The sequence below is a fragment of the Gobius niger genome (assembly GCF_951799975.1).
Source record: "Gobius niger genome assembly, chromosome: 12".
NCBI classification, from domain to species: domain Eukaryota; kingdom Metazoa; phylum Chordata; class Actinopteri; order Gobiiformes; family Gobiidae; genus Gobius; species Gobius niger.
This window is the reverse complement of record NC_136863.1, coordinates 32,334,286-32,406,374: the sequence shown is the minus strand read 5'-3', so window position 1 is coordinate 32,406,374 and position 72,089 is coordinate 32,334,286. Positions and strand designations below refer to the sequence as shown.

The 72,089-nt window shown below is 40.5% G+C and overlaps 3 protein-coding genes across 3 annotated transcripts in view; 2 read left to right on the top strand and 1 right to left on the bottom strand.

Annotated features, from left to right (window-relative positions):
• Nucleotides 1-2,275, top strand: part of slco3a1a (solute carrier organic anion transporter family member 3A1a) — a 72,458-nt gene extending 70,183 nt beyond the window's left edge. Inside the window, exons 9-10 of the mRNA XM_079567391.1 lie at nt 434-498; nt 1,579-2,275. Of these exons, the coding sequence (XP_079423517.1) occupies nt 434-498; nt 1,579-1,928 (415 nt within the window). The 3' untranslated portion in view covers nt 1,929-2,275. The remainder of the gene's footprint in view (nt 1-433; nt 499-1,578) is intronic.
• An 8,989-nt stretch (nt 2,276-11,264) lies between these two features.
• st8sia2 (ST8 alpha-N-acetyl-neuraminide alpha-2,8-sialyltransferase 2) lies at nt 11,265-27,978 on the top strand (the record flags this gene model as incomplete). The annotated part of the gene is made up of 6 exons (XM_079567596.1): nt 11,265-11,407; nt 16,602-16,646; nt 18,839-18,973; nt 21,144-21,401; nt 24,027-24,320; nt 27,690-27,978. Exons 1-6 carry the CDS (start codon nt 11,310-11,312, stop codon nt 27,976-27,978), a joined length of 1,119 nt encoding a protein of 372 aa, XP_079423722.1. The 5' UTR covers nt 11,265-11,309.
• A 25,156-nt stretch (nt 27,979-53,134) lies between these two features.
• Nucleotides 53,135-64,213, bottom strand: fam174b (family with sequence similarity 174 member B). Its single transcript, XM_079567416.1, has 3 exons — nt 63,846-64,213; nt 57,664-57,795; nt 53,135-53,408 (listed from the first exon to the last, which is right to left on the bottom strand). The coding sequence occupies exons 1-3, from the start codon at nt 64,139-64,141 to the stop codon at nt 53,405-53,407; spliced, it is 432 nt and encodes a 143-aa protein (XP_079423542.1). The 5' UTR covers nt 64,142-64,213; the 3' UTR covers nt 53,135-53,404.
• Nucleotides 64,214-72,089: the final 7,876 nt, after the last annotated feature.

Below are 72,089 nucleotides of genomic sequence, written 5' to 3'. Positions count from 1 at the left end.
GCTTTACCCAAATCTAAAAGCTTCTCGACTGGAGAGCAAAGGAAAGCTAAGACCTACAAAAGTGATGGTAACTTTTTGTCACGTCATTTTTGTTGTTGTTTTTTTTCATTATTTTTTTTATCATTTGTTTGTGTTTTTCTCACGTTTTTGTTGCCTTTTCATCACATTTTTTTTTGTTGCTTTTCCAGCACATTTTTGTTTTGTTTTCATCCTCTTTTTCTCGCTATTTTTATGCTTTTCTTTTTAGCTTTTAGATTTGGGTAAAGCTCAGTTGAGGCAGGCGGGACTGGTGGCCCTTCTGTGCTCTTCCAGAATGGACATATGGCCAGTCCGCCCCCTGGCTGAAGTATATACAACTACATCATCCACGTACAGGTGCAGATCTGCATTTTCTGACCGCACTTTTTAAATGATTTTTTCTCTGCGCCTCCAGGACGGTGAGCCCTGAAGTCAAGTCCTACGCGCTGGGCGTCCTCTTCCTCCTGCTGCGACTGCTGGGTGAGAATCCTGCGCTAATGTCGTCTTTGTGTGGTGGACGTAGTATCAACAGCACAGGCATACATGGTGCAGACTGGAGGCTGAAGTGACCAGAATTTTATTTTATGTTCGCGACCTGTATCTGATCCTTTTTGTGGCATTAAATGTGTAGCAACCACTTCGAGAACCTGGCTGTTCCGGTTATAATGACGGCAGAAGTTCACACACAGCCTAAAGTAACTTAAAGCAATAGGCCAGCGTTTTTACATATGAGATATGTTCTTACCTGAGCTTCAGTCACGTAAACACAGCACAGACGGCGTTAGCATTTAGCCTCTCCCTCTCTCCTCTATAGCTCCAAAACAGGTCAAGATAGAAGCTACCAAGCTCTTCCACGTTTTCCCTATTTAAATATGGTTACGTGAAGTGTTCCACTACAAAGTATAATTACACAAAATTAAACAAAGTGGATTTTCTAAGCGGATAAAAGGGGGAACTATATTGTAAGGCGTAATAATACCAGGAGTAATTCGAAATCCGCGCAGTAATCTTCACTTTACTGTGCGGAGGCCAAATTACTCCCCTTTTATCCGCTTAGAAAATCCACATTGTTTAATTTTGTGTAATTATACTTTGTAGTGGGACACTTCACGTAACCATATTTAAATAGGGAAAACGTGGAAGAGCTTGGTAGCTTCTATCTTGACCTGTTTTGGAGCTATAGAGGAGAGAAGGAGAGGCTAAATGCTAACGCCGTCTGCGCTGTGTTTACGTGACTGAAGGCACGAGGGAAGATCAGACACGTCCTCGGTGGCCTATTCCGTTAATGACAAAAAATGAGCCGTGAAATGAACGTTATTTTTGATCACAGCCTTCACTATGACATTATGTAGCATGTTTTGAATTATATCTAGAGTGGAGAAACATTCATATGTAACGTTAGCATCTTAATAGCGAACTGTTATAGCATTAGCCGTTTTGTTAGCATCCGAGTTACTCACGCTCTGAGGTCGTAAGTCGTAATTTTCAAGTGGGAAAACAACCAGTTCCCTGAAACGCAGCTTCAGTTGCCGATTTGACCCGTGTCTGTGCCGCCCGCAGGCTTCATCCCTCCTCCGCTGATCTTCGGCGCCGGGATCGACTCCACCTGCCTGTTCTGGAGCACGGAGTGCGGCGAGCGCGGCGCCTGCCTCCTCTACGACAACGTGACCTACCGCCACCTGTACATCAGCCTGGCCATCCTGCTGAAGGGGCTGGCCTTCCTGCTGTACGCCTGCACCTGGTACTGCCTGCGCAAGAACTACAGGAAGTACATCCACGGGCAGGAGGGCCACCTCAGCCCCACCCAGTTCTACCCGGCGCTGGGGGAGGGCGCGGGCCCGGACCGGACAAAGTTCATCTACAGCCTGGAGGAACACGAGTACTGCGATAACATGGAGTCGGTGCTATAAGCCGCCCGGGACTGTTTGTATTCTATTGGAATATTTATTACAAGACTTGATTCTTTTACTGAAAGGATGAACTGTTTTTTTTTTATAAAGGCAATCTATTATAGGCCTGTTCGGGTCCAGGAGTGGACTGTGGGGCTTTCCACTGGAGAGGGGCATTCAAATGGGCTGCACACTGTCCGAAAGTCCGTTTACCTTGTTTGAAGGATTGTTACTTATTCAGCTCATTTTTCGGGCTCTTACTGCAAGGTTGGAATGTGTTTTCCAAAACTGTATATACTGTAGTACAAAATGGACATATGCAAAATGACACATTTTGACCCATGACATAACATTGTGCTGAAGGTGTGATTCAGGTATATCTGAAACATACCAGAACTTACCTGCATTCACACAGATTACGCCAGAATCATCCTGTTTACTTTTTATCCTACTCCATAAACACCCTGGATTTTTGTCGCGTAATAGATCGAACACGCAAGTGCCCAACACATATTCAATATCAATAAAAACATAATCACGCACTCATACAGCATTTATCACGGTGCCATCGATGTGTTATCCCGCTGTTGGCTGTAAATGAAGGCTTTTAGCACATGTAGTTCTGCTTAATGCCAAACTCTGAGCACATTTACGCACATTTAATTCAAGTCGACATCTTCTTCTTCTTTCTTTTTCTTTCCACACAAAGACATTATTTCACATGACAAAACTTGAAATGCCAAAGTTTCCGTGGCCATTTTCTCAAACCACCATCCTCTAGAAAAACACTATGCTAGAAAAACACTATGCTTGTCCTTCTGTGGCTCTGTCCCCTCAGCTCAGCCGCCTCGCAGTGGGAAGCCGCCCCTCGCTCTGCTCCCGGCCCCGCCTAAGGCCCCATGTAGCGCTTTAGCTCTGTGCTGGTGGTAGCGGAGAAGCTAGCCGACGGACTTGAAACTACTAGTTGCCATATCCTCTTTAGCACGATGTCTAACGGTTGGGTTCACGTCGCAGAGTTGGAGCACAGGCGGGGGAGGGGTCATCGTCACCAGGAGGAACCGTCACTTTTCTGAGAAGAAGTTCACCTCAGTTTGTTTGTGACGTTGAACTTTGTAGTTGGGAAAGAGTTCATTTTGTGATACGAGCGGGTCTCTGGTGATGCTTAAACGCGACAGGTAAATGCAACAGATGTCAGACCTTTGATGAGAAAAGAATATTTTTTTCAGTGTCATTTTAAGTCAATTACAAGTTCATTAGCCCCGGTTTCAACACGGTTTGGCCGAATCTGCCTCTTTTGATTCACTCTGAGACGACTCGCTTTGAGACCAGGCTGTGGAACTCGGTATCAAACATCGTGAGAGGATGCTCATCAGAATTAAGTAAGAGATAATGTATAGAACGCTGGTCATTATCGGGAAAATAAGCACCGACAGGGCGAACCGGACCCCGACACGAAGCCGAGGGGTCTTGTTTCGCCCTGAAGGTGCTTATTTTCCCGTTAATGACCAGCGTTCTATACATTATCCCGCTTATTATACGGCCATTTTCCAACTGAACACACAACATAAACTTCGTACACTTTTATGAAGTCGAAAGGTTTATTTAATGACTTCCGTGACAAATAGTTCCCAAAAGTTTGCGCGTTGCTCGACAACGTTTGGCTAGGCTAGAAGCAGCAAGGCTAGCAGCTAGCCTAGCGCGGAGTGATATGAAAGCACCAACTCCGGTGCCATTGGCAGCGTCATTATTTTTTTCAGAGGTCCTTTATCCGAAAATAATGACCGATAGAACGTTGGGAAATCCCATTCAAATCAACGGAGCTTCTACTTACGTTGTGAAGAGCCGAATAATAAACAGATTTAAATAACATTTTAGAGGCAAAAAACATTAAATTTAGATTTTGCCTTGATAGTAATAATGGCCTACTCTTGTCTTGCGCTTTTAGATGACGGAAGAGCCAACGACAACCACCACTCACACACGTAGCACTTTCACGGACTTTAAAGTGATAGTCTGAAGTCTAAATGTATTATAAATGTTATAAAATGCGCTAAATTGACCACGAAGTCTTGCATTTTGATATAAAGTAAGTAATACTATATATTATGTTTTGCAAAGTCCTTCCTTCCCGGATCTAAGCGACTAATCACAGTCTAGCATCCTCCCGCATTGACCAATGAGCTTTTCCTGTGAACCAGCCCGTCGGGTCCAATCAGGAGGGAGGGGGAGGAGCTTAATCGTTTACTTTGCAAAATGAGGAGAAAAAGGAACAGAATTTTCCAAACGAAGAAGCGCTTTCTGCTTGAAGAGGGGAGGAATTCGATTGTTCAAATGTCACTTTATCTTTCCTCACTTCGCAAACACACAGACTGTCGCTTTAATTCGACTAAAACCGAACTGAACGGGCGTTTCTAGACGGTTGTTTCATCACTTTTTGTTGTTATTTCACACGGATTACACAGACTTGTTCCCGCTTTCACATGACCCGGCGTGTCCGAACGCTTCCTCCCGAACGTGGCGTGAACCCAACCTGGTGAGGCGGTGTTTTGTACGTCCGTGTCCTCGTTACAGAGATGCCAAGTGTTTACAGAGACTAATAGCTGGTGTTTCTAGTGGCCTATAGTTATAACTAAACTGCCAGAGATATTAGTAATACAACTTTATGCACTGTCTTTTTTTTTTTTTGCTGGATCTATAGACACTGTTTTTGATACTTAGACGATAGATATATTTTTTGTCCTATAGGTGCAAAAAATGTGCAATTCCTAACGGGGGATACGTCCATATTTCAGAATGCAGGTTCATAAACATATACCCAGCCTAATATGTCTTAACCATAATAATAAGGGATAGTTTGAGGATGTTCTATTGTGTGTGTTTCTCCCTTTATCGGAGAAGAAAAGACTATTTTTCTGTTCATGAGATTCTAGGTAATATATTTGTAAGTTTGTAAGTACGAATATTTTATTAGAAAAAGCACCTAAAAGATTATTATTATTATTATTATTATTATTACATTTTTTGGAAAGGATGAACAGATTTGTGTTTTTTGATGACGGCATTTGGAAGGTGAAGTGACCAGGAGGAGAGGAAAGTGTATGATGGCAAATTCTTTTACAAAGGACAAAGCGTTTCCCCAGTGTTTCAATATTTGTGTGTGTCCGAATGTAAACACTCTTGTTTAAAGTGAGGGGGTCGTCGATGGTTGTTAATAGACCACGATGCAAGAGTTTTTTTGAACTGGACACAACGACTGAATGTAAACAATGTACTGTAAGGGGAGACACTGCAGGCAACGCCCTACTTACCGACCCTGTTCTTTCACCTGGAAACAGATAAAAGACTTAAAGAGGGGGTATTATGTTTTTTTCAGTCCCACAGCACCAGTCTATATCACACTACAACGATGAGCAAACCTTCTGTTGGTCTGTAAATGCAGTAAATTAAATAACTGCCTTGTATAAAATGTCTCTCTCAAAATGGCTGTAGTGAATGTCTTGAAATAGGCCTCTGTCTCTTTAAGAACCTCTGAGCCTTTAGACACGCCCCCTCCACACGCTGTCTGTGGCATCAGTGGGGAGGGGGTTCTGCTGAGGAGCAGTGGTTGGTTACTCGGCTGGTGACGAAAGCTCGGAGGCGTCTCCAGGAGGTGGGGGCGTTCCTAGGAGGACTCAGGCAAACCTATCCCTAAAATGGCCGCCGTCAGTCAAAAATTCAACAAAAATGTGACAAAAATGTGACAAAAATTCAACAAAAAAAAGACAAAAATTCAACACAAAATTGACAAAAATTCGACAAAAAATTGACAAAAAATTGACAAAAATTCAACAAAAAATTGACAAAAAATGGACTAAAATTCAACAAAAAATTGACAAAAAATGGACTAAAATTGAACAGAAAAATGACAAAAAATTGACTAAAATTCAACAAAAAAATGACAAAAATTCATCTAAAAATTGACTAAAATTCAACAAAAAATCAACAAAAATGTGACAAAAACCTATCCCTAAAATGGCCGCCGTCAGAGTTTGTACAGATTACTCAAAAATATGTGAATGTGCCAAGACAACACTTCAGGCATGTTTTTAATGAGGGAATGACATAATAACATGATGGAAAGCTTGAAAAAGTCCATTTTGCAGAATACCCCCCCTTTAATAAGCTTCAATAACTAGGGAATTCATTCAATGTTTCTCCATAGAATTCTGTGAGACATTAAAATTCAATTCAAGTTTCTCAAAAATGCAGTTTTCTCTCACACGCAACAACATCTCCACAAAAGTAGCAAGTATAGAATTTGAACTGAATGAGAACTAGATGAGACTAAACAAGATAACCAAAACACCCTCTGGGCAAACCTTTGTAACTAAAATGTCAACAAAATAAAAACATAAATTCAAACCTGGCTCTGCATTTTTTAAATACAGCTCATTTTGCCATTTTTACACATGAAATTCCTGATATTTGCATGAAAACATTAAATGAAAGATAGGCTACTGTACATTTTTTTCCTCATGCTTGCATATATTTTTAGTTTTAACTTTGTATTTGTATTTATTTATGTCCCCCTTTCACCTGCAGTGTCTCGCCTTAACTCGATGATGGGTACAGCACTTGTTAAATAAGGCGGAAAAACCTTTAGCTTGACTTGTTAAATAATCGATGCCTTCACCTTTCAGGCAAAAATCTTTATAATCCATTCTTTTAAAGTGAAGTCCATGTCGGAAATTCCATCTTCCTCTGTGTCCAAGTCCAGAACGATGTGAGGAAGTGCTATTTTTGTTTAATATTGGCCACATTATTTCGCAGATGGAACTACAATTAGTGATAAAAATGCCACTTCGATCATGGGTAAAGCTTTATCCTTCCAAAGGCGTCACCTGGAAACCATGAATAAGGAAATGTCAACGTTGGGCTGTTTGTCCCGCTCAGTGTTCCCGTCCGTTGTGTGGGTCGATGTTGTAAATGCCACAGGTGCAGGAGACCGTCCCGGGCTGTCATGGAAACGCTCTGCGGTGAGTTCAATGACCCTGCACCAAAGCCGCCGAGACCTGGTCCCTTTCTTACTCTTTTTGTATGAAAAACATATCCTTTATTTTAATCTGGGAATAAATTATTTTGCAGAAAAACGACTCCGGTCTTTGTGTGGTTTGTAATCTAGCTCGTGTTTTCATTTTTTAATCTATACTGAGTGCAGAGCCGTGGGAAGATATTTTAGTTAGGGGGCGCTGAGGGACAAAATGTACCCCCAAAATACTTTTTCTGTGCATAAATCCTATTTATTAACCTCTTAACTCCCGCCTGAACCGAGAGCATTTTCTCCAGTTCAGCTTTACCCAAATCCTGTAGGCCGGTGTAACATTTGAAGACCTACAAAACTCATCTAAATGGATCTTTTTCCTCACATCAGATTTTTTTCCATCTTTTTGGGGGGGGGGTATTCAACTCATTTTTTGTCATTTTTTTGTCATTTTTTTGTCATTTTTTGTCACATTTTTTGTCACATTTTTTGTCATTTTTTAGTCATTTTTTAGTCTTTTTTGTCTCATTTTTTGTCTCATTTTTTCTCATTTTTTGTTCTTTTTTGTCTTTTTTTTGTCTTTTTGTGTCTTTTTTGTCATTTTTTGTTCTTTTTTTGTCATTTTTTTGTTATTTTTGTCACATTTTTGTCACATTTTTGTCACATTTTTTGTCATTTTTTGTTCTTTTTTTGTCATTTTTTTTGTCATTTTTTGTCATTTTTTAGTCATTTTTTAGTCATTTTTTTGTCTTTTTTGTCTCATTTTTTGTCTCATTTTTTGTCTCATTTTTTCTCATTTTTTGTTCTTTTTTTTGTCTTTTTTTGTCTTTTTTTTGTCTTTTTTGTCATTTTTTGTTCTTTTTCTGTCATTTTTTTGTCATTTTAGTCACATTTTTGTCACATTTTTGTCACATTTTTGTCACATTTTTTGTTCCTTTTTTTGTCACTTTTTTGTCACATTTTCATCCTTGTTTTCGTCTCAGTTTTGTTGCTATTTTCACACCTTTTTTCCAGAAGCTTTTGGATTGGGGTAAAGCTGGAGAAAATGTGCTCAGTTCAGGTGGGAGTTAAGGGGTTAATATTATTTGAAGCTGTTGAATTGAAGTGTCCCAGGTGATGGAGATGTTTGTGCTGAGACGAATCAGCAGCAGAAATATTATTCAGCTATTTTTACTCACACAAAATGGGAGGGAAAAGACATGTGAAAAACTCTGAAAAGTCCCAAACTGTTGAAGTAAATTGAAGACAGTTTTTGTTGTTGTTAAAGAGCCACCAGGAAGCCATTACAAGGCCGTGGGAACCCAGGGTGCTGAGGGCGCTGCAGCACCCCCTGGTGGATAGTTTGTAAACTGCAGGCAATATTAACCCCTTAACTCCCACCTGAACCGAGCACATTTTCTCCAGCTTTACCCCAATCCAGAAGCTTCTGGAAAAAAGGTGTGAAAATAGCGACAAAACTGAGACGAAAACAAGGATGAAAATGTGTAAAAAGTGAGAAAACATTGACGAAAAAGTGACAAAAAATGTATAAAAAAGTGATCAAAATTTGACGAAAAATTGAGAAAAAATGGACGAAAAAGTGACAAAAAAGTGACAAAAGGTGACAAAAATTGGACGAAAAATTGACAAAAAATTGACAAAAAATTGACAAAAAATTGAGAAAAAATTGAGAAAAATTTGAGAAAAAATTGAGAAAAAATTGAGGAAAAAAATGACGAAAAAGTGACAAGAATTTGCCAAAAAAATTTGAATAATTTGACAAAAAAGTGACAAAAAAGTCACGAAAATTTGACAAAAATGAGTCGACTGCTCAACAAAAAAAATGATGAAAAAAAAATCTGACGTGAGGAAAAAGGTCCATTTAGTTTTGTAGGTCTTTCAAATGAGGCGTTACACTGGCCTACAGGATTTGGGTAAAGCTGAACTGGAGAAAATGCTCTCGGTTCAGGCGGGAGTTAAGAGGTTAATAAATAGGATTTATTCACAGGAAAAGTATTTTGGGGGTAAATTTTGTCCCTCAGCGCCCCCTAACTAAAACATCTTCCCACGGCTCTGAGCCATTATCTCCCAGTGCTGACATTCGACCTGAAGTGTCCAGAAGTAAACCCGACCACTGTTGATCCAGACACTTGAGCTGAAATGTTCGGACTGGGTCAGGAATGAACTAAAGACACGAGTTTTCAAAGGTTTTATGGAGTCAGAGCAGCTGAGAAGTCATCAGGGCAAACTCTTCTCCATTCAGACATTTACTCCACCCGTCTCACCTGCAGAGCCAGGGGCGCAGCTGCAGAGGGGGGCCTGGGGGGCCTAATCCACCCTCTACTGACAATTATCTTTGAGACGTCTTTCCTTTGTTTTGCTAAGGGCCTTGGAGAAAATGGGATGGATGGATCACGATACTGAGGGCCCGATACGTGATACATATTGTGATGCCACATAACCTAATGCAGGAAATATTGAACAAATTAACTACCAAATTAAATAAGAACAAGCAAGTTGAGTTTCCAAAATGTATAAATTAAATATAAATTCATTTTTGAAGACGCATTTTAGAAGACTGGCTCCTTTGTCAACCACAAATCTGTATTCAACAAAACTATATTTAAAGGGGCTAGATGCAAGTTTGCCATTTTATGCTCACTACTGCCACCTCAGGTCATACGTGTAACTGCAGCTTCTATTGAGGTCGTGCATGACGGCACTTCAGACCCGAATCAACACCATTTTGAGCGACAGTGCAGGATTTTAGAGGCAGTCGTGATGAACAGATCTGGGCTCATTCTACACATTAGGACATTATTGGAACATGTAAATACATCATTTTGACATTTTTAAACTTCGTATAGTCTCTTTAAGTAGGCTAAATAAAAATCAATCAGTTACACTTTATTTTACAGTGCCCTTGATACATTGACTTAACTGAATTTAGTACAATATAATGGGCTTTGTAACAATGTGTAATAAGTTGTGCCTATGGGTTAGATACACAATGAAATATGTATTTGTAGTTTGTAGGTACATAATGTAATAAGACATGACTCTAACCCTAACCTTAATGTAGCAGAGTGCAGTATTGAGGGTCTGATAAATGAATATGCCCACAGTAAAGCACCACACGCTGCTCGGTGGAGCTCACAGCAGCAGCACTACAGAGGAAACTACACTAGGATCTTTGCTAACAATTATTTGTTAGCAAAGAGAAACAGTCTTGCATCTACGACCTGGCATGGCAGAGGATGGGGCACCACGGCACAAACGCACAACAGCGAGGCGGAAGGTCTTGTGTCCTATTACATCATGTACTTACAAAGTACAAGTTACTCCATTGTGTACATAATACATAGGTACGAGTTATTACAGACTGTTACAGAGCATTACATTGTACTACATTTAGTCATGTACAATGTATCAAGGTAGTGTCAAATAAAGTGATACCAAATATTCTGTAAACCAGTGGTAATTTTGACAACATATTTTAATTTAGTTTTTGTTTTAGTCTTTTGACTAAAATGTAATTTAATTTTAGTAAAGATTTAGTCGAAAAAATCTCTTCAATTTTAGTCTAGTTTTAGTCGACTAAATTTAAGACTAATTTAGTCGATTTTGCATTGATAATATTATATTATTATTCTAATCATATTTAATGTTGTTCCTCTGCTTCATGTTTCTGCTCCACATGAACAAAGCTCAGAGCTGATCCTTTGGCAGAGAATTTACATGATCTGAGGCTCTTTCAGACGCTCAATAGAAGTTTGGATGATTTTAGTCTCTCCTTTTCATTTTTATTTAGTCTCATTTTAGTCATAGTTTTAGTCTCATGAGAAACTTTTAATTTAGTTTTAGTCCAATTTTAGTCACAAAAATATCACTTTGATTAAAATTAAGACTAAATATTTTAGTCGACGAAATGAACACTGGTGTAAACGGGGTTGAGTATCAGGAGGGGGGGCGGTAGACGAAGGAGGACTGCGTGTCTGCGCCTTTAAGACTGCGTGCGTGTGCGCCATATTTGACAGGCACGCGCTCAAAGTTGAACCGGGGAATACAGCAGTGGGGATGCAGCTGCTGCGGGGGGAGCGGAGACCGGAGGCGGCGCGCAGACGGACAAAAGGAGAGCGGCCCGTCTGAGTGAGTGAGGGGGGGGGGACAAAGAGAGGACTGGACTCGGACACAGCGGTGAGGTGGGAGCTTGATTTACCGCAGACAGCGGGGGGAGGACATGTAGAAGAGGCTGCTGTTCACCGGGACAGCGCGTGCGGGGGAAGTGGCCGTGAGCTCGCCCGGGACAGAAGCTGCTGCTGCTGCTGCTGCAGGGAGCCAGGGGCAGTGTGGTGTGGTGTGGTGTGGTGTCCCATATCCATCTCCCCCCCCCCAGGTCCACCATGCCGCCGGTGCCTCGCGCGCTCCTCTTCGCCCTCATCGCGCTGCTCGTGCTGCTCCTGATCGTGGATGATATCGCACAAGTGGAACGAGAGCCCACGTGAGTGCACCCCCGTAGTTATTAGGCTCTCCGTGTGCGTGTGTGTGTGTGTGTGGGGGGGGTTTGATAATGACCATTGTGTCCATGCCGCCGCCGCCGCCGCAGGGCCGGGATGTAAACACTCAGAGTTTGGGAAGAGTTCATTATCAGCCCGGACAAGCGCGCAGAGCCGTGGGAAGATGTTTTAGTTAGGGGGCGCCGAGGGACAAAATGTACCCCCAAAATACTTTTTCTGTGCATTAATCCTATTTTTTAACCTCTTAACTCCCGCCTGAACCGAGAGCATTTTCTCCAGTTCAGCTTTACCCAAATCCTGTTGGCCAGTGTAACGCCTCATTTGAAAGATCTACAAAACTAAATGGATTTTTTTCCCCCTCACATTAGATTTTTTTTAATCACTTTTTTTGTTAGGCAGTCGTCTCATTTTTGTCGAATTTTCGGGACTTTTTTGTCACTTTTTCGTCAAATTATTCGCATTTTTTTGGTCAAATTCTTATCACTTTTTCGTCCTTTTTTTCCTCAATTTTTCGTCAAATTTTTCTCACTTTTTTGTCAAATTTTTGTCAATTTTTGTAAATTTTTTGTCACTTTTTCGTCAAATTACTCACATTTTTTCTCAATTTTTTGTCAAATTTTTCTCAATTTTTCGTCAAATTTTTCTCACTTTTTTCACATTTCCATCCTTGTTTTCGTCTCAGTTTTGTCGCTATTTTCACACTTTTTTTCCAGAAGCTTTTGGATTGGGGTAAAGCTGGAGAAAATGTGCTCGGTTCAGGTGGGAGTTAAGGGGTTGATATTGCCTGCATTTCACAAACTATCCACCAGGGGGTGCTGCAGCGCCCTCAGCACCCTGGGTTCCCACGGCCTTGAAGAGTGTGGCCTTTTTACGAGTATTTTGCAAAAAGCCTTTTAGTTGCGGGTGCAGTGACTGAAATAGGACTGAAGTGGGACCAAAAATGAGTCCAGAAACTAAACCAGAGCTTGAGCTTGGGCTGAACGATGTTGAAGTAACTTGCGATGTGCGATACGGCGGTGCAATATCGTGATAACGATATTATTGCACAGGGCCGTGGGAAGATATTTTGGCTAGGGGTTGCTGAGAGACAAGATTGCCCCCCGAAACGCTATTTCTTTGCTTATTTCCTATTTATTTAACCCATTAACTCCCACCTGAGCCGAGCACATTTTCTCCAGTTTGGCTTTACCCCAATCCAAAAGCTTCTGGAAAAAAGGTGTGAAAATAGTAACAAAACTGAGATGAAAACAATGATGAAGATGTGAAAAAAAGACAAAAAATGACAAAAAAAATGGACAAAAAATGACAAAAAATTATTAAAAAAAATTGACAAAAAAGTGACAAAAAATGGGACAAAAAATGACAATAAATTTACAAAAATGAGTTGAAAACCCCTCTCAAAAAAATGGAAAAAAAATCTGATGACGTGAGGAAAAAGATCCATTCTTAGATCCCCCGTCTTAACTGAGCACATTTTCTCTAGTTCTGTTTTAACCAAATCTAAACGCGTCTCGACTGGAGCATGCAGCCTATAGGCCATGGTGGCACATCTTTTGAAAGCTAAGACCTTTTTGTCACGTTGTCGCCGCAGTTTGAAGCATTTTCGGCGGGTTTTTCTCTCTCTTTTTTTTTTTTTGTCTTTGTCATTGCTTTTTTTGATGCTTTTTTTTTTTTTCAAGAAGCTTTTAGATTTGGTTAAAGCCAAACTGGAGAAACTGTGCTTGGTTCAGGCGGGGGGTTAAGAGGTTCAGCATAAATCGTAAGCAATTGTTTGTTTTTTTAGCAAATTGTGTCAAAAAGAAGACTTAAAGGGGTTAGATGCAAGTTGGCTGTTTTATACTCACTACTGCCACCTCAGGTCATGTGTGTAGCTGCACCTTCTATATTAAGCTCGTGCATGACGGCACTTCTGACCCGAATGAACACCTTTGTGAGTGACAGGATTTTAGAGGCAGTTGTGGTGAACAGGTCTGAGCTCATTCTACACATTAGGACATGGCTGAGTGAAAAATTAGGGTAAAATTGAAAAAAAAGGGAAAATGTGATAGAATGGGGCAGAAGTTGGGGGAAAAATCAGGGGAAATTATTAAGAAAGTGGGAAAAATTGGGAGAAAATTAGGGAAAAAAGAGAGAGAAAAAAGAAGAAAAAATAGGGAAAATTGAGAATTTTAAGTTGGGGAAAAATTGTGGAAAAATCTGTGGGGGGGAAAGTAAGTAAAAAATTAGGGTAAAATTGAAAAAAAAGAAAAAAAAAAGGAAAAATGTGCAGAAGTTGGGGGGAAAATCAGGGGGAATTATGAAAAATGAACATTAAACATTAAAACATTATGGGAAAAACTAGGGGCAAATGGAGAATACACTGGGGGAAAATTGTGGAAAAATCAGAAAGAAAAAAAAAAAGATAAAATGGGGAAAAAATTGCAAAAAAAATGAGGGGAATTTGTGATAAAATGGGGGGGGGGGAAATATGAAAGAAAGTGGAAAAACAAGGTATTCATTTTCATCAGTATCGCTCAGCTCTTATTGGTTCTCAAAACAAGTCTCAGCCTTGGAGTTAGTTTTATTATATATATATATATGATAATATCGCCAGGAAATGTATCGTTCTGGTACCGGCACCGTAAGTTATCGTAGCATGGTATCAAAAGAAAATGGAAAGCTACCCAGCCCTATACTAAACCTACTGTAATCCAGGCCCAAAACCAGTTCAGGTTTAAATCAAGTATTAATCTAGAACTAACCCAGGACTAAGTTATAGGTAGGACTAAACCAGGACTATAGGAGGACTGGGTGTAAATGTGATCAAGGGCCGCGAGTGCAGCAACGGCAGCTGTTGAGACGGAGCTGCCCGGGTCTCCGAGGACCAGGCGGTGAGTCTCATTACAGCAGCAACGCGATACGCCATACATTATACCAGAGAGGGGGAGGAGAGGGGGAAGCAACACACCCACAAAGGAGCACCCGACTCCAACAGCTGAGTCTCATGTCTACATTTGTTTTGGGGGTTTCATCCATTCAGAAAGCAGAACCAGCCCCACACTCAGGGTTTAAACCATAGGATGTGTGTGTGATCAGTTAACCACACTTTATGTAAATCAACATAACGTCTCTAGAGTCTCTACCAGTCAAACAACAGTGGGTCATGCAGGCTAATATTAGACTAAACATACATTTAAAGTAGTTAATGAGACTAAAACTGAGACCGAAAATTCCAGATATGTTTGTCGACTAATGAAGATGAACTAATACCGAAAAGAAGGGAGTAAAAACGTCTGAACTTCCAGTGACACGGCTTGAAAGTGCCTCAGATCATTTCGATTCAAAATCTCTACGAAGAAGAGAAACCAAACGCCCTGCCAGACCAAAGAAAGTCACCACAAAAAAAAGATCACACGCTCTGACATTAGACGGCCTTTAGCTTTGATTGCAGCCGCACATTCGCTTCATGGAGTTTCCAACGAGCTTCTGCAATGTCAAAAGATCCAGTGTTATCAGCTGTTATACAATGTAAAATATTGTCTTTCCTCAAAAATGATCCACCAGTTAAGAACCACTGCTCGAAAACATGCACCATTTTCTCTAGTTCTGCTTTACCCAAATCTAAAAGTGTCTGGACTGGAGTTTGCAGCCCAGAGCAACCCCTCATTTGAAGAGCTACAAAACCCGTCTAAGCTTCTTCCTCATTGTGATGGTCAAGTTTTCGTCCTTTTTGGTTGCGTTTTTGACATGTTTTGGTCACATTTTGTGGCTTAACCAGTTACATTACATCAAAAATAACACAATCTGTCCAAAACGCTATAAAAAAGCAATGAAAACATGAACACAACGGGACAAAACAGTGACAAAAAAACAACACAACCATGATAAGAAAAACAACAAAAAACAACTATAGCTAAAAAACAAAGAAGATGAGTTTTGCAGGTCTGGGTAAAACTGGAGAAAATGTGCTTGGTTAAAGGATTAGGTCACCTTTTTTCCATTCTGAGATATGTTCTTACCTGAGCTTAGACGAGTTGATCCGTACCTGTCTGGTCTTTGTGCCCGTGGAAGAGCGTGGTAGCTTCCAATTTCACCCCCGTTTGGAGCTATAGGAACACACTGGGACAGGCCAAATGCTAACAACATCTTTGGTCGTGACCAGACAGGTACCTTTTTATTTAATATGTAATAATTCTACACAATTCTAACCTAACAACTAGCATGTTATTGTGAGGCAGAGCTGGCATTAAGGTTTTGAGCATAAATAAAGGCATGAGGCACAATTTAAACCTCTGCTACTCGAAGGTTTCGTGGAACTAACCACCGACCCATGGCCCTTTATCCCGTGTAGCTCCAATATGTGGCCCCCCATGAAAAAAGTTTGGACACCCCTGGGTTAAAGGGTTAAAATGTGCTTGTTTTGTCCAATTCTCTTTTCTCTGTTTTTTCTTTTTTTTTTCTTTTTAATTTGCCCCTTGTGTGTCTAAAATATAGTATTTGGGCATTAAAATGGGATTCAAAAAACATTAAATTGGATGAAATCGCGTCTGCCTGTATAAACCCAGGGCTGTCATGCTGATCTCACTCTTTGAGCACAAATAGTGTGACTGGACGACTCAAACTAGACCAAAAGTGCACCATTTTTCGGACTAAATTTAGAATATGTCGTCAAAATGAACACTGCTCACCAACCCAGTCCTAACTAGTGCTCGTGCAGGCCTTCAGCAGGTTAAAGCTCATAAAGGTGCGCTGGAGGTTAATCGTTAGAATCTAGAAACCCAAAACACATGAAATCAGGGCCAGGCTCAATACTCCAGTGTGAAGAGAGCGAATCGTATCTATTTTCATGATGATCAAAGGAAGAGTCCCAAAAGCTGTGTCCTCATTTGCAGCTTTTTTTTTTTTTTTTTAAACCACTAAGTGTCTCCTCCAAACATTACCCCAAAATCTGCCATATTTACTTCAATAAGCGTCTGCCTCCCGCACTGCTCAGACTGTGAGAGCCCTCGCGTCTCCTCTTCAGTCTAATGGGCCCCATTACGGCTCCGTTTCCCCTGGTTACGTGAGCTGATGGCCCCTCAGCAGACGCGCCAGCTGAAAACGCGCAGATAAACGCTCCACTGAACCAGCGGGCGCCGTTTAGAGTGAGGATCGTCTTTCAGCGGCGCTCAGGCTAACTCAATGTGAATCTGTTTCCAGAAGCACCGGACATGCCCAGAAGAGCCTCACCCCCAAACCACACAGGTAAGAGGGAACATGAGAATGATGCTTTTTATAATGACAGTTATGTGATGGTGCTCGGGGAATTCTTGGACTGAAAGGTGATGATAAAGTGATAGAAGCACGAGTAGCAGTAGATTTAGATGTAGGCTATAAGGTGCTCTAATAATAATGAATAATAATGCATTGGTTTTATATATTGGTTTTCTGGACACTCAAAGACGCTTTACATTGCATTATTCATTCACTCCATACTTGGTGGTGGTAAGCTACTATTGTAGCCACAGCTGCCCTGGGGTAGACTGACGGAAGCGAGGCAACCAGTCTGCGCCATCGGCCCTTCCGACCACCACCAACCACTCACTCACTACATTCGCTAGGCTTCCTGGTGTTACCAAACGGTCTCCCATCCAAGCACCGACCAGGCCCTTCCCTGCTGAGCTTCCAAGGTCTGACGGGATTGGGCAGAGCAAAGGCGGTATGACCACGACAAGTTAATACCTGTGGAATTCATTATCAAAATAGCAACACAAACAAACGGACTAGTTTGAATTTGAACTAATAATAATAATAATAATAATAATACATTTTATTTGTATAGCGCTTTTCAAGACACTCAACGACGCTTTACAGAAAACAAGAATAAAACACACATAAAATGAGCACATTAAAACAGAGGGCAGTTACTCGACATTAAAAGCCTTTTTAAAGAGGTGGGTTTTGAGTTCTCTCTTGAAGGTGGGGAGGTCGATGGAGAAGGCTCTGTCGCCCCAGGTTCGGCGCTTGGTCTTACAGGGGAGGGACAGAAGGTCGGCGTTGGAGGAGCGGAGGGAGCGAGATGGAGTGTGATGGTGGAGGAGGTCGGTGAGGTCTGGAGGGGCCAGATTATGGAGGGCTTTAAAAGTGATGAGGAGGACCTGGAACTGGATGTGAGGGACGGGGAGCCAGTGGAGGTTCTGAAGGACAGGGGTGATGCGTTCATGGGAGCGAGTGTGCGTGAGGAGGCGGGCAGCGGAGTTCTGGATGTACTGGAGTTTATGGAGGGTTTTGGATGGTGAGCCGTAGAGGGCGCTGTTGCAGTCGTCAATTCTGGATGTGATGAAGGCATGAATCAGAGTTTCAGCGGCAGAGAAAGTGAGGGATGGGATCACATGTAGGACACTTTTTTTCTCTAAGCATTGGTCACTATTTCAATTTGTTTTGATTCATGCACATGTTTTTGTGTTCACTTCAAACCAGAGGGGGCCACACATTTTTCAGTAAGGGCTGCAGGTTAGCGCTCGTGCCTCACAGCTAGAAGGTCCCAGGTTTGATTCCCACCTGGACGGGGCCTTTCTGTGTGGAGCGACGAGTGTGTACAATTAACACGTAACACACTGCAACACTAAAAGCAAGGACTAATTTGCAATGGCCGTAAAATACAAGATAAAACAACAACATTGATTCGGCCGATACACAAAGCTGGTGCATTCGATCTAAAAAAGAATGGTTGTACACACTGCAAAAAGTAATGAACTAGATCAGTATAAACATCTCAATTTCAGCAAAATAATCCACATTTGAGTTGTTTTGACTAGTTAAGAAGTTGTTGGGCGTTCGTCCCAGATTATTTCACTTGTTCTGAGATGTTTCTGACTCGTTTCGATACATTTCGTCCTTATTTCAGGTCATTTTCTTTGCCAATGGGGTAAGAAAGTTGGTCTTGTCTCATTGGCAATTTTACTTTCTTATTTCAAGCGAGATTTACCCTAGAACTGGTCTGAAATGTCCTCAAACAAGCAAAGGAAACTCGGTCCGATCAGGAAAAGTGTCTAAATGAGTGAAAAACGACAAAAACAGGACACGTTTACCCAATTCAAGTCATTTATCAATGCTTGATATTTACTTTTTGCAGTACACTTGGTCTCTTTTTAAAGTACGCTTCAGTTCATTTTCTACAAGGCCTGATCTAGGTCCTGTTCCAGCTCAGGAGACACAGTTTAGCTCCCTGGACATTTCTGTTGGCGGCTCCCTGTGTGATGGAGCACGGAGCTCTGAGGAGGACATCAGGGTCATCTGCTTCTTCAGACTTCCCACACGTCGCTACATCTGATCGTTTCCTGTTTGTCGGTTTTATCTTGCTATGGAGTCAGAAGTAAAGATTGAGCCGACCCATTATAATGCAGTGTTTCATGCAGTCCTTTGCTTATTATTAAAGCTGTTTGTTGCCTCCTCAGACCAGCCCCTGTGCGAGTTGCCCCGACCCCGCGACCTCCTTCAGGGTCAGAGGTCAACAGCTCTAAAGGACTCAGTGAGCACTTCAGCCAGACGGGGAACTGGACCTTCAACCTCACCCTGGCCAACCTCATCAGGTCAGAACTTCAAGCTTCAAGTCTCTGGAAGCAAATGGCACTATCGCTACATGAGCAGGTTTAAATAGGCTCACACCATGGTATAACTTTGTTCCCTTCGGTGCACAAATTGCCTCCATTAAGATAAGTTTCCTATTATTGACTTTCAGCTCTTTATTAGCCATATTTCATCAGTTTCACTCCCTCAATCTACAGATCCAGTCTCTTTAATTAAGCAAAAACAGTGTGAAATACGTTCAGGGAGGCAGGCTTTATTTGTCACTACATTCGATGATAGCGCTGCAAACTCAGTGCTAACAGTGACTTAAGCTAAGTCAGAGCCGGAGACATCAGTCCTCATCTGATTTAGCTCCATGGCTCGGCCTTGAAGGGAAAGTGTTGAGGGTTTAGGACAGGAAAGTCTCGGCCCAGAAGCACTTCCGGTTCATTGCTCGGATACAAACAAACAACCAGCTGTTCGAAGAGGTGGCTCAATCGAATGGTGGAAAATGCTCTGCTTTGTTTTCGGCCGTAATCACCAAAGTTTACGCGACGCATGCGCCTTTTTTAAGTTTCCCAAAGACCAACTGAAGCAGTGCACTGCAAAAAGTACCCAACTAAAAACAAGGAAAAAAATCTTAAAATAAGACATTTTGTCTTGTTTTAAGGAAAAAATTCTGCCAATGGGGTCAGCATTTTTTTCTTGCTAAGAATTCTTTTTTGTAGAATATTTTTCTTATCATAAAACAAGAAAGAAACACTAAATTTAAGCAAATAAATAGCTAGAATTAAGCAAAATGTCCTCAGAAAATGGAATAATTTAAGGAAAACATTCTTTGTTTAGTGAAGAATTGTGGATATTTTACTTAAATGTTGCTTGATTTTTGAGCAAAATGTTCTTAATAAATACTAATATTTAAGGAAAGTATTGCCGCGCCCGGAGACCGTCTCCATGATGTGGAGCCAGGCTGATGGTCAGAATCACCTGCTGGAGGATTCACCTATTGTACATGTTTTTAGTGGTAGACACGGGGAGAACATGCTCCACACAGAAAGGCCCCGTCCTGGTGGGAATCGAACCCGGGACCTTCGAGCTGTGAAGCTGAGGCTCTAACCACTGTGCCACCGAGCCGCCCACTTTAAAGAATGGAATGTATTATCCATCTGTGAGAATCAGTTCTTACATTAAGAGTTGTTGATCTTAGTTTTTCTTAAAATAAGAAAAAATATTCTTTGTCCAAAACTGAAGAAGATTCAAAAAGTTTTTCTTTCTTGTTACAAGAAAAAATTGCATTTTTTTTAGCAAATATATCTGAACAAGAAATGGCTCGATTTTATTTCCTAAAATAAGATTTTTTTTCTGAAGAAAACTTTGCTCGGCAAAACATTATTACTTTTTAGGGAAAAAATAAGAACTTATTTCTTAAAGTAAGACATTTTTTACTTGCTTAGAATCCACTTTTTGCAGTGTGGGAAAAGCGATGCAGGTTTGATGAAACATAATGTCAGATTTTACAGATGCTTAACTTGAATATGTATTGAAGCTAACTCGCAACGCTAACCTGTGAATAGTTGTATTTTATTTATTTATTTAAGAGATAATGGAGGAACAATGCATATTAATGAACCTTTAACAAATGTAAATATGACATAGTCTTGAGCTAATTTCCGTCTGTGGACCCCCGGGCAGGTTGATGTTATTTACACAACATAATAATCTACATGACGTGTAATCTACAATGCGAAAAAGTGATCTTATAAAATACTACAAAACATATTTCTATTTACAATGTATGAACTTACATTTACACGGTCATACTAGCTTGAACACGGCCCTGCACCTTTCTCATCTCCTCCTCATATTCAAACTTCAGGACATGGCCAGAGTTCACAGCTAGTTCCGACGAAATTTGTCCAAAACAACACAGAAAAAGCCGTCAGAGAAGAAGAAGTGGGCGATCTCAGTACAGCACAACCGGCGCATGTTGTTTGTTTGTGAAAAAAACCTGATCAATTGTGCTGAGAGACCAGTTAATCGATTCCATAGTTTAGCGGTTTGGGAGGACAGCGAGCAGAGTCCAAGAGAACAGAAGAAGTCAGACGAGACACTGAAGCAGCAGGAAAGCAGGAGCAGTCAGAAAACACGTCTGCACTCGACACACAGGTTCATTTGAATGCGGGTGCTTTACAGGAAGGACGTCCTGCGTTTCCTGGACCCCCTGCGGGACCTGTCGATCCTGCGGGGCGCGGTCCGACCCGGAGACACCGTCCACTACGTGCTGGACCGCCACAGCAGCACCCACATCACAGAGACCCTCTACAGGCTGCTCCCCTCCGCCCCGCCGCTCAAGAGCCAGTTCCACCGCAGCTGCGCCATCGTGGGCAACTCGGGCATCCTGCTCAACAGCCGGTGCGGAGAGGAGATCGACCGGCACCCCTTTGTCATCAGGTAACCGAGACGGGCGCTCCTTTGTCGCCGGGTAACTGGGCCTCACGCTGGGCTTCAGATCAGTCACTGCTGTGCCCGCACGTCCGAGAGGAAATGGGGAATTCTGTAGTTGTTGCCTTGGAACATCCCTTAGACCTATAGGTGTAAGTCTCAGTGGTGCACAGGTCGTGAGAATGATTTAAAGGGGGGGTATTATGCAAAATGGACTTTTTCAAGCGTTACATCATGTTATTCTGTCACTCCCTCATTAAAAACATGGCTGAAGTGTTGCCTTGGCACATTCACGTATTTCTGAGTAATCTGTAAAAACTCTGATGGCGGCCATTTTAGGGATAGGTTTGCCTGAGTCCTCCTAGGAACGCCCCCACCTCCTGGAGACGCCTCCGAGCTTTCGTCACCAGCCGAGTAACCAACCACTGCTCCTCAGCAGAACCCCCTCCCCACTGATGCCACAGACAGCGTGTGGAGGGGGCGTGTCTAAAGGCTCAGAGGTTCTTAAAGAGACAGAGGCCTATTTCAAGACATTCACTACAGCCATTTTGAGAGAGACATTTTATACGAGGCAGTTATTCTAATTTACTGCATTTACAGACCAACAGAAGGTTTGTCATCATTGTAGTGTGATATAGACTGGTGCTATGGGACTGAAAAAAGCAGAATACCCCCTCTTTAAATTGGACATAGAGTAAGACCAGGCATGTGGCCAGCTGGTGCAATGTTGTTCCCATCAGTCATCAGGTAAAAAACAACAACAGGTGTTTAAACTAGATATTTACAATGTATTGAATTAGGGCTGTGCAATTAATTGAAATTCAATTACAATTTCGATTATTACATTAAACGATTACAAAATTAGCATAATCTCATCATTTTCATTTTTTTTTTTATTTTTTATTTTTAATTTTTTGCAAACCAGACTTGCGTTATTTCAGGCCGCTGGGATTATTCTCCCTCCGCATTTCACGTGCCACGGCTCATGCTTTTGCCCGACATAAAAACAAACAGCGCTGTGTGATGATGTCATCAGGCCGCGCTGCTCAGTTTACTTGTGCAGGTGTGAGGGCTGGCCAGCAGGGGGCAGGTGTGAAACAGAGACCTCTCCTTAATCAAGGCGTACTTGAAATCATTTGTACTTTTATGACTGTTCAGAAAACAGAAAATATTCAGCATCGTTTTTTTAATTAATAAATATATAAATAAAATAAAGACCTTTTTTTAAAGACAATAATAATCGTGATTTCAATTAAGGCCAAAATAATCGTGATTATTGTTTTTTCAGTATTCGAGCAGCCCTATGTTGAATACTTTCTTGGAAAAGAAGAACTGAGCAAAATATGTGCAAAATACCCACTTATGCAATCAATTAAGCATTACGTTTACTATATAGACCAGTCATGTCAAAGTGCGGCCCGGGGGCCAAATGCGGCCCGCAGACCAATTTTTGGTGGTCCTCAGGATTCTTGTTTCATTTTCATTCATTACCATGGTACTTTTTACTGCAATCTTAATAATTCCACACAATTAAAACCTCAAAAATTTACATTTACTGTTAGATGGGGCTCGTTATGGTTCCAAGCCTAAATCAGAATTGTTTTATTGGCCGTTGTTAGTGAACAGGTTCACAACAAGGAATCAATTGTAAAACAAAAAAACATATGACACATAACTTAGATAAACAATAAACTATACAAAACTTAAAACTATAAGACTATAAGAGCTTGCATAAGAAGATAAAACGTAAAATATGTTAAAGGCGAGGGGCACGATTAAACCTCTCATGGCTAATTGGGGGAGAAAAAAAAGGGTTCCTGCAACTTGTTTTTCTTTTGTATTATGCAAATTTTCCATACACATTTTCATAAAATCAGTTATTGCTTTTAACCTTATTTTAATTCAAATGATGTGCTCACTGCACATACAGTCAGGACAGGATGACTTTAGTTTATGGAATTATTTAGTGTCTGGAAAAGACATGGCCGTGCAGCAGATTTCTGTTATTACTGGGCCGATCCATGAAACTAAGTTCAACATCTTCCCTGAAAGCACACTGGGTCTAAAACAAGTGCTGGTAGAAAGGACTTTCAGCCACGAGATCACAACGACATGCTTGTGTGTCCTCTCTCTACCAAACAATGATTTTCTAATATTATATTTGGAGAGTTGCCTTTGTCTCTCCCATATAGAATCACTGGCTCTTTCCTTCCATCTGAAATTACGACATAATCAAATTGTAGATTGTGAACGAAGCCTATTGTTTCCACTTGATCCGTCAGCGCTCCTCATCATCACAGCACTCGAGTCTGTCTTTGCTGCTGATGAGTCTGTTGAGCAGTGATTTAATGTCCATGCTCTGTGTGAGAGGTTCTCCTTCACTCAATGAAAAGCTTTTATAGGCCTCCATTTGTTTAAATAGCAATAGTTAAACCAAGAGGGTGTAATGTTGTTCTGCTGCTGCTGTTGCCTATGGATTAGGAACTAAAATCAAAAGTTCTTAAGTTAAAGATAACCATTAGTTCTCTGTATTCTACACACTAAGAAGAACTATCTCAAAACCAGGAGAAATGTTAAAACATGTTAAAATCTATGTAAAAATACCCCAAATGAAGATGACTGTTCTTTGCCCAGGTGTAATCTGGCCCCTGTGGAGGAGTTCTCGCAGGACGTGGGCTCCAGGACAGACCTGGTGACCATGAACCCGTCGGTGGTGCAGCGGGCCTTTGGAGACCTGCAGACGGAGGAGTGGCAGCTGCGCTTTGCCCAGAGGCTGAAGGCCCTGGGGGGCAGCGTGCTGTGGATCCCCGCCTTCATGGCCAAAGGGGGCGAGGGCCGCGTGGAGTGGGCCCTGCAGCTCATCCAAGACCAGGGCCTGGAGCTGCGGACCGCCGTGCCCTCCCTGAGACTGCTGCACGCCGTCAGGGGGTACGTCCTGCACTGAGCCACTGCCATCACCACTCAGATGTCCAGATGTTCCAGAATGAGGAATAATATAGGACCTTTTACTGAGTGTCTCTCCAGTTTTATCACTTTTGGGTTAATACAAGTTAGGGATGCACCGATACCACTTTCTCTAAAACCGATACGAGTACTTTGATTTAAGTACTCGCCGATATCGAATACCGATACGAGTACAAGGCATTTTCTTCAACATTCTTACTTTTTTCACAGCAGATTGGTTTGTTTCCTTAAGTAAAGTCGGCGACACATTTAAGAGCAGTTATTTTAGAATTGTGCTGAAGCCATTTATTTATCTATTTTTATTTTCATTCAATATAGTTTATTTTTATGTCTCTGTCCATCATAGACAGAAAAGCCCATGTCCTAAAGCTCCCAATGCCTGAGCTTTTATTCATTTATGTGTTTTTATTTAACAATAGTATTGAGATGTTCCTTAAATGGTCTCTTTTCGTCTTTACTTCGGCTCCTGTAGATTTTCTCGTGTGTTTGTAGTAACTTAGCGAGTAGCTACAGCGTTTTCATTGTTCTGCTGCAGCTCATTTTCCCTCAATAAAAACATGCTGTATGTCTTTAATCTGGATTTTCTGAGGACTTTTTAGTCGCTGGGTTAGTTTTTCAGATGAATAAACCCCTGGGCTTAAAACGGCGTCAGAATGGCCAAAACTGCTAGCCGCGAGTTAGCGACGTTAGCCTGTATGTTGTAAACACTGCAGACGCTGCAGCGCTAACAACATTAAGCTCTGGTTAAATCCAGCTCAGACTCTGGTTTAGAGAGCGCAGTCTGTAATAAAGTCAGCTCTATGTGGATTATTGTGTTTACACTAAACTATTCTCCAGTTTGTTGATACTTCTCTACTCAGCTGAGAGGTATCGGTTTCTGGTATCGGGACCTCATCAGTGAGTACGAGTATGAGTACAAGCCTATGGTATCGGCCCCATACTGGTATCGGTATCGGTGCATCCCTAATACAAGTTCTATGGATTTGGAAATAACTTTTTTTAACGACAATGCAAGAAGGAGCCAAAGTTTTAACTCTTCGTTGTGATACAAACTCATTCGAAAAACACATTCTAACATCATCACAGGGACGACTTTCACAACTCACAGTAACATATACAAAAACTAGTCTGTGAGCTCTCAATCTATAAAAACTATTCTATTACTTTGTTTTTTTTTCCATTACAAACAAGGGAACAAAACCAGTTTCATTTCACTAGTATTAAAAAAAACAGTATTATACTTTTGCTTTGTTATTTTTAAGCACGGGTTGTAAGGCGCAGATAAATAAAGTGGAAAGATGAGCTTTAAAGTGTTTGGAAACTGCTTGAATTTAATCTTCTGCTCGCACGCGGAGGGCTGTCAGTGTCCTCTGCTGCAGTGGGCTATTTTTACCCCAGAATGAGAGCTCATCATCGGGCAGAAAGGAAAAGGCAAGCCTGCACCTGACATCCTGTCTGTGAGCTGCCTTGTATCATGTGCACTCGGGCTGAGTTTGGAAAACAAGCGCTTTCATTTTTTCCTTTTATAGTTTAATGAAATTTAATGGTTATTAAATCCCATGGTCGATTCAGCGTTCTCATTTTACCCACGTCCAGGAGTCCATGAACGTTTGAGAGGAGAATGAAATTGGAAATGCTAAACGAGCTTTTGAAAATGGACCAAAATGGGAGAGTTAGATAAGTTTTACTGAGGACAGAGCAGCAGCGAGCACAAAGCCTGTCTCACACAGCCTCTTGTTCACAGTTGCATTGTGTTCTCTTCGTACTCTCACCTATAACTGTGCTGTGCTTATGTAAGAACAATCTTCTCTCCAGACTAGAGGTGGGAGACATCCAAAAATTCATGCCAATTTCCTTAGAGCCATAAAAGTAAGTTGTTCACAAATTGTTTATGATGCGAGGCATGACATTTGATTCAGGTAATCCCTGTTTTTAATGGAGGGTGTGTTTATTTCCTAAACATTTGGGGTAAATATGTCGACACATTGGTTTGACTGATGACAAAAGCGGATGGCAGTACATATACAAATTCTCTAAACTTTTCTCATTCTGGGCATAAAATATTCCAAGCCAGTCTAACACATCAAACTACTACCGTCAGGGGCGGACTGGCCATATGTCCATTCTGGAAGAGCACAGAAGTCTGGCCTCTCAATTTTCCTCCTTAACTTCTCACCCCCCGATTTAACCAAGCTTTATCCAAATCTAAGCGCTTAGAAGAAAAGCATCAAAATACCGAACATGACAAAAACGCGAGGTCTTAGCTTTCAAATGAGGTATGGGTAAAGCCGAACTGGAGAAAATGCACTTTGTTAACCTCTTAACTCCCACCTGAACATGTTTTGTCCAAATTCTCCAAATCTAAAAGCTTCTTCAAAATAGCGACAAAAAACGAGAAGTAAATGAGGATGTAAATTGACAAAAATGACAAAAATCCACCAAAAAAGTGACAAAAATCCAGCAGAAAAAGTGACAAAAATCCAGCAAAAAAAGTGACAAAAATCCAGCAAAAAAATGACAAAAATCCAGCAAAAAAAGTGACAAAAATCCAGCAAAAAAGTGACAAAAATCCAGCAAAAAAAGTGACAAAAATCCAGCAAAAAAAGTGACAAAAATCCAGCAAAAAAAGTGACAAAAATCCAGCAGAAAAATGAAAAAATCCAGCAAAAAAAGTGACAAAAATCCAGCAAAAGAGTGACAAAAATCCAGCAGAAAAATAACAAAAATCCAGCAAAAAAGTGACAAAAATCCAGCAAAGAAATGACCAAAAATCCAGCAACAAAAAAGTGACAAAAATGCATCAAAAAAGCAACAAAGTAACAAAAGTGAACAAAAACAAAAATAAAAAGTGACGACAATGGCAAAGAGGAGAGAATGCATTTGGTTTTGGGCGGGTGGTAAGAGGTTAAGGTGCATTTAAGGTACATATTAACCTCTTTATTTTAAGAGGTTAATATGTATTTTTAGAAGTACGTATATTGTGCAAATTTGGGCCTGGCTGGTCAGAGTCCAGGGCTGTTTTTCCGTCCCAGTCCGCCCCTGACTACCGTCCATTGATGTTAATGAGATGTATTTTAGAGGGAAACATCGCTCCTCTGTCAATTGGATCATTAGCTCCACCTGCTGGCCGTGAATCATGTCCTGACTTCTAATCAGTAAATAAATATTCAGCCCAGCATGAGGCAATCGCAGTACAAGATTAGAGTGTGCTGATTGAACCATGGAAGTTGCACACAATCTAGAAATAAATATAAAAGCTGTCGCAATAATCACAATACAAACCAACAATAATCTGAAACACATCTCTCATTTTGACCTCTCTTTCCCGTGAAGGTACTGGCTGACGAAGCGCGTCCCCATAAAGCGCCCCAGCACCGGGCTGCTCATGTACACCCTGGCCACGCGCTTCTGCTCCCAGCTGCACCTGTACGGCTTCTGGCCTTTCCCCCGGGACGCCCACGGAGCTGCGGTCAAGTACCACTACTACGACCAGCTGACCTACCGCTACACGTCCAGCTCCAGCCCCCACACCATGCCCCTGGAGTACCGGACCCTGAGCGCGCTGCACAGCCAGGGGGCGCTGCGGCTGCACACGGGGGCGTGCGGGCCCCGTGAGCGATAGGTGATGATGTAGCACTGATGTATCTGTTGTGGATCGTTCCAGTGTCATTGGGTTAGGGGGGTTTTGTATAGCCTGGCCAGACTACTCTCCTCTAATGGGAGAGTAGTCTGGATATGAAGCTCGGAGGCGGGACTTATGACGAGTCACCAATCAGAAATGACAGAATCACGCATGGTGCAACAGTAGTAGTTCGGGAGAAGGATTAGGGGCTATTTTTCCACAAAATTAAGGGGAAGGGGGGGAACAGTCATGGTCAATTCTAAAAGACTCTGCTGAGATTGATGTGACACATATGTTTGATTGCCGACTAGGGCTGTATCCGAATGTCCACACTATTCCCTATATAGTGACTATATAGTGGCCATTTTGTAGGGGTGTCCGAATGTCCAGAGAGAAAAAAGTAGTCTACAATGCATCTGGAAAAGTAGTGAGCATCGATGGTCACTAAACGGGTCAATATAGACCACAATGCATTGCGAGAGTCGGAGACGAGCCTGACAGAGACAGGTCTGTGAACTAAACACGACTGAAGTAAATCAGCTGTTTCAGTCGTGTGTTTGTGTTTCTCATAAATAAACGACTTCAATATAAACAGTTACGGTGAAAAGATGCTAACGTTAGCCGCTAACCTTTAGCTGGAGCTGTTAAATGACCGACAGCTTCCTCTCGAATAATCCAAGTCATTCATTTAAAATCCATGTGAAATATAATGTATCTGACTCGTATTTATCCATAAATATTCCACTGTCTCTGAGTTTGGTCTGTATCACAGAAATAGAAATACATTATTCCCGGAGTTTAGCGACTTTTAGCAGATGTAGTCACTCAATCTGCTGGTGCTTCGGACACACCGGGCTCTGACCGACTTTCGGCACGTCTAACGCTGGAGTGACTTTTCTTCCTTTTTTTGTGATGATAGTTTTAATTTTAATTTAAATGTCAAATAAAACGGCTGTAAAAGTGCCAAAACAGTCGTTCTGTTTCATAAAATAAACGTTTGTAACAATAAATAAAATCAGATTTAAAAAAAAAAAAAGTAGTGAATGAGGGGTTAGGGACTAGTGTGGACATTCGGATACAGCCTAGGACTTCAGAACGATTAGCATGAGCTACAAGAGCTAGCGGTTACACAGCATCAAACACAGAGGACGCTTATCTCGACAGAATTCCGCCCACTTCTCCGTTGATGTCAGGCAAAGGCCGTCTTTCGAGTCGTTGATGAAGTTTACATCGCTCTGGTCACTGAAGCACAATATCCCACAGCTGAGCCGTGAGCTAGTCCCACGTTCGCCGCTCTGTTGACTTTCTACAGACACACCATTACATCATAGGGCTCGAGCTTGGTGCTCCTTGGATACAACGGGATTAAAATAAGTTGGAAAAAGTTCTAACTACATGCCTTCGATCTTAGTGATGCCTACTGAGCATAGCTGAGTAGGTCTCCAAGCCTATTGAGCACATCTTTCAATACTAAGGTGGGGTTCCTTCCCGAAGCTGCACCTGGTGGAAACTTCGAGTGTTGAATTAAAAAACCAACGCTGATGATTGAGGTTGAACACAGTTGTTTTTACGACTCAAAATGTGATTAATTATAAGAGAACATCACATTTCTCGACTGGTTCACTCGGCCCCGGCTTCCCCCACCTTGGAACGATTCAAACCGAGCCAGCAGACTGATTTCCTCTGTTGAATTCACTGCGATTTCAAGGTCTGCTCGGATGATGGATCTCATACTCTGTCAGTAATATCAAATAATCAGGGAAAACACTTGTGGATGTTCTTTTTTGGTGCACTGGAACACTGTCCCCCGCTCCATCTGCACATTCTACTGTCTGCAAAACGACCAGGGTTTTTACTCCCGCTCGGGACGCTCACGGGGTTTACCCTTTTTACAGGGGTTTCCACGGCGACCGTACGCAAACAAAGCCTTTTTGGATTAGCCCTCTCCTGCCAGCACCATCTGTTGGTTCTTTGTACGGACTCAGTCGCTCTTTGACGGGGGTTTGTTGTATTAGGGGGCGCTTTCGTTGACCTGTGTGTAAATTATACTAGTGTTAGTGCAGAGGGGAAAGAACTGGGCACTCACTCACCGTCACTACGAGGACACTCGAGCTGAAGGACGGACTAGAACTCGCTGAGAGTTTGGAATCGTGTCAATAGACTGCAAAAAGTAATTTACTAGATTAGTTTAAATGTCTCCATTTGAGCATAATAATCCAAATTGTAGTTGTTTTGACTAGTTAAGATGTTGTTGGGCATTTGTCCTAGATTATTTCACTCGTTCTGAGAGGTTTCTGACTCGTTTCAATACATTTCCCCGTTATTTCAAGATGGTTTCTCTGCCAATGGGGAAAGAAAAATGAAATCAAACAAGCAAAAGAATCCAGGTCAGATCAGGAAAAAGGTCTAAATGAGTGAAAACCGCTCAAAACAAGATACATTTCCTCAGTTCAAGTCATTTAAGCCAATGCTTGATATTTACTTTTTGTAGTGTAGAGTTGGGGAATATATGTTCACTGTTACCATGGAGCTCTGCCATGTGTTTGGGTGCTAGCAAACATTTTCAATAGACTAATACTAGCTACAAACAATATTAAAAAGTCATGGAACAGCTCCGTGAGCAACTGAGTCACTGCTGGTAAATACGTACATGTAACTCAGTACACTGCAAAAAGTGGATTCTAAGCAAGTAAAAAATGTCTTACTTTAAGAAATAAGTTCTTATTTTTTCCCTAAAAAGTAATAATGTTTTGCCGAGCAAAGTTTTCTTAATAAAAGGAAAAAGGAAATAAAATCCAGCCATTTCTTGTTCACATAAATTTGCTAAAAAACATGTTAATCAAATAAAGAAAGAACAACTTTTTGAATCTTCTTCAGTTTTAGACAAAGAACATTTTTTCTTATTTTAAGAAAAACTAAGATCAAAACAACTCTTAATGTAAAAACTGCTTCTCACAGAGAGATAATACATTCCATTCTTTAAAGTGGGCGGCTCGGTGGCACAGCGGTTAGAGCCTCAGCTTCACAGCTCGAAGGTCCCGGGTTCGATTCCCACCAGGACGGGGCCTTTCTGTGTGGAGCATGTTCTCCCCGTGTCTATCACTAAAAACATGTACAATAGGTGAATCCTCCAGCAGGTGATTCTGGCCACCAGGCTCCACATCATGGAACCAGATGGAACCATATTTATTAAGAACATTTTGCTCAATAATGTTTGTAATTTAGAACATTTTACTTAAATCAAGCAACATTTAAGTAAAATATCCCACAATGTTTCACTAAATAAGAATGTTTTCCTCAAATTATTCCATTTTCTGAGAACATTTTGCTTAATTCTAGCTTTTTATTTGCTTAAATTTAGTGTTTCTTTCTTGTTTTATGATGAGAAAGATATTCTAGGAAAAATAATTCTTAGCAAGAATAAAATGCTGACCCCATTGGCAGAATGTTTTCCTTCAAACAAGACAAAATGTCTTATTTGAAGATTTTTTCCCTTGTTTTTAGAAAGGTACTTTTTGCAGTGTCCAAATGTTTTCATGTGAACTATAACTCCAGTATTTTACCTTTTGAAAATCTCCATTAGTTTATCATTGCTGCAAATTCCAATGACGCTTAGTGATGACATCACGATCCTGAACTCTATAGAATTCCCAGTAAGAATAATATTTCCTCTGGACATTAATATGACTAATTACTCAGTGTTCAGGATCCAGAGTGAAATACTTAAATTCAATGTAACCATGGAAATCCGCCATTTCCGAGGAAACTAGCTCAAACTATCCGTAGGCGAACACGCCGGGGGAACCTTTGGCCCCAAACATACATGGTGATCTATTCACTGCAGAAATACTGGAATATTGCAAATTCCTCTGAATAATTCCAGACCTTCCTGTTAGGATGTAGCTTTGGGGAGGCTTGGCCCTCCATTGCTTGACAAGGAAATCCGAGAAAGCCACTTCCCTACTTCTGATAAATCAATCTAGAAAGTAGAGAAAAGTATCATGTAACAACTCTGCTGCCAGATCACTACTGGTAATTACATCCAACACACTATAGTGACCAGTGTGTTTGATGCTTTTATGCTTTTATTCGTCATGGAAAATCTTCATTGGTTAATTATACAATGTCCCCCTATTCCCAGAATACTCAACAGTTTTGACACACAATATCAGACTCTCTTTAGTTTCCCTTTTAAACCTTTACTATTATGACCCCGAAGGAAGTTGTACATCTTTTCTTTCCAAGTTCAAAATGCAACAGACACTTGATTGTACTGCATTGTCAGGCAATTTTGCATTGGAAGACAAGGCAAATATCAATAACCCCTGTCAGATACATCTTAAAACAAGTCAATTTATGTGAAAGTAAATATTTCTAAATGGGTAAAAAAGACTCAAATGTGTTACTAGATGATTTATTATTTTACAGAGTCATCCCCAAACCCGCAAATGATCGCTGAACATGCACATTAGTTAACTACAAAAGAAAAACTGGAGAATGAACTGGATGGATGTGGATGTGGGGGCCCCTTGTGGATGTGGGGCCCCATGCATGCGCCCACTCTGTCTTCACGGGGAAACGGCTCTGTCAACTTGGACGTGTCATGAGTGAATCCAGTTCTCTCCCCTCTGCTGTCTCTGCAGGGCTTTATGTGATGACTCCAAGTGTCACCAGCAGGGGGAGCTGTTTTATTTACAGTAGCACGTAGAGAGACGTTGGTTAAATACAGTTTTTCTGATTGCTTTGGCACATTGGTCATGTAAGTCAGAAAAAAATGACTTTTTTTTTCTTATTAATTTACTCAATCGAGAATGTGAATCTTGAGACCTCGGTGTCAAAGCCATCACACAAAAAAACTGTAATTAGGAAACCAACAACCCTTTTTTTTAAGTCTTACTATTCTTACTATCGTTGTGGTACGATTAGCTTACTAATAATGTACAGTATTACTCTTTGTCTATTGCTAAAAGTCTCTTAACAGTTTTTCCTCAATTGATAAGACACTTTTTTCCAGAGCCGTGGGAAGATATTTTAGTTAGGGGGCGCTGAGGGACAAAAATTACCCCCCAAATACTTTTTCTGTGCATAAATCCTGTTTATTAACCTCTTAACTCCCGCCTGAACCGAGAGCATTTTCTCCAGTTCAGCTTTACCCAAATCCTGTAGGCCAGTGTAACACCTCATTTGAAAGACCTACAAAACTAAACTGATCTTTTTCCTCACGTCAGATTTTTTTTCATCACTTTTTTTGTTTTGTTGGGCAGTCGTCTCATTTTTGTCCAATTTTCGTGACTTTTTTGTCACTTTTTCGTCAAATTATTCGCATTTTTTGGTCAAATTCTTGTCCATTTTTGTTAATTTTTTTGTCACTTTTTTGTCAATGTTTTCTCACTATTTTGTCACTTTTTCGACAATTTTTTTCTCAATTTTTCGTCAATTTTTTCTCACTTTTTTGTCAAATTTTTGTCATTTTTTGTAAATTTTTTCTCACTTTTTCGTCAATGTTTTCTCACTTTTTTCACATTTCCATCCTTGTTTTCGTCTCAGTTTTGTCGCTATTTTCACACCTTTTTTCCAGAAGCTTTTGGATTGGGGTAAAGCTGGAGAAAATGTGCTCGGTTCAGGTTGGGAGTTAAGGGGTTAATATTGCCTGCAGTTCACAAACTATCCACCAGGGGCTGCTGCAGCGCCCTCAGCACCCTGGGTTCCCACGGCCTTGCTAAATTCCACTGACTGCTCTAAGCCGCCGACTGACTGGACTCATTTCTCAAAAAACTGGAACTTTTTTTCAAAACCTTGATCACAATTCATGGTTTTCACACCGTTCCCAAAACTCCACTCTCTCTTTGTCAGAGCACTGGCCGCCATTTTGCACTTTTGATTTTCCTCACCCAGTCACAAAATGTTACGGCTTCTAAGCATCATTGAAGGAATAGTATCTTATCAACTGAGGCGATTGCTAACAAAGTTTACACAGCCTGTTGTCTGGGGAAAGGTGTCATTTTGAGTACGTTTCTGCCTGAGCCCTTTAATTTCCCTTTAAAATAATATTCTTTTGCACGAGTTGCTAACAAGGTCTTCCTCCAGCTCTTCCCCGGCAGCTGCAACCCAATGCTCCTTCTACCTATTACCACGGATCCAAAAACAAAAGCAACTCATTTTTTACTTATATTTTACGAAGGTGATCAAAAAACATATTTGATCTTTTTCCCCCCAAAGGTTTTATTGTATTTTCCAAATCGACAACATGTAGTAATTCATAATAATACATTTTATTTCAAGCACCTTTTAAGACACTATATAGCACACTTCAGTAAGAACATAAACGCCACATGTAAAACTCAGTTATAGCTAGCGTAGGGACTGTAGGACTTTGATGGAGTAGCAATAATACAAATACTTATCTATTTTGTGTACTGTTTACCCATAAGTCTATAACGTACTTACTCCCAGTGTTTGTAGCCTCCTTTAAAGACACCTTATACTTGCTGTCGGCCTATACTAGTACATATGAATGTATGAAACAGCTATGTATTACTTGTGAATGTTTTTGAAGTGTTATTATTGCATTTTGGATTAGAATGTTTGGACAATAGTCACGTATCCTGTTCTGACTTTGCAGATAAATAGGCTCCGTGCACCCGAGCGACGCGTGACTTCCCAGTGCGACCTCCGGACCACCGCTGTCCTCCCGCTCTCGCTATTTTCTTCCACAAACAGGTTCACAAACTAGGAATTCAACATTAAACATACAAACATACAACACAGAGTTTAGTTAAAGCTACACCACGTATTGAAATACAAGCTTTTATTTTATGACAGATGTTTCCAGCATTGAAAAATACCTCAAACAAACATGTGATGTTGCTGTGAGCGGCTCAGCTCTCCTACGACATGACGTAACTTTACCGGGAGTGGGTGTGTCTCCGGCTCGTTTCCACGGAGATGTCGACTAAAGTCAGCAGGATTTGAGATTGAGACAGGTTAGGTTCCCATCCAAATCCATTCTTTGATTTCTCACTGCAGAAATAGCTTTTTCTGTTGAGCTGGTCATTAGGAGCATGTTTTGTCCTGATGGCAACAGTAAAGTCCAAAATGTTACGCAGTGTACCTTTAAAAAATAAGCTATAAACTTTAAACTATAAGGCTTTAGGGGCGTGCATGAGAATATTAAAGGAACAGGCCACCGTTTTTACATACGGAGATATGTTCTTACCTGAGCTTTGACGAGTTCTTTAGGACCTGTCTGATCTTCCCCCGTGCCTTCAGTCACGTAAACACAGCGCAGACGGCGTTAGCATTTAGCCTCTCCCTCTCTCCTCTATAGCTCCAAAACAGGTCAAGATAGAAGCTGCCAAGCTCTTCCACGTTTTCCCTATTTAAATATGGTTACGTGAAGTGTTCCTCTACAAAGTGTAATTACACAAAATTAAACAATGTGGATTTTCTAAGCGGATAAAAGGAGGAACTATATTGTAAGGCGTAATAATACCAGGAGTAGTTTCTTTTATTACATTCATTATGTCTTCTTGAGTAACACATTTTAGTTTTTTGGTTTCTTTTTGAAAGACACTAGGTAAAAACAAAACTATTTGAACAGCTTTGTTTGTTTTTACCTAGTGTCTTTCAAAAAGAAACCAAAAAACTAAAATTTAATACCAGGAGTAGTTCGAAATCCGCTTAGAAAATCCACATTGTTTAATTTTGTGTAATTATACTTTGTAGTGGAACACTTCACGTAACCATATTTAAATAGGGAAAACGTGGAAGAGCTTGGTAGCTTCTATCTTGACCTGCTTTGGAGCTATAGAGGAGAGAGGGAGAGGCTAAATGCTAACGCCGTCTGCGCTGTGTTTACGTGACTGAAGGCACGGGGGAAGATCAGACAGGTCCTAAAGAACTCGTCAAAGCTACGGTAAGAACATATCTCAGTATGTAAGAACGGTGGCCTCCTGTCCAGGCTCCTGCACAGTCAATATGCAGGTGTGCCCAAGTTTAGCAGCTGGGAGGGTGGGGGCTGCCAGGCTACAAGGTGGTCATAAAACATGCATAAAATCACATAAAAACATGCAGGATAAAGCATCAAAAACAAACTTAAAGCAGTCCACTCGTGCCCATGACAATACATTTTTGCCGCTATTTAGATTTTGATTTAGCGTTAGCCGCTTAGTGTTAGCTTCAAGACACCAGCACCTCCCATGATGAAGTTTCCTCCAGCGAGTTCTTCGCTCCTGACGCGATGCCAGTGATTGTCCATCAGAAACTCACTGCCCGCCGTGTCATCTCGATCCGTTTATTCTTGAGGACAAGACACCGAAGAGCAGCGCCTCCTGAGGATCCACTGGGAAGTCACGGGACGCTCATGCATATGCGTTTTTCTGGTCAAGCAGTGTATGATGTGTTTATGAGCACAGTTAAGCTCCACATGTTTAGGTTTTATTATGACGTGTAATGAACGAAGGTAGAAAAGTGTTTTGTACATATTTGAGTTTGTCTTCGACTGCCTTAAAGCTGATTTTTCTCTGTGTCAAAAGGACGTGACATTTGTGCAAAACTGAGACACATTCAACAGGTGAAACAACCCTCTTATCCGCAGTCGCTTTAAGAATTATTTGGAAAGAACATGTTTAAAGTTGAGAAAAGCAACGTCTGGCCCAGAGGCGCAAACCGGCCATCTAGCCCAGTGGTTCTCAAATATTTATACACTAAAAAATACAAAAACAGTCTTCTTTTGGTCATGATTTCAGCTTTTTTGATGAATGTTTGACTCAACAGGAAGATTTCGCACAATATATATATGACAGATTGAATGCTCATTTGGGTCACAGCTTGTTGAGAACCGCTGCCCCTATAAAGATTTTCAGAAATATTATTACATACATCAAAAAATCCCTTGAAGTACTACAAAAACAGAGCTGAAAACGTCCCCTGTTAGCTCATATATTTTAACGCAGGGCATTAAAAGCATGAACATTGGTTCAAACTGGCATTAAATCTTGGAAAATGTTTTTGAAATGATGACATTGATCGACTATTTTTACTGCTTAAGTTTGTTGAAAATACAAGGGGAAAAAAACTACAAGAAGTTGCCCGTTATATCCAATATTTGACTTTGAATATCAAAATGTCCCCCATTCCTCTGTGTGATATACACAGCCTTTCTAAGTATTTGGGGATTGAAAGAGCATTAAGAAGCATTAAAGTGATAGTCTGTAAGATTGTAAAATGAGGGGAGAGATTTCAACAATAAACAATCAAGCCCCTCCCCCCACCCCCCTGATTGGACCTGAAAGCCACTCCCAGTCAGGCTTGTGATTGGACCTGACGGGCTGTGTCACAGGAAAGCTCGTCTCATTGGTCAAGGTGACAGCCTGGGGATTGTGATTAGTTGCTGCGATCAGAAAAGGGAAAGACTTTAGAAAAAAAGATGAAGATTATTGAATGAATATTACTAATTTATGCGAAATTGCAGGCACAGGCGGCCAATTATACACAATCTACCGTATATTCTCTAATACTGGCCTGTATTCCATTAGCGGCCGGGTCTCTGACAGGGGCCGGGTCTCCGACAGAGGCCGGGTCTCTGACAGGGGCCGGGTTCGCGGCTGGCGGAGGCAAATTAAAGCCGGTCTCTAAAACAGGCCGGGGCTTTTATTAGAAACTATAACAGTAGAAATATTCCCCATGTTAGAAATTTGTCTCATACTGGTGTAAAAGAAAACTCACGTGCAGGAAGTAACAAACGGGAACCCGGGCCGAGGGGGGAACGCTGCGGAGGAGCTGATCCCAGCGCAACTTTGACACAGATTTAGCCACTTTTCAAACATCCAGTGACTATTTGTAGAAACAGGGAAACAAATGTTGTGTGACGCTCCAGGGTTTTAATAAAGTTACCAAAGCACGTCCAGCTGCTCCGTGTGCAGGTCAGTCCCACGCCTCAAAATAACTCCTCCCATCAGCGCGAGCGTCTCGTCTTCTCTCGGGTCAGTCTCATGATCGATCACAAACACAAACGCTCCGTCTAAACTCGCCTTTTACACAAGAAAACAACAAATAATCCGGTCCGAGATAAAAACGAAACAGAAACCTGCAGAGACACAGATGTCAAAGCTCCGCTAACAGCAACAAAACACTTCCTGTTGTCCCGACAAAATAAAAGGCGTCAATGTTCCAGCCGCTGGGAGAGGGTTTGAAATGTTCATTAATAAATGAAGCTAATATTTTAGGTGCAAATGGACACAAATCTCGTTTTTCTTCGTTTTCCTGGTCGTCCGTTTTGCTCAAATAGAAATAAAGGCCTGTCTCTAATTGTGGCCTGGTTCCAATAAAGGCCTGGTTCTAGATGCCCTTCAGTAAATAAAGGCCCCGGTCTATATTACAGCATTTACGGTATTTAAATTTGTAAAAAAAAAGAATGTAAACTTACAGACTCTCACTTTAAATATGATTTGCTGCCATTTATATTCTATCCTGTACAACCCTGGGATTTGGAGAAAAGGCGACTTTTCCTTCGGCCCGGGCCTCCCCCCTGCTTCATGTGCTCCCATAAGAATCGTACAGTGTTCCCTGGGAGCTCTCTAACACACATCCATGCGTTGCTTCACTCGATCCAGTGTTGGAACAAGAGGAGTTGTCCCGGCTGTGCACACAAGACCGTTTACTCAGGCGACGGCTCCTTTAAAACACAACGTCCTGTTCCCGCAGAAGCTTCCTCACTGCCGCTTCCAGAACGTCGCCACATTAACTCAAACACACAGAGATTCAAAGAAGTCGACTTGTGAAGTTTAATTCTAACTGATCTATTGAATGAAGGAATGTACTGCTCTGCATGCTTAAGGACTGCAATATGTACAAGCCCCAGTTACCAAAATAATGTGTTTGTTTTGTTTTTGCCAATGTGGAGAAGTGTCTTGTCAAGGGACACAACAACAGTATGAAACTCGTTGATGGGTTCCTATTGAAATGAATGTAACTGCCAATCGTTTGTTTGTGTTTTGTAAGTTCTGCAAAACTGACTTTCTCTTCCTTTTATCCATGTTACACTAATACTTTGTCAGAGCCGTGGGGAGATGTTTTAGTTAGGGGGCGCTGAGGGACAAAATGTACCCCCAAAATACTTTTCCTGTGCATAAATCCTATTTATTTATAACTCCCGCCTGAACTGAGAGCATTTTCTCCAGTTCAGCTTTACCCAAATCCTGTAGGCCAGTGTAACGCCTCATTTGAAAGACCGACAAAACTGAATGGATCTTTTTCCTCACGTCAGATTTTTTTTGTCATCACTTTTTTTGTTGGGCAGTCGTCTCATTTTAGTCACATTTTCGTGACTTTTTTGTCAGATTTTTATCACTTTTTTGTCATTTTTTGTCATTTTTTTGTCAAATTATTCACATTTTTTTGTCAAATTCTTATCACTTTTTTGTCATTTTTTTTCTCGCAATTTTTCATCAATTTTTCGTCAACTTTTTTGTCAATTTTTTGTAAATTTTTTGTCACTTTTTTGTCAATTTTTTTTGTCAATTTTTCATCAATTTTTCGTCACTTTTTCGTCAAATTTTTCTCACTATTTTGTCAAATTTTTGTCCATTTTTTGTCACTTTTTGTCAATGTTTTTTCACTTTTTTGTCACTTTTTCGACCATTTTTTTTCTCAATTTTTGTCAAATTTTTCTCACTTTTTTGTCAATTTTTTGTCAATTTGTTGTCACTTTTTTGTCAATGTTTTCTCACTTTTTTCACATTTTCATCATTGTTTTCGTCTCAGTTTTGTTGCTATTTTCACACCTTTATTCCAGAAGCTTTTGGACTGGGGGTAAAACTGGAGAAAATGTGCTCGGTTCAGGTGGGAGTTAAGGGGTAGATATTGCCTGCAGTTCACAAACTGTCCACCAGCGTGGTGCTGCAGCGCCCTCAGCACCCTGGGTTCCCACGGCCTTGTACTTTGTTGCCTATTTTGCTTCTTTGGTGCATGTTTGAGTAGCCGCTCCGGCATATTTAATCTCCTCCTCCAAAAACACTGGACTCCACCTGCTGATGTCATGAGGTGGTGGACTCTTTCTCAAGGAAGGGCTCCTGATAGTAACATTACTATTCTTGAGCTACTGTGACAACGCTAATTCCAATAAAGTTTGTCTACGTCTAAGTCTGAATGTCTTTTCAGTACGTACACCGGTAAACACCAATCAATATGCGGTCCGGGGGCCAAATCAGGACCACCAGAGACGGATTTGGTCTAAACATTGTATTTACATTCAGGAAACATTGTGTATTCTCTGCTTTTGGTCCAAAATGATGATAAACACACTCCCAGTCTATGTTCAGAAATGGTCGTATTTATTTTTTGCCCCTCTGCTGTGAGGGGGGGCCCACTGGGACACACTACACTTTATTTTTTTTTAACATAAATAGAATAAACCCCAGCTTTAAAAGTGTGGGCGTTGCTATGATAAACAATGGTTCCACCCCCACCCAAAGTCAACTTTAACCTGTGAAAGACAACAAACAAAAGCTACTTAATGAGTTCCAAGATGGCTGACATAACACTTTAATTACTTAATATCTCAACAACTAATTCAGATAGAGACATGATTTTCTGGTTCAGTCCTATATTTTTGTAAGCGAGGAATTTTAACATGTTTTTTTTTAACCAAATGATGGGATAGATTAAAGATGGCTACCGTTGCGATGTCTAACATGGAATGTCCTATAGTGTGGCTTTAAAGTGTCTGAAAGTCTAAATTATAACCGTTTTTTTTACTAGAAAGCATATATATGCTTTCTAGTAAAAAAAACTGTTAATGCATTTTTCCTATAGCCGTTAGCATTTTTCCAAACATTGTGAACGATCCAGATGTTTTCAGCTTTTGTCAACCCATGGACCACATTTAAGTGATGTCAAAGCCGAGTTAGGAAGGCTGGGACAAAATATCAGATCGGACTTGGATCGCAATACTTTGTGCTGCAATACCAAGTATCCATACTTTATCAAGTATCGCACACACTCCTTTGTTTTCCAGTAACAATTACACAGCACTTTGTAACATTTTGTGTTAATGCACTTTTCAATCTTACACATCAGTGTTTATAAACTTTGGACACATGACTTTTTACACATTTTAAGGTAAACATGTTACTTATAATTACTAACTGTATTGCAATACTTATCAGATCGGCCCCTGAGTATCGTGATACGTATCGGATCGGCCCCAGAGTATCTTGATACATATTGGATCGGCCCCTGAGTATTGCAATACAGATCGGATCGGCCCCTGAGTATCATGATAAGAAATATTTTTTGAATGTACAGACTTCTCTTTGCTTTCCAAACATAATGTATTATAACATATGAAATACAGAGGCAATTAATCCAGAACTGTAAACAGAATTGTTCTCAACTGGTGGGTCGGGAAACTTCTCTGAACTTCTTTCAACTGTAAAAGCGTAAAAAAAACACAACCGGTGTTTGTTGAATTGGCTGTAATTGGGTTGTTTCTGTCATTATTTCACCTTTTTTTTGCTCATTTAATGCTCATTCAACAGTCATTTCTGGGAAAACACAGTGTTTAATGTAGCAACTTCAGTTCTAATTTTGGTTGCGACTTGTCATCCTCGGGTGATGGTTGGATTGGTTGAACGACTGGAAGACATGGAGATATTGGAGATGTGTTTTTATGGCATTGGGACTTGCTTGGACTCATTTTCCTCCAGCTGAACCGCAGTCGCCGCCGTCTCCTCGTGCTCGCTCGTCTTGTGACCCGGGTGAAAGGATGTTTTGACCAGAGCGCTCCCTTCCCCAGACGTTTCCCGACGCAGATCCGGTTAAGAATAGACATGAAAGTCGTGGCACAGACGTCAGCAGCCCTGTTTCCATGAATGCGGCACTTGTGGAAGGACAAAAATAGTCCCGACGCATTCGACGTGACTAACGCAATCTGTCCAATTAACCCAGAACTGAGAGGCAGAGACGGAGAAGAAAAACACTTCCATTAGGTTTACGGGGCGCAAACGGTGGCAGCAAATTGGAAGAGGCAAGAATTCAAGAGAGTGGAAAACACTTGAAGCAAACAGACAAAACTAAAACCAAATCTGTGTTAATAAGATATCCAACAACACCGTATGCAATAGCCCCACCTAGAGTTTTTATTCTTATATAAATAGGTGCAAGTAGTAAAAATTGTGCTAAAGCAATCCTTTTCAAACGGAAACCCAATGACTTAAAGTTTAATACTTATATTTAGTTAGTCTTTGTTTTGTTGGCTTTCACTAGAACCTAGTACAGACGTGGGCAACAGTGTTCATTATGACAACATATTTTATTTTAAGTTTTAGTCTTAGCCTTTTGACTAAAATGTGATTTAATTTTAGTTGAGTTTTAGTCTAAAGTGATTTTTTCAATTTTAGTCTAGTTTTAGTCGACGAAAATTGAGACTAATTTAGTCGACTTTGCGTTTATAATATTCATTATAATCATATTTAAAGGGGCTGGAAGCAAGTTCGCCATTTTATACTCACTACTGCCACCTCAGGCCACATGTGTAACTGCACCTTCTATATTAAGCTCCTGCATGACGGCAATTCGGACCGAAGTGACACCTTTTTGAGTGACCGTACAGGATTTTAGAGGCAGTTGTGGTGAACAGGTCTGAGCTCATTCTACACATTAGGACATGGCTGGAACATGTAGGGGGAGGAAAATACTTAATTTTAACATTTTTAAACTCCTTATAGTCCCTTTAAGACTAATTTAGTGGACTTTGCATTTATAATATTCATTATAATCATATTTAATCAAGGTCCTCGACTTCATGGAGCTGCTCCACATGAATAAAGCTCAGACCTGTTCATTTGGCAGTGAATTTGAATCTTAGATGACAAATTAAAGTGGGATAAAAATTACAAATCACATCACAAAAAAGGGTCAACAGAGACTATATTTTATGAAGTAATTGGTGTCCTTTCAGGTGGATAGAAACATGTTGAAAATGTTTGACAGTTGCTTTTGTGGAGAGTGTTCTGACTTTCTGTATCATCTGTTGGTTTCGGGGCCATGACTGAGGCGCAAAAGAACTCCCTCAGGAAAATATGGACAGTTGCAAACAAAATCCTGGGTGTTCCTATGAAGGATCTGCAGGACATTTATTTTGCTCGAGCTCGGAATAAAGCAGACATAATTTTATTGGACTCAAAACATCCTCTGTTTAGAGAGTTTGAGCCGCTCCCCTCAGGTCGAAGGTACAGGAGCCCCGCCCTGACCAAAAACAGGACCAGTCATTTGTGCCACAAGCCATTTTACAATTAAACAAACCAACAATACGAAGTAACCAACAGTGATTTATTTATTTATTTGTTTATTCTGCACAGCTGGTCTGTCCGAGAACGTTTTTAAGGAATGTAGATGATGATTTTAACATAATTTAAACTGAGGTTGCCGGGCCGTGGTTTGTTCTTTGTGTGTTGTCAGTGTTTGGATCTTTCTGCTGTGGCCACTGTTGTATTTGTGTATCTCCACGGGGACAATACATTTCTACTAATAAAATGTACATGATCTGAGGCTCTTTCAGACGCTCAATAGAAGTTTGGATGATTTTAGTCTCTCCTTTTCATTTTTATTTAGTCTTATTTTAGTCGACTAAAATATCTGGACATTTTAGTCACAGTTTTAGTCTCATGAGAAACTTTTCATTTAGTTTTAGTCCAATTTTAGTCACAAAAACATCACTTTGACTAAATGTTTTAGTCGACGAAATTAACACTGGTGGGCAAACTACAGCTCGTCATTTTTCCTGCCCTCAACTCTTTCCATTAAAAAAATAAAACATCTGAATTTTTATCGCCAAACTGCGTAACGGTGGATCAGAGGCACCTTTACCCTAACCCCATGTCAGAATGAGCTCAAATGACTCTAGATTTCTCAGTCACTTCATTAATATATCATCATTAATATATACACATATACAACAAAACTGCCAAGTCAATGCCGTTTTGAATGAGTAGAGTTCGGGAATGTGATGTCATATCGCTGAGCATCATGGGATTAGCAGCAATTGTAAACGAATGCAGATTTTAAAGAAGTTAAAATACTGGAGTTATTGATTAAAACACTTGGACACTACAGTGTGTTAGATGTATTTACCAGCAGTATCTCAGCAGTTTAGTTTAGTTCATGTTAGTCTATGGAAATGCATGCTGCAAAGATGGCGGATCTCCATGGTAACTGAGAAGAGCAATCTAATGGTGTCTGCTCCTCTAGTTCGAAGGCCTCCATAACAGCTATTGTTAGTAGCTGTAGCTTTGGCCTCGGCTACTACGAGAGGAGGAGGAGGAGACGGTTCAGCAGAGTTAAATCCAAGTCATTATCGGTGCAGCCTAATTTAAATCAGATTCCTCATGTGGCCCCTTGACCGTGAAGTATCTTATTCACAACTAGCCTCTGAGTCTGTTATCAGAAGTTTATGTCAGCATTCTGAAAAGTTCTTGTGTTTTTGAAAGATTCAAACATGCTAACGGTTAGCCTGGCTAGAGGCCGCAGCGTCGCCTTTGGTCGAGACCTTAAATCAGGGGTGTCCAAAGTGCGGCCCGGGGGCCAAATGCGGCCCTCAGACCAATTTATGGTGGCCCTCGGCCTCTTGCTGTATCGGCACACATCACCAGAGATGGACCTTTTTATTTGAAATGTAATAATTCTATACAATTCTAACCGAACAACTAACATTTTATTGTGAGACAGAGCTGGCATGAAGGTTTTAAGCTTAAATAGAGGTATGGGGCACAATTTAAACCTCTGCTAGTCGAAGGTTTTGCGGCACTAACTACCTAACTCAGTGTTTTTCAACCTTTTTTGAGCCAAGGCACATTTTTTTCCTTGAAAAAATCACGAGGCACACCACCAGCAGAAAATATAAAAACATGTAACCCTGTAGCCTATATTCAGTCGTTCACATCAAATTGTCTTGAATAGGAACACCATATAGTCTCACTACCCACAATGCCACTGTCACCGCCACCTGCCGCATCCATGCATCACTAATTCTCTTGTTTCAAAGAAATTAGCGACCTAACATGGAGAATTTATTACATGGTTACTCTACTCTAGACAGCACAGACACTCAAAAACGGTACAATATTTGTGGATAATAATGAATTTGTTTAAAAAAAAACAACTAGGTGAAATTGGATAATTTTCCAAGGCACACCAGACAATATCTCACGGCGCACTAGTGTGCCACGGCACAGTGGTTGAAAAAATCTGACCTAACTAACTAATTTTCTCTACAGATATTAATACAGTATCAGATTTAGATTTAGACTAACTTCTGACCTACGGCCCTTCACCCGTGTACACTTCAATATGCGGAAAAGCGTTTGGACACCCCGGCCTTAAATCATGTTCTTCGGGAGAAACTGAACTGTATTCGATATCCGTCAGCATTAGATCATCAAAGACAGTATTTGATGGTTAAATAATTGTAATGACAGCCATTTAAGACAATGAAGTCTGAAGAATTAGCGCGGCTCAGTTGTGTAAATGAGCAGCCGCCGGGGATCATGAGGCGATAAAATGGATTTCCAGTCCACAATCTTGTGTAAACTTGTATAAATCTAAATCCAGGCTGTTCTAGTAACTGTTTGCTGCTTCTGCTTGAGATATTTGCACATATTAAGTTTAGCGCTGCACATGTTGCTGTTCAGGGGCCGGACTGGGACTGAAAAACGGCCCTGGACTCTGACCAGCCTGGCTCAAGTGAGTGTAAATGCAGCACTTCCACAAAGACATATTTCAACCTCTTACCTCCCGTCTTAACCCAGTGCCTTTTCTCGAGTTCGGTGTAACGCTTAATTTGAAAGCCAAGCCTAGAAAAGTGATCGCTGCATTTTTGTCACATGTTGTGTTGTTTTTTGTTGCTTTTTCCTGTGATTTTGTCATTTATTTTGACACTTTTTATTCCTTTTCCATCGCTTTTTTCATTGCTATGTCATCATGTTTTCGTCACGTTTTTGTCACTTTCTTGGTGCTTTTCACCCTCGTTTTCGTCGGTATTTCAATGCTTCTCTTTTAAGCTCTTTGATTTGGGTTAAGGTGGGGGGTAAGAGGTTAAGGAGAAAATTAGGAGGCCAGACCGGTGGCCCGAGAGCCAGTGGCCCTTCTGTGCTCTTCCAGAACGGACATATGGCCAGTCCGCCCCTGTGGCTGTTCACACGGTGAGTAAACAGTGCTTCAGACAGTGCAGTGCTACTCTCCAGTGAGCTTTGCCCTCCATTTTAAACTATTTAATCTCACTGGTTCCCTTACAGCTTCATATTTATCACACTTACACACATTTACCATGTTTTCTGGGCCTAGGCCACGCTTGAGAATGGAAAAAAACAATAAAAGTTGAAAGGAAAGGAGTTTTATTTGGTCGGTTTGTTATGCAGGGCTGCGACGGGGAAATGGTCTGCAGACGGCTCTTTGATGAGGTCCTGACGGGAACGAGTCTGAGTTTTTCCACACATTTACAGGCAAATAAAAAAAACAGAACGACAGCGTGAATAAAGCTCTCCGTGTCTCTGCGTAAATGCAGAGACACGGAGAGGCAAAGGAAGAGGTTTATAAGTTGGCAAAGCATGAGGGTTGCCCAACTGAATGCTCGAGAACATTGAGTTCAAGCGATCAATATAATAATAAGAAGGCTAAACCAGGAAGTAAAACAAGCACCTCAGTTCAGCTGCTTTGTAACGCGACAACAAACAACAGAGGCTGGACTGGGACTGAAAAACAGCCCTGGACTCTGACCAGTCCGGCCCAAATTAGTGTAAATGTGACACAAAGACATAATTTAACCTCTTACCACCCGCCTAAACCAAATGCATTCTGTCCTCTTTTGGCTGTGGAACACCTCATTTGAAAGCTAAGACCCACAAAACTGACCCTTTTCCTCGCGTTGTTGCTGTGTTGTGTCACCTTTTGTATGTTTTTTTTTTTTATTATTATTATTATTATTTTTATTTTTGTTGAGTTTTTGTCACATTTTTGTTGAGTTTTTGTCACATTTTTGTTGAGTTTTTGTCACATTTTTGTTGAGTTTTTGTCACATTTTTGTTGAGTTTTTGTTGAATTTTTGACACATTTTTGTTGAATTTTTTACACTTTTTTGTTGAATTTTTTACACTTTTTTGTTGAATTTTTGTCACATTTTTGTTGAATTTTTGACACATTTTTGTTGATTTTTGTCACATTTTTGTCACAATTTTGTCACATTTTTGTTGATTTTTTGTCACATTTTTGTTGATTTTTGTCACATTTTTGTTGATTTTTGTCACATTTTTGTTGATTTTTGTCACATTTTTGTTGAATTTTTGACACATTTTTGTTGAATTTTTGTCACATTTTTGTTGAGTTTTTGTCACATTTTTGTCACATTTTTGTTGAGTTTTTGTCACATTTTTGTTGAATTTTTGTCACATTTTTGTTGAATTTTTGTTGAATTTTTGTCACATTTTTGTTGAATTTTTGTCACATTTTTGTTGAATTTTTGTTGAATTTTTGTCACTTTTTTGTTGAGTTTTTGTCACTTTTTTGTTGAGTTTTTGTCACTTTTTGTTGAATTTTTGTCACATTTTTGTTGAATTTTTGTCACATTTTTGTTGAGTTTTTGTCACATTTTTGTTGAGTTTTTGTCACTTTTTTGTTGAGTTTTTGTCACTTTTTGTTGAATTTTTGTCACATTTTTGTTGAGTTTTTGTCACATTTTTGTTGAGTTTTTGTCACATTTTTGTTGAATTTTTGTCACTTTTTTGTTGAGTTTTTGTCACTTTTTTGTTGAGTTTTTGTCACTTTTTTGTTGAATTTTTGTCACATTTTTGTTGAATTTTTGTCACTTTTTTGTTGAATTTTTGTCACATTTTTGTTGAATTTTTGTCACATTTTTGTTGAGTTTTTGTCACATTTTTGTCACATTTTTGTTGAGTTTTTGTCACATTTTTGTTGAATTTTTGTCACATTTTTGTTGAATTTTTGTTGAATTTTTGTCACATTTTTGTTGAATTTTTGTCACATTTTTGTTGATTTTTCGTGACTCTTTGGTTTAGTTTTTGTCACATTTTTGGTGCTTTTTTCTCAAGAAGCTTTTTGATTAGGGTTAGGCCAAACTGGAAAAAATGGGATCCGTTCAGGTGGGAGTTAAGAGGTTAAACTCTTACCACCCGCCTACACTAATGAGTGCATTTTCCCCAGTTCGGCTTTTTATTATTATTATTTTTTTGATTGGTATCATCTGTTGTTTTTTTAATTTTCTATCATTTTTGCTTGTGTTTTTTTGTCCGTGTTTTTCTCATGCATTCATCCTCCTTTTCTCGCTATTTTGATGCTTTTCTTTTTAGCTTTTAGATTTGGGTAAAGCTCGGTTGAGGCGGGACCGGTGGCCCTTCTGTGCTCTTCCAGAATGGACATATGGCCAGTCCGCCCCTGACAAACGACCTGGAATGTTCCTCTGTGTGGCTCTTGAAGGCTAAACCCAAACAAAACAAGGACTTCGAGTGAAATTGTATATTCGCTTTTATTAACACGGACGTTATTGCTTCAAAAAAATCGTACAATTGTCCAGCTGTGACACGCTTTTTTGTGATTTCATTGTAAAATTTGATGGTGGATATCCTGTGTTTTCAAACAGAAGAGTTGTCATATTTGTGCTGCTTTCTTTACGAAGTCCATGTGAGGCAAATACCAATCTCGGTGGACGTCGCAACACTTTGATCCGGCGAACAAAGCTACAAATGACCAAATGAGGAAACACACAGAGGAAAAGATAACAAGCGAAAAGGTTGCTTCAACAACTATGAGGAAATGTGCTTGCAACCGGCACTCGGACATGACGAGGCAAGATGCTGCTGGTGAAAAGGAAACATGTACTGCAGGTTTTCTTCACTATATGGTGTTCATATATAGCTAATAAGTCGTGCCTTTAAACCATTTAAAGGCACTACTGATCTTTTTCTCGTCGCGGAAGGGTATTTGTTTTGTCATCCTCTTGTATACTGCAAGGTCAGATATTTGTGAGGGGAAAAAAAACACAGCGTGTCTAATTATAAACCATTTGGATCCATTTCATGAACTTGCAAGCTAGTTTTGTAGCATTTCTGTGAAGGTGACCCTGCAAGTCGTACAACTAATATCTTAATTCAATGGCTTCCTCTTGGTCATTGGTTGTTACCAAAAATCAGGTATAGAGCCTTTAAAGGAACAGGCCACCGTTTTTCCATTCTGAGATATGTTCTTACCTGAGCTTTGACGAGTTCTTTAGGACCTGCCTGATCTTCCCCCGTGCCTTCAGTCACGTAAACACAGCGCAGACGGCGTTAGCATTTAGCCTCTCCCTCTCTCCTCTATAGCTCCAAAACTACTTTGCAGTCTTCCACTACAAAGTATAATTACACAAAATTAAACAGTGTGGATTTTCTAAGCGGATAAAAGGGGGAACTATATTGTAAGGCGTAATAATACCAGGAGTAATTCGAAATCCGCGCAGTAATCTTCACTTTACTGTGCCATATTTAAATAGGGAAAACGTGGAAGAGCTTGGTAGCTTCTATCTTGACCTGATTTGGAGCTATAGAGGAGAGAGGGAGAGGCTAAATGCTAACGCCGTCTGCGCTGTGTTTACGTGACTGAAGATCAGACAGGTCCTAAAGAACTCGTCAAAGCTCAGGTAAGAACATATCTCAGTATGGAAAAATGGTGGCCTATTCCTTTAAGGTTGTCAATCTTCATTATCAACTATTTTTAGCAATCATAAAACTGGAAGTAGCTCTGAGTGATGCTGAAAAAGAAACTACGATACTGTGCTGCCCTGTAGAATAATATAAATACTTAAAAAATAATGTGTGGAAAGTATGAATGAGTTTGGAAACTTTTGGTTAGAAAACGGGAAACGTGTGGTACGTACTGTGTGCATAAAGAAAATATCCTGTAAGAAAAGTTAAAGCCACAACGCGTAACATTTCACCCAATAAACAGAAGAAAATACAAGCTTTTAATTTATTACAGATATTTTTATAGTTGAAAAATACTTTGAAAAAAAAAAATGTAACTTTACTGGGAGCGGGGACGTCTCCAGTGCGTTTCCATGGAGACGTTAACAAAAGGCAGCCCGACATCGGTTATGTCCTCATCTAAATCCACTCTTTGATCGCCCACTGCAAAAGTATAATTATTTTGAGTCGTGCTGGTCATTAAGGCGAGACACTGCAGGTGAATAGGGGGAAAAAAATAAATGTAGAGATGTCAATTTACATCACAGGTATAAATATGAGGAAAAAAATTTATTGCATTTTTTCTGTCATTTTATGTTTTCATTTAAAAATAAGGCATTTTGAGCATTAAAATGGCCAAAATTGCCTATATTTTGGGCAACGAAATCAGAATAATGAGCCAGATTAAATGTTATGGTTTTATTTTATTGACATATTAGTAACTCAGATTTTTTCAGAGGGGATTTTGGATATTTTGTTTAGTTTTTCCGCCTGTTTTTTTGTTTCAAAGCTGAATAAATCAGGCTAGGAATTAGATATTAAAGAGGGGGTATTATGCTTTTTTCAGCCACATAGCACCAGTCTATAGCACACTACAATGATGACGAAACCTTCTGTTGGTCTGTCAATGCAGTAAATTAGAATAACTGCCTTGTATAAAATTGCTCTTTCAAAATGGCGTTAGCAAATGACTTGAAATAGGCCTCTGTCTCTTTAAGAACCTCTGACCCTTTCCGACACGCCCCCTCCACACGCTGTCTGTGGCATCACAACAACACTCCGCTCGTTGTCTCAAGTATTGAAACTACGATCGGTGCATTTTAATTTTTATTGTTGGAAAGGACCTACTGTTTATCACTTTGTGAACAATGGCCACACAGGATATTATTTGGAGATGAACCTTCCACACCGGACGCTTGGAAGAGGCTCTTGCCTGAAAAATAACTGCTGTTTGGAGGCTCTCTCTTTGCATCTGCCATGCCCTATGGATCTCTTACTATACCCCCATGGACGACACCAGGATCTGCAGGAGCCCATACGATTCAAAAGACGGACATTATCTGTGCAGGTGGACAATGGTTTTTCGAGGTTACCCGTTAGCTTGTTATAATCGACTACAGCTCATTGTTGATGAAAAGTCTGTAATAAACCACAAATGTGTAAAGCCAGGCTCATTGTGTGATCATCGTAAAGGCTGCTTCAAGTAGTTGCTGCTTTATTGACGTTATTTGTGCATAATAAGCTGCCTGTTTTCAATGAATGTTGTGAAGGTGAAGGTTGTTAGCTTGTCGCAGCTAATAGTGCCTTAGCTCCGAGAGAAACCACTCGGCTACGACTCACTGTAGATGAAATGTGAGCAATAAACTACACAATCAACAAGCCAGGCTCCGTGTGTGATCATCATAAAGGCTGCTTCAAGCAGTTGCCTGTTTTAGTGACGTTTTCAATGCATAATATGCTTGTATTCAGTGAATTTTCCCGTTAGCTTGTCGCGGCTAGCTTGTTAGCTCCGGGAGAAAACCACTCGGCTATGACCCATTGTAGATGAAATGTGAGCAATAAACTTCCAAATCAACAAGCCAGGCTCCGTGTGTGATCATTGTTAAACGGTTCTTTATGTGTGTGGTGGTTTTATTGACTTTATTTGTGCATATTTCTCGTTTTCACGTGATGACTCGAGGTTTAGCTTAGCATTAGCTTTCTCCGGAGGCTCTGCGCATCATCAAGGCCCAGCGCAGAACCAGACACTGAAATAAGTGTTCTTGTCACCGGTTTTAATCCTGGGTGTTTCGGTAACAGAAACACTGATGTGTGTCTTTGTAAAAGTCTGCTGTGGCTCCGGTTCACAACACATGAAGCTAATCCTCCATGATGACTCTGTTTACATCTTAGGGCTAGACACTGCGGGGAGGGGGTTCTGCTGAGGAGCAGTGGTTGGTTACTCGGCTGGTGACGAAAGGTCGGAGGCGTATCCTGGAGGTCGAGGGCGTTTCCTGAAGGAATCAGGCGTTTTATCCCTAAAATGGCCGCCATCAGAGTTTCTACAGATTACTCGAAAATACGTGAATGTGCCAAGGCAACACTTTAGGCATGGTTTTAATGAGGGAATGACTTAATAACATGATGTAAAGCTTGAAAAAGTCGATTTTGCATAATAGGCCCCCTTTAAAAAATCCCTCTGAAAAAACCTTCAAAATCTTGTTGTGTCTCAGCCTGTAAAGTTTGGAGTCTGTGGGAGCTTCTATAAGGGCTCAGGCTCTGCCCGAGTGCGGCTTCTCTCATTCAGAGAAAACCAGCCCTGAAGTTTTGTAGCGAGTGCGCATGCTCGGCCCGTTCTTCCACTTTTCCGCTCCAGCGTCTCGTAGGAGGAAAAACACCATATTTGGGTGAAAGCGTCATCACGGGGCCCCTTAGCAGGACACGTGGATGTCAAATCTGTCAATATTTATGAATGAAAACCCGCGGGAAAGACGGCCTTTCTACTTCCGGGTCGCCCCCACCTCGCAGACAAAACATCACAAAAAAAACATCATCATTTTTATATCTGACATGAAAACTAAGATGTAAAGGGAGGAAAATAGATACAAATCTCCACTTCCACCACTGCGGGAAACATCAATACTTTCACCTGCCGTGTCTCGCCTTAAGAGCATGTTTCGTATCCGCAACTGTGGAATCCAAAATGTCGCGCAGTGTGCCTTTAAGTAATACATCAAGAGGACGACAGTAACCGTTTTGCCTGCAGTGCCTCATCCTGAAATATCCATGTCCGACATTCAGCAAAGTCCATCACGATCCACACAGCAATTATAATAACAGACACTTCCATTATTCAGCAGCAAAAAGGAATGTCAGAACAAGTACAAAAATATACACACTCATAGAATACGTTATCTGCTGTGGAAAATTTAAATAGTCCTATCGCTGATGTGCAAAACAGACACTTCTGCCCGACCGTCTGACTATACAATACTCTTCATAAAAGTACAATAAGCAATATTTCTCACATTGTATACAGCAAAAAGATGAACAACGACAAGAGCGTTTGAGTAGTTTCGACTTGACTTGCTTTACAATTTACAATATGCTTTGGGGCGACAAGTGGTTCCGAAAAGAAAACACTTGAAATCAGTCACAAAAACTTTAAAACAAAATGGTCCAAACTACTCACATTTTCAATTCGGGTCGTTCTAGCTCCGGATTGTCCTTTGTTTACAGTGTATTGTAGTGTTGTATCCAGTGGTCGTGTTTTCAAGACAAGGTTCAGTTGGTCCTTCAGCAGCAGACTACATTACCCATGATGCCTCAGTCCTTTAGAAGCACAGGTACTAAGTGGTTTTTCCGCTGGTTTGGATCGAAGGCGAGAGAGGAGCCGAGATGTTCCGCACAGGAGCCGGGTGGGGGGGGGGGTTGGGTCGCGTTCACCTGTCACAAAACACACAATGTCATTTGGAGGTGAGAAAGAAAGGGTTGTTCTGTGACGGTGAGGTTTGGGTAGGGCTGCTCGATTATTGAAAAAATAATAATCACGATTATTTTTGTCATAATTGAAATCACGATTATTCAAACGATTATTTGTTGCCTTTAAAAAAATCCATCAAAAAAGTGACAAAAATCCATAAAAAAAAAAGACAAAAATCCATCAAAAAAAAAGACAAAAATCCATCAAAAAAGTGACAAAAAACCCATCAAAAAAGTGTCAAAAATCCATCAAAAAAATGACAAAAAACCCATCAAAAAAATGACAAAAATCCATCAAAAAATGACAAAAATCCAGCAAAAAAGTGACAAAAATCCAGGAAAAAGTGACAAAAATCCATCAAAAAAGTGACAAAAATCCATCAAAAAAGTGACAAAAATCCATCAAAAAAAAGACAAAAATCCATCAAAAAAATGACAAAAATCCATCAAAAAAGTGACAAAAATCCATCGAAAAAGTGACAAAAATCCAGCAAAAAAGTGACAAAAATCCATCAAAAAAAGACAAAAATCCATTAAAAAAAAGACAAAAATCCATTAAAAAAATGATAAAAATCCATCAAAAAAATGACAAAAAATCCATCAAAAAAAAGACAAAAATCCATCAAAAAAAAGACAAAAATCCATCAAAAAAAATGATAAAAATCCATCAAAAAAATGACAAAAATCCATTTAAAAAAAAGACAAAAATCCATCAAAAAAATGACAAAAGTCCATCAAAAAAAAGACAAAAATCCATAAAAAAAAGACAAAAATCCATCAAAAAAAATACAAAAATCCAGCAAAAAAATAAAATAAAATCCAGCAGAAAAAGACAAAGATCCATAAAAAAGTGACAAAAATCCCCAAATTAAAAATTAGGAAAAAAATGTGGGGAAAAAAAATTTGAAAAAAATTTGAAAAAAAAAAAAAAAATTACAAAAAAAAAATTATAATCGATTTTTTGCGATTATGCTAATTTTGTAATCGTTTACTGTTTTTAATGATTAATTGCACAGCCCTAGGTTTGGGTGGATTTCAGCCGTTTACGTCCTCGCCAAACACGTCAAGTCGGTAACTTTTGCGTCCAAAGGAAATGAGCAGTCACAAACTCGTTATCGCAACAAATAATATTGAATCATTTAAACTAGTTTTTCAACAATATTTAAATTAAATCAAATGTATTTTCATGAATGTTTTTAGCTCTCTTCTGGCCAATCATTTAATAAATTGTAGAAATCACTGGCTCTCATTGCCGGTGTACAATGGAAACAGACGGCTTGTCGAGTTGCACTTCTTCTCGTTGCTGCGTATGTGCAGAACTATCGAGTCGTTTTACATTCAGCCGTCGAGTTCCGCTTTTTCAGCAAATAACATGATTTCATACATTTTACTGTCGGATTATTCAGTCTATTCTACATGTAATTAGTAAATGACGTAGCTGCTAAAACAATTTGCCTTTAAATATCTGTCTGTTGAAAATCTAGGCTTTAAAGACACAAAAAAGTACAAGTTTTGTCAATAATCAGAAGGCGTGACCGTTTAAATGTAACAAAAGTTGCTGAGGAAAGAGTCGACTGCTCTTTAGTTACGTAATATTACGCAAGACAAAGTTTACCAGCTGTTAATAACTCGTTTTTAATGAGAGACAAAGACATGAGCACATGCGCGTTGATACTGTCAGTGCAGCTCGACAAAGAAGTGCATCTCGACGTTACACCGTCTCTGAGATCTCATCATTTTACTGTTTTAAAAGGTGCGTTATGGAACTTTTTCAGCGAAAAACAACCATGAAAATTGTGCATAACTGACCTTTCGGTAACCCCATGGCTATACTGATCGAGTCACTATGGTCGATTAAAAAAAAATCCACATAAAATGTACCATAATGCACTTTTAAAGGGGCTAGATGCAAGTTTGCCATTTTTTACTCACTACTGCCACCTCAGGTCATATGTGTGACTGCAGGTTCTATATTAAGCTCGTGCATGACGGCACTTCACACCCGAAGTAACACTTTTTTGAGTGACAGTGCAGGATTTTAGTTTTGTAGGACATGGCTGGAACATGAAGGGGGAGGAAAATACTTAATTTTAACATTTTAAACTCCCTTTAAGGTAAAAAACAAACAGCAACTTATATTCTGTGAAAAATACACAGTTCATATGTGTCCCTAAGTGTTGTTATCTTAACATTTGATTTATTTATTTTACTGATTTTTGTTTTGATATTGAATTAGAAAAACCCTCTACAAAATACTAGTACAGTCCATCATCACTGGGAAATGTTAAAAAAAAAATGTGATGGGAATGGGATATACAGTGTGTGAGTCAAACAGGACTTAAAGCAAACTGAAAATAAATAAATAAATCAGCTGAAATCCCTGCCAATATTCACTCCATCACTGTGGGGTAGCAGAGTACACACATACTGTATATTCCTGTTAAGACTGTCTATCTCTGTATTGTCCCCATTACTTTATTTGACGTGAGTGCGCCACTAACCCCTGCACTAAAAAAAATGAATCTACTGAAGTGAAGATGAAAAAGCTCGTTGTGGGTGTGGATACAGGTTTAGAGTGTGAGTGAGGAGGAAGTGTGGCGCTGGAATGTCAGGTAAACAGGACGCCTGCCTCCTCCAGGAAGAGCAGAGAACAATGAGAGGACGGACGGGCGAGGCGTGGGTCAACAGCACACTCAGAGAGAGAGCTGCGACTGGACTTCTGTGAAACAAGCCTTCTTCAACAGCACCATCAGCACTCAATCCAAACATACAGGTGCTGAAATAAGGCATCTTCTCAGCAAACATATTGGGACAAAGATATAAAACAACCCAAGTCATTTAGAAACGTCAAAATTGAGCCATAGTGTCAATAATCTGGGGATTTTGGAGCTGTTAAATAAGAATATGCATTTATTATTTTAAAATGTATCGACTTAAAAGGAACAATACCTGCTTGTTTTGTTTGTTTGTTAACTGCATAAAACTGAGAGCAAAAGTTTCAATGCTCCCAGCAATCCGAACAGATGTTAAACACTAGGGAGGCACCGATACCACTTTTTCTAAAACCGATACGAGTACGAGTACTTGGATTTAAGTACTCGCCGATACCGAATACCGATACGAGTACAAGGCATTTTCTTCAACATTCTTACTTTTTTCACAGCAGATTGGTTTGTAATTAGTAAATTTACTCATTTACATTTCCTTAAGTAAAGTAGGCGACACATTTGAGAGCCGTTATATTAGAATTGAGCTGATGCCATTTATTTATTTTATTTTCATTCAATATATTTTTTTATTTTTATCTCTCTGTCCATCATAGACAGAAAAGCCCATGTCCTAAAGCTCCCAATGCCTGAGCTTTATTCATTTATGTGTTTTTATTTAACAATAGTATTGAGATGTTCCTTAAATGGTCTCTTTTCGTCTTTACTTCAGCTCCTGTAGATTTTCTCGTGTGTTTGTAGTAACTTAGCGAGAAGCAACAGCGTTTTCATTGTTCTGCTGCAGCTCATTTTCCCTCAATATAAACATGCTGTGTGTCTTTCATTTGGATTTTCTGAGGACTTTTTAGTCGCTGGGTTAGTTTTTCAGATGAATAAACCCCTGGGCATAAAACGGCTTCAGAATTGCCAAAACTGTTAGCCGCGAGTTAGCATCGTTAGCCTGTATGTTGTAAACACTGCAGACGCAGCTCTAGCTCTTAGCTCTGGTTAAATCCAGCTCAGACTCTGGTTTAGAGAGCGCAGTCTGTAATAAAGTCAGCTCTATGTGGATTATTGTGTTTACACTAAACGCACGTCAAATGGTATTGGTTTCTGGTGTCGGGACCTCATGAATGAGTACGAGTATGAGTACAAGCATGTGGTATCGGCCCGATACCCAATACTGGTATCGGTGCATCCCTATTAAACACATCTCAATTCTTTCCTGGGATGAGTTTTTCAGCACGTTTTGCAACTTTCAGGGTCACTGTCGCAGTAATGCTGAAATAATAACAACAACATGGACAGTCCTTTTTCATAAACCACTGAGGGTAAAAGATAGCTTTGTCTTTGTCTCCTCCAGCCTCTCCGGGTTCGCCCCAAGGAGACACAGTCGCTCCAGAATGACCTAGATCTCCCCTGGGGCCTGAGTCCAGCGTTACCGGGTAGAGTGTCTTTGATCGATATGTCGATGACCCTGGTGGTTTAGACAGTCGTCGAGCACGTGTCCTGACCTGTACTTGACGTCGAACAGCGTGGAGTCGTCGTCCTCGTCCTGCTCCTGGTTCAGAGGAGCCATCTCCACTCGCTCCGCTGGCGTCGTGATGATGTCGTACTTCCTGGTTTTCCTGATGCGCCGGCCCGACCTGGACACAGGAGACACACAAGCTCAAGACTCTACCTCTTTACCGTCAGTCTTTGAAAAGCAACTGTCTACATAATGGGTCAAAAGAAGAGGTTTTTCATTTTGTTTTTTTCTTCATTGAGGAATTGTGCCACTTGCGGAACATTATATATCGTGATATGCTGCTCAATCATATGAACAACTAAAGCGTTGTAACAGTAAAAGTATAAACAAATATGGCATTTGATTATACTTTCACCCCTCCTGGAACCTTAACGTGGTGGAGGGGTTTGAGCGCCCGAATGATCCTGGAGCTCTGTTGTCGGGGGCTTCGTGCCCCTGGTAGGGTCTCCCAGGGCAATAACACTGACTTTCAGACTATACAAAACCGCACACACACATAAAGTTGCCTTGCCTTGCATAGAGGCTCATGTAACCATATTTATATCAGGAAAACATGGAAGAGTATGGTCGTTTCAAACTTCACGTCCGTTTGGAGCCATAGATGAGAAGAGGAGAGGCTATATGTCAACGGTGTTCGTGACTGAGGGCACGTGTAAATACCAGACAGCTACATATCAACTCGTCTAAGCTAAGGTAAGAACATATCTCAGTATTTAAAAATGGTGGCCTATACCCCTCCTGGAGCCGCCACCTTAACGTGGTGGAGGGGTTTGAGCGCCCGAATGATCCTGGAGCTCTGTTGTCGGGGGCTTCGTGCCCCTGGTAGGGTCTCCCAGGGTAAACAGGTCCTATAGGTGACGGGTCAGACAAAGAGCGGTTCAGAAGCCCCTTATGAGAGACCGACAGGCCCGATAAATCGTGAGGCCGTCCTTCAGTGGACCCACCACCTGCAGGAGGAACCATAAGGGGCTGGTGCAATGTGATTTGGGCAACTCCAACAGCTGCCCCCACGACCCGGAAACGGAAAAGTGGAAGAAGATGGATGGATGGATGGATGGATGGATTATACTTTCATTTAAACCTTTGGCAACATAGACCATTTTGGTTAGCAATCAGCTGTTTGGAACGATGCCTACTTATATAAATATATAAATCAAAAGACTATGTAAACTTATTTCCTATGTTTGATTATGGTTATGTATCTATATCCAAATCCATGTGTTGATTATGGTTATGTATATCTTAATTGTACCATAATGAGCTGGTCTCAGAGAACAAACCGGAATGTAAAAGAACGGCAGTTGTAAAGTTTGTAAATACGTTTAAAGGGGTAGGCATAAATAAGCATTGTGTGCTTCAGCCTACTCCCTTTTGGGCATCATTGTGTTTCTTTTCTTTTGTAACAACTTGGAACTTGAAATTGCTCAAATAAACTAAACTAAATTAAAATGGAACCTCAAATGAATGGACAAATCAAACAATGACAAGTGTGAGGAGTGGTGAGCCTGTTCAGTTACACCTCATATGTTTTATTTATCACCAATAAAGAAATGAACTAAGTGCATATATGAGGTGAATTTATTAGGTGTAAATGTGATCAAATCTATTGGGTGAATTTATTAAAACGGCTCTACTTGCTTGCCCACACTCTGGTAAACGTCACATGAAGACATTAAAGAGTTCATTCTAGATTCAAAGTTGGAGATATTCCGTATAAACAGAGGTTGATTTCATTACTTGAGTAAAACTTGCTCAATTAAATCTCTTATTTTTTGAAGAACTGAATTAATTATTCACAGGAGAAAGTACAAATCAGTTTACGGTTTGACGGAGAGAGAGTGTGTGATCACAGAGCTCACACTGTTCATAGAGGGCACATTATTAGGGTTTTAAAATGAATAAAACACAAATCTTAGTTTTACTTTGGAGCCTTTTTAGAAATGCAGTGAATTACGAAGTATTATATTCATCTTTCAAATGCAGTGGAGTTAAAGTTATACGCTCTCAACAAAGATACCACTCTGGTAAAATACAGGTCCTCTACTACAATCCGGCTAAAGTGTGCACAGGTAAAAGAGCTGGATAACAAGTCATGAGCTTTGGCTAATATTCATGAGCACGCCGCCATTAGCTAATGTTTAACCGCCGATGTCAATGTTTGTTTTTCCATCTGAGCTTACATTAAACATTTAGTAGAATTACAAACTAAAGGTTAAATAAACAACGTAACAAGAGACAAGAACACTCATACTGTATTGATCCTGTATTGTGTTTCCGTTTTGTCTATTTTATTTTAACGCATAGGACACATTAGATTACGTTCAAATTGGATTCAAATATGTATAAAACCGGGTGTGAAGTAAACCCTGTCGAAACCAGTCTAAACTTACATGCCACCTGAAAAGGCATAAGTATCTCTTATTTGAGTAAAAAAAGGTGCTGAGGTCCCCGATCCCCCCAACCCCCCCCCCCTCTTTGTGGCCTCTTTGTGTCCGCCTGCCCTCTGGACAGAACTAACAGGTACAACAATAGCTTTGTCCCTGTTGCTGCGACTCTGCTGAATAAGAAATAAGGGGATGGAATGTTAAGCGGTGACTGTGACCTTAGTCCAGGGGTGCCCAAAGTGGGGCCCGCGGGCCAAATTTGGCCCGCCGAAACAATTCTGTTGGCCCGCCAGAGCCAGAGAGTGACTACTTTTGCACTGCGTGTGGTTAATACTAACTCTTTTCCATTCATTCTCAATGGTAAATATTGATGCAGCACACCTTTTGACCACCAGCGTCACATTGGGGGCGCTGTTTCACTCCTTTCGCAAAGTTAAGGAAACACTATTGTGGTGTCTTGGTGTTTATCAATCACAGAGTAGCATCAACTTTCACAGTTTTCCAACTTTTATTGCAAAGGCTGTTGACATCGACAACAGAATATGTTAAAAATTGACTCATAAAAGAATTGATGCTGAACTGACACTTTCAAAATAATCTAATGTTGCATTTTCTTTGAGTTAACGAATGAGGTAAAGTCACTGTAGATGCTGTAGATACAGGTGTGGGGTTTTTTTGCACTAAATTGCAACAATTGTTGATTTTCTTTTACTAAAATTAGGCTTTTGCCACAGTTACCATTTGTTTAAATATAGCATGTTATTTGCATAGATAGAATCAAATGTAGGCTATCCAAAAAAGTAAAAAAAGTAACTTTATAATTTGCAGTTACATATGTGTTTTTCGCGCTAGACATCGCTGTTTGGCCCGCGACTCACGGGCACTTTTTAATATTGGCCCTCGGAGACAAAAAGTTTGGAGCGCCCCAGCCTTCGTCTCTTGATTGTATTTTACTTTTGATCTGTTGAAGCTTGAGAATGATTTGCTTCGAGCATCTTTACTGGAGTCATGTTTGTGTTGCTTGTGAGAGGGGATGTTGTGTCTGATCTCAAATCAAATCTGCCTACGGGTACAGATTCTCCTCTTAACCCTGCCTTTACCGAGCACATTTTTTCCAGTTTAGACAACTCTAAAAGCTTCTCGCCCAGAGAGCTTACAGCCGACAGGCCAATGTAACGCTTCATTTGAAAGCTAAGACCTAGAAAACTGATCTCGGACTTTTCCTTGCAAGTGTTTGTCACTTTTCTGCCGCCTGTTTTGTTGAGCTCTTTTATTTATGCTTTATCCTTATTTATGTCTTGTTTTGTCGCTATTTTGACGCTTTTTCCAAGAAGCTTTTATATTTGGCATGTCATGTTGAACTGGAGAAGACGTACTTGGTTAAGGCGGTTGAACCTTAAACAAGGTTTAAAAAGTAACTCATGCCACAGTAAATAGTAAATAGAGTAAATCTTTAAGAGACAAATCTTCCTTTTGACGCACACAAAAGATTCATCTTATCCTTCTTTTAGGCTACTTGATTATTATTTATGTGTCTTTATGGGATTTTCTTCATTATTTCATGTTTTGTTTTATATTAATCTATGACGTTACTGAGAGACCTTTTTTTTTTTTTTTACAGCTGATCTTACTCTGAGGTGAGCAGACAAAATGTTTACTCATGTAAGAGTAACGTTAATTTTAAACAATTTTACTCAAGCAGAAGTAAAAAGTGGTGACCAAATTATTCACTCGTGAAAGTAAAACAGTACTGGAGGTAACTGAGTAAGCGTTTGATTGAAACTGTGAGAAACAAAACGTAAAATCATGTGGAGTTTGGGATATTTACAAAGAAAATTCCAAGAAAATGGCAGAAAATGCATAAAAACTAAACAACTAAACAACAAGGAACAAGATGCATGAGATGAACTACATACATTAGAGGCCATAAACTGCAGGTGTCGTAGCATATCGTGATTTTTTAACTTATTAATTGTCCTGAGACAAAATACTATGCTGACAGAAAAGGCAAAGGGACAGAGGGATATTGTGCATCCAATTACACAATGGAAATATTTTTTTTCCCTCAAACTTGGCTGTAAATACTCTTTAAAGTGGTGCTAGCTTTGCCCGTTAGCCTGTTCGTTGATTCTGTTAGTGTGTATCGGTGACTCCGGTCCGGTGGCTGTCAAGTTGCAATTGAGTTCAGGAAATTCTACAGTCACCATGGAGATCCGCCATCTTTGCAGCTGTTAGCATACATTTCCATTGACTAACATTAGCTAAAAACAGTATAAAAGTGGATAAAATAGCCGTGGAACATCTCCGATACCTGCTGAGTTACTGCTGTAAATACATCTAACACACCGTGGTGTCCAAGAGTTTCAATGTGAACAAAAACTCCAGTATTTTAACTTTTAAAATCTCCACTAGTTCACCATTGCTGTTAATCCCATAATGCTTAGCGATATGACATCACATTCCCAAACTGTGGTTTTCTGGCCAGACACCAGGGGGAGACGAAAGACCCTCGGACATCCCATTAAAGAGGGGGTGTTCTGCTTTTTTCAGTCACATAGCACCAGTCTATATCACACTACAATGATGACCAAACCTCCTGTTGGTCTGTAAATGCAGTAAATTAGAATAACTGCCTTGTATAAAATGTCTCTCTCAAAATGGCTGTAGTGAATGTCTTGAAATAGGCCTCTGTCTCTTTAAGAACCTCTGAGCCTTTAGACACGCCCCCTCCACACGCTGTCTGTGGCATCAGTGGGGAGGGGGTTCTGCTGAGGAGCAGTGGTCGGTTACTCGGCTGGTGACGAAAGCTCGGAGGCGTCTCCAGGAGGTGGGGGCGTTCCTAGGAGGACTCAGGCAAACCTATCCCTAAAATGGCCGCCATCAGAGTTTTTACAGATTACTCAGAAATACGTGAATGTGCCAAGGCAACACTTAAGCCATGTTTTTAATGAGGGAGTGACAGAATAACATGATGTAAAGCTTGAAAAAGTCCATTTTGCATAATACCCCCCTTTAACACTTGTATTTCCCCCTGAGGGACTACGAAAAGGATTTATTGAAGGTAAACAAGTTATTTAGTATTGCTTTAATAAGTCAAAAAGAAGCATTTGCCGCTTAAATATTTACTCACAGTGGAAAAAGTAGGCTAACTATTATTTTTACTCAAGTAAAGGTAAAAAGTACAGCACATGAGTTAATGTAACTGAGTATAGTATCCGCCTCAGCTCTTACTTGAGTAAATATTTGAGTTACTCCCACCTCTGCTAAAAGCCAACCACGTGCATTATTCCATGAAACGGACTAAAAAGGCTTCGTATTAAAATGTATTATTATTTTTTTGATCGGTTTAATCAGCAAAAAGAGCGGGAAAGGTGGTCGTAGAAACAGAAGCAAAATCATTCATATAAATAATAATGGTCCCAGAAGTGAACCTTGTGGTGCACCATACTCCACGGAATTCCTTTTAGATTCATGTTTTGTTTATACTGGGCTTTACCCAAATCTAAAAGCTTCTCGACTGGAGAGCAACAATGTAACGCCTCATTTGAAAGCTAAGACCTACAAAAGTGACGGAAACTTTTCATCACGTCGCCACATTTTTGTCATTTTTATTGTTTTTCTCATGTTTTTGTAGACTTTTCAGCCTCTTTTTCTCGCTTTTCTTTTTGGCTTTTAGATTTGGGTAAAGCTCGGTTGAGGCGGGACCTGTGGCCCTAGAGCCAGTGGCCCCTCTGTGCTCCTCCAGAATGGACATATGGCCCATAATCCCCCATCACCTTCTTACCTGACCACCTTGATGACCAGGCACACGACCAGGGCCGCGGTCAGCACGCACACGGCGATCACGCCCTTCTTCAGCGTGGGCAGGTAGGTCATGAGCGTGGAGATCCTGGAGCCCACGGCCGCGTCGGTGACGTTGTGCCCGGGCGGCTGGAGGACGGAGGCGGTGGAGTTCGAGCGCGGCGCGGCGGCAGCGGCGGCGGCAGCAGCGGGGGCCGTGGTGGAAGGAGACCCGTGGCTCAGCTCGGCACCGGCGCACCACGCGAGCGCGAGGATTAACGCGAAATACGTCGACAGCATGTTCGCAGGGTGAGGGTGTAGGTGATTGTGGCGGAATAAATGCGAGTGGCGCGTGAAAAGAACAGCTGTTACATCCTAGAGCAGGGCGAACGTGTCCCCAAACGTGTCGATCGAATGTCCATCTTTAGAGGAACCGTGCGTAAAATGGTTGTCAAACGCGTCCCCCTTGTTGCAGGCGCTGGTTCTCCCGGGCTTATGCTCCTCTGACAGCGGGTCGGTCAGGTCCGTTGGCTCCGTGCTCTCAGCAGTGAGGAGGAGGAGGAGGAGGAGGAGGAGGAGAGGATCTGCAGCCAGCCTTGTGAGTCTGCGCTGTGCCGAGGAGGAGAGAGGGACGTGCGTAACGACGTCACACGCGGAACTCAGCCACTAAACCAGGGATAATGCAAGATTGAAGCTGTAAAACGAGATCGAGGCTGTCTGTGGCTACACCAGAGTCTCGTTCGGTGATGGAACAGGAAGAGAAACGTTTGCCCTAACATCCCTAACATTCCTAACCAGCGTTGTTGGGATTACTCCATAATCCTGTTTAGGCTACTCTTTAACCTCTTAACCCCCGCCTGAACCAAGTGCGTTTTACCCATAGAAATATATTTTGCCCAGTTAGCTTTACCCAAATCTAAACGGTTACAGCCTATAGGGCAGAGTAGCCTAACGCCTCATTCAAAAGACCTACAAAACTAATCAAAACTGATCTTTTTCCTCGTGTTGTCGCCTTTTTTTAAAAAAATTTATTTGACAGGGACATTGCACAACAAATGTGTTGCACAGACCAGAGATGCTACAAGCTCATTTTCATCTGTCGTCCTTGGGCAGAGGCAAAGTGACAGCAGGTTTAAACAGTGACCAATGAGCATCTGACTTTAGAGTCCGTTCACAATATAAAATACATATAAGGCACCGGCAAAAGGATCACCTCAAACATTCAGATACAATATTTACAGTATTTACAATAGCAATTACAATTATATACAGTTTTTTATACTATACTATATTACTATACTATATTACACTTATATACATATTTACTACTACCCCGTGTTAATGCTCACAAATCTGACCGTCTTTCAGCCACTTCTTCAGATTAAGTTTGAACTGTTGTAAAGTGCTGCTCTCTCCAACAGTTCCACATCCTGCAGCTTTTACAGAGAAACAGTTCTGTCCAAACGTGGAGGATCTAAAGTCCACAGAACAGTCTCCTCTGGCCGAGGCTCGCGTTGTTCTACGTCCTGCCTCGTCACAAGGTCTCACAAACTTTCTCAGGGGCTGTGGGGCCAAATCATGAAGAATTTTAAACACTAAACTGACATTCGAAAACAAAATGAAATTTTCAAACGTTAATAATTTGTATTTCTTCACAATGTTACAGTCGTGGTATGAAACAGGCTTTTTATCTAATATTTTGAGTGCCTGTTTGTACAGGCTTTGGAGCGGCTGTAATGGTTGATAGAGACCATGTTGTAATGCAATATGTAAGGTGTGAAAATATCATGGCATGCATGTAGGCAAGGCAAGGCAAGGCAAGTTTATTTGTAGAGCACAATTCATACACAAGGCAATTCAAAGTGCTTCACAGTTGAAAACAAATAGAATCAATAAAAACATCAACATAGAATGAATCAATTACAGCAAAAGGCGAGAGTGCAGATAAAATACTGTCAGTCATATGCACGGGTAAAAAGAACTGTTTTCAGCCTGGATTTGAACATTGTCAGAGTTGAGGCTTGTCTCACATCCTCGTGAAGACTGTTCCAGATTTTAGCTGCATGAAACTGAAACACAGCCTCACCGTGTTTAGTCCTGACTCTGGAACCACCAGGAGGCCCCTCCCTAAAGTTCTCAGGGCCCGAGATGGTTCATACGGCTGTAACATGTCAGAGATGTACTTTGGAGCTAAACCATGAAAAGACTTGTAACAAGCAGAGCTGTTTTAAATTCTATTCTCTGAGTGACAGGAAGCCAGTGCAGAGATCGGAGCACTGGACTAATATGGTCGTAAAGCCAGTCTGTGTAATATGTCTGAACTGCGATAAATTGAATTTGACAGTTTTTATCAGTTTTGAGACATGCTTTTTAAACGACAGTGTCCTGTCCAACACTACGCCTAAATACTTCACAGACTCTGCTTCAAGAATTCCTGTTCCTTTTACAATGATTTCTGGCGCAGAGTGAGAAATATTCCTTATTGAGAAAAACATGCTGACGGTTTTGCTAAAATTTAGTGTCAAGCATGATAGCACCATCCAGTCTGAGATTTTTTCCATTGCTCACTGGAGCTCAGCTTTTTGAATTTGTTTCTCCATTGCTCTTTTGTTGCATTTTCATCCGGCACTTTTTTTCAAGAAGCTTTTAGATTTGGGTGAAGCCAAACTGGTTCAGAGGTTAAGTAATCTATTTACTTATTTGATTGCTTTACTTCAAAGGTCATCTGATTACATAGATACAGACAAAAAACAATTGTATGTTGTGATATTTACAAAGAAAATTCTCAGAGGATGCCGTGAAAATAAAGAAAAACTAAATAATTCAAAAGTTGCATGAGACGACCTACATCTGTTTCAATCAAAAAGAAGCATTTGCCATTGAAAGTGGAAAAAGTAACAATTATTTTTGCTCAAGTAAGAGTACAGATACTTCATTTTAAGTTTAGAAGTAAATGTAACTAAGACCTCTGTTCAAAAGTAATCTAGTTAATCCAACTTCTTCACATGGATGAGTTTTAAACATGAGTCACAACTTTCAGAGAGCAATGTTGTCACCGTAATGCAACAAATAGACTTGGTATAGTAGCCTGCCAGTTCACTACTGATAAATGAATATAGGGCTGGGACAAAATATCGGATCGCCATCATTTGTGAGGCAATACCAAGTAGCATCGCAATACTTTCAATACTTGTGTTTGGAGGCATTTTTATCCTGCACTCCTTTGTTTTCCAGTAACAGTTGCACAGCACGTTGTTACATTCAGTGTGAACTTCTTAACCCCCACCTGAACTGAGCACATTTTCTCCAGCTTGGCTTCACCCAAATCTAAAAGCTTCTTGGTAAAGAAAGTGTCAAAATGGCGACTAAAATGAGACAATAACGAGGATGACAATGCAACAAAAGAGCGACAGAAATGTGACAAAGAGGCGGTGAAAAGGTGACGAAAAAGTGACAGGAATGTGTATCGATAACGCAACAAAGAAGACGAAAAAATAGCAAAAGAAGAGTGACCACAGAAGCCACAAAAGAACCTCAAGAGAGCAACTTTAAAGTGACAGAAATGTGTATCGATAACGCAACAAAGAAGACAAAAAATAGCAAAAGAAGAGTGACCACAAAAGCCACAAAAGAACCTCAAGAGAGCAACTTTAAAGTGACAGAAATGTGACAAAAATGCATTCAAAAAGTAAAAAAAAACAACCACTTTTCAATCTTAACATGCTAATTGGTTAATACACTTTGGATGCATAACTTTTTACACATTTATATCGGAGAGGCCCCGGAGTATCGTGATTAGGGGTGGAAACCTCTGGGTACCTCACGATTCGATACGATATGCGACACATGGTCTACGATAATGATTATCTCACGATACACCGATACTGCGATAATCGATATATTGCACAAAAATAATCTACGATACATCATGATAAAAAAACATTCTACTTTTAACCTCAATTTTAACATACTACATATTATTCATCATTTACATTTCTTTCCATGTGCTTTGGACCACTTTTATAAATGATCCACGACTTACACTCCGAAAATGGGTCTGTAGATCTGTCAGTGACCAAATTAATCTTCTTTATAATTATGAAAAACTATCATTAAAAGTAATTTATTTGTGTGACAGTGTTTGGTCCAAGTGCTTAATACTGCAGTGCTGCCCCCTGCTGTCCTGACTGAATTCTCGATCATTATTGGCCTCTATTGACTGTGAAAACCGTGGAGCACCGTTAACTCATTAATATGCATGACGTCATCAAAAGTAAGTATTGGTATCGCATCGTCTCGCAAAATATGGTGATATATCGGAAAATCGATGTATTGTCACACTCCTAATCGTGATATCAGATCATGACAAAAGTGGATCGTCCCAGCCTTCTGAATAAACATCAGTTAATAGAATGTACTAAATGTATTCCACTATAGGCCTATAAGGAGAAAAAATGTCTCATAGGGCCTTCAGCCTACTTTGGTTTAACAAGGTCTAATCCAGGAATAAACAATGACAAAGCGTCAGTATTTTCTCCAGGAGCATCATCACACCACAAAGACGCAAAAGAAATCTTATCAACTTGCCACAAGCAGGACATTGTTCTGCCGTATTGGACCGCAGAGTCACATCTTTGAAAATCACATTAGAGAGAGGCCAGCCCTGCCATGAGCCGGCCCAGGAATGTTAGCAAAGCGCCGCTAGAAAGAGCAGACAGGGGTCAGAGAAAAAAGCAGCATTTTTGTCATCATTTTGTTCACAGAAGCTAAACTCAGAGCAGTTCCTGACGACTACGACTCAAATGTTTACTCAAACTCACAGAGCTGCAGGGGCCAGAGCAGGGGCCAGAGCAGGGGTCGGAGCAGGGGTCAGCCTCCGGTAGTGCGGTTCGAGGAACTCTCCAGAGAGATTGACTCTGGATTAGATGGTCGACCGATGAACTGATGCAAAAGTAATGCACCTGTCACAGCATTTGAGATGGTTCTATTACATGTGATGTTCAAAAATAGAGCCGTGCAAATGTCTTTTTTTCATGCCGTCCATTACCAGCCTGCAGACTAAAGACTAAACGCTAAAGTATCTTAGAAAGAGTTCCATCTTTCATGCACTACATTTATGGACTGAAATTCAATGTGTTTTTGTTCGTTTAACAAAAGAATTAAACACAACTAATGTCTTTTTTATGTTTGTGTAGCCTCTCAGTCGTCCAGAAATTATCCTCTGTTCAGAAATTTCACCGCACCGCACTTCTCCAGCACATCCCTAAGATTCTCTATGGGGTTAAGATCTGAGCAGCATGCTTTTGGAGGTCGGGAAAACCATAGCCCTGTCTTCAGTGCTCCCCTGGTCCTCTGAAGCAGTGCAGCGCCTCCTGGGGTTGTCCCTGTTTCCGTGTGTGGTGTCCTGCACTGGTCAGTTCCACCTCCTCCTTCCTCTTCCTCCTGCGCAGCTCCCTCCGCTCCACAACCGTCCTTCACCATCTTCTGGGAAGAGCTTGGCAGTTCATCTGTTTTATTCTGTGGTGAACGTCCATTAGCCTGAACAATAGTCGGAATAGAATGCTTGTGTAGCTTAGCTGTGAGTCTCGCCCGGAAACCTCCTCGTTTGTCACTTTTTTGTTTCCTGTAGCCCCTCTTGTGACGCCTCCACTGTGCTGCAGCTGTGGGGGCTCTTAGTTCCTCTTTAGTGTCCCAAAAGAACACAACTGCCTCCTTCAGGACCATTATGGATATCCACCGAACCCCTCAAAACACGGCAACACAAGACGTACCAAAGCATCCAGTAAAACAATGTAGAACACAGAAACAACAAATGTAGCTCGCATAAAAAGGAAAAAAAATCTGTCTGTACCGTGCAATCGAAGAATAAAATATCAAAGAGTGCAGACTATATATTTCCAATAGGCGGTGTTCACGTGATATTCTAAAATGAGCCAGAGGGCAACTGAAAATTCCATTGGGGTAACTATGGTAACTTACTTTATTGCTAATTTCTCTGTAATTCCTGGGCCAATCAACATGAAACAGAAACTGTCACAAAGTTGAAAGTCATCTCCTTCAGCACATATGAACTATGGTCTAATTACTTCCTCATAAAGGCGTCCAAAAGTGGTGATTTATTTAAAAAAAATAAAAAAATAATATATGAATAATATGGCAGGTTTGTGAATCCAATCACTATTAAAAAATGATCAGGGAAAACATTTGGACATTTTCTTTTTGCAAATATCTTTCAAAAACTGTCTCTCTCCCATAGAGTTGTATTATTGGCACCTGCTCCAACTGAACTTCTATAACATGAATACAACCCATAGTTTTTTTAATGCTGAAAATAATTTGAACTGAGTAAGATTTATTGTGTACGTTTGCATGTTGCGTCGCTCGGTGTAGAGGTTTTGTTCATGAGAAGCCAGCAGGTGGCAGCACACAGCAAGCAGCATGTTTGACAGTATACAGCAGCTGTGATTTGGGTTTGTTTTTGTGTGCGTTTTACATTTCACAGACTTGGCATGGACCCGGCTGACTGGCTATGCACAGTAAGAAAGAAGAATTATATTGTGCAAGTGCTCTGCTGGTATTATCCACAACAATATTTTTACACAATCTTTATCACAGCCAGATATGGGTTGTGTGGAACATTCAGTTGCTGTCCCCTGAAAGTCAGTCTGAAATACTAACTTCTAACTCCACTTTCCCCATCTATTTTTGTAACAAATACTCCTCCTATAGTGCCAGTATAGTCTCCTACTAAAACTACAAGTACAACCCCAGTACTGTTTACACCCCTTACCACTAATACAGGTAATACTGGAGCTGTTGTACATTTTATAACATCTGAACTCAAATATGTAATTTTCAGAGACACACTGTACATTACTAACTTACTGGGCACAATCTTGTGTTTCTAAATGCAAACTATAGTGTAACTTAGTAGGAGTGCACTTTCAGATCTAGACTTAGCCCTTTTAAGTGGGAAGTACGTGGGGTGGAAAAACACCCATGACCAATGGCGTTGTAATACAACAGCCTTTACCCCCAAGACTCCGCAGCGAGGTGGAAGGGTGGTGGGGGAGTCGAGGTGAACATATGTTTTTGTTTTGGTCGTGTTAACGCAATTAGGCCAAGTGAGTGCTGACCCGCACCGCAGCGGTAACATCTCTTTCTCGAGACACAAACATTGTTTAGCTCATGATGGTGTTAATAAAGTTTTTAGTTTGACCTGTGAGAGCCTGTAATGAATGTGAGGCTGCCACCAGTGCACCGCTCTGAGTGCTGCTTGTAAAAGTACACGCCCCAGTGGCACAGGCACATAGCGCAACAGCTGATAACCATAGTGCTTGAAGCTTGCACTGTCCTTGCGCCAGGCACAAGATCTGGCCCACTGTTACAAAAGTATCAAGGCGATTGTGTACTAAAGTATAAAAAGACGGAATAAAGAATAAACAACTGTTCAAAAATTATTATGCACAATCAAGATTCCATCTCCCTCTTCCACACTCAATTCACCAACCCATCCCATTTTTCTAAGTTTCAATTTTGCACTGCTGCCCCAGCGGCCAAGAGAAGAAGTGCACCCTCTGCTGGTGAACTGGGTCATACTTTATTGCACTACTTGATACATTATACCTACCTACATTTACTACAGTGTAGTCTACTTGTTTAAGCTAGTTTCCAACTGTAGTCCCTGGGCAAGTTGTAGATTACCAGCAGCAAACAAAATACAACAATAACAACAACAATCATATGAATTAACCTATGAAATGATAAAAACAATTCATTATAATCTTACACACAACCTATGTTAACATTCGGTACAAACACTACACCATAGACCAGGGGGAGGCAAGTTTTCTTGGTGGAGGCCGATTTTCTTTATTGTAAATAGACCGAGGGCCGAAGCCGCTGAATATTAGCCCAAAGTAAAGCACAACATTGAAAACATTACTATCATGAGATAAATGACTTAAAATTGCTTGAATTAAAGTTCTTCTATGTTGAATTTGAGTCGGTTTGAACTAATACAAGATACAAACGCTATAGCGCCAATGGAACAAGAATAAAACCCACTTGGAATCAGACAAATAATTGTTTTTCACTTGAAATTACACAAAATTATCTGAATTAAGAGAATAATGACTACTAGAGTTTTCATCTCATCTAAAACCAGACCAAATCTACTGAAACCTTAGATTTAATCTCTTAACTCAAGTAGATTTATGTCATTTCATCCTGAAAACGATTATTCTTT

Coding starts and splice junctions, on each gene's coding strand:
- fam174b (XM_079567416.1), bottom strand. CDS start 64,141: ATGCTGTCGACGTATTTCGCGTTAATCCTCGCGCTCGCGTGGTGCGCC. Junction 57,796..63,845: donor CTGGTCATCAAGGTGGTCAG/GTAAGAAGGTGA, acceptor TCCTGTGTCCAG/GTCGGGCCGGCGCATCAGGA.